Genomic DNA, 72,089 nt, shown 5'->3' on the forward strand with positions numbered 1-72,089 from the left:
ACTCCACTTGAAGTAGGTAGATAAAGTATTTTAATAATGCTCACTAGGCCTTTATTTATAACTAGCTTTTGCCCGCGGCTTCATCCGCCTGAAATTTAGTTTGTCACCGATGTTTGTTACTCTTTCACGCAAAAACTACTAAACGGATTTTGATGAAACTTTACATTATTATTGTTTATAACCCAGTATAACATATCAGCTATAATTTATGAGGACCTGTGACAAACTAAATTTCACGCGGGTGAAGCCGCGGGCAAAAGCTAGTGTCCTATATTTAGTATAGTCGACAGCACATCATTCAAATATTTGTTGCAAAATGGCTTTTATTACAACTACGTGAAAAGCCTTAGCTTCGCCTTCCGTTTTTACTTCACAGGCTTCTGACGGACTTTCTGTTTTTATTTGTGTTACAGATTCATAGTTCAAATCCCAAAGGTACCAGAATCAGTTTCCTTAACGAAAAGCAATGGCTGTTTGAAAAGAAACTTTATGTAAATACAGTAAAGCACAGAATTTTTCATCGCGGTGTTATATTTTTGATACAATGCTACCGATCAAAAGAAAATACATAGCCTTCACACCATTGAGGAATGTAAAATAGATTGTACAAAAGTTTTATTCGTACTCGTATTTCTGAATACAGCGAGATATTTTTAATGTAATTGATTCGAGCGATTTCTCAAGTTGGGACCTGTGTTTTATTCCAATACAATGGTATTTGTTTTTGAAGGATGTCTTTAAAAGGCGTTGAATTGTTATGCTTGAATTAATTCATTTACTTGTTGAACAAATATATATGAACCACTTTGTCTGTTGCCAAATCGGTCTGTTTAAACAATATTAGTGTAAAGTCCATTACAGCCTTTGCAAGCCTTGCGGTACGTTATGTCTCTTTCGCTAGCTCATCAATTTTTTCGTCATCAGAGGGCCTAGTGTGAGTTTACATCAAACATGTCATTAAATGTATGACGGATTGTACAGCGCCCCTAGCGGGAAACGTTCAAAAACTAAGATTTTCATAAATTTTTTAAACGCGTTCACTAGTGAGCGCGTTTGATGTAAACTCACACTCAGCCCACAGATCAATTTATCTCTACTGCAGTAGCATAATTCTATACTCTGATATAGCAGGATTTGTTTGCCCTACATTAAGGAAGCCTGATGTTCGCATTTGTCCCTAAAGTTGTAAAGAGGACTTTACGACATACGGGACTAGTGACTGGAAAAGTGTACTTGGTTCTTTTCTACTATGCCGAAACTGAACAAGTCTCATTAGCTCACAATAAAATTCACTCCGTATTTCACATAAATCAGTTATCGATATTAATCAACTACTTAGCAATAACCCAATTCAGCACAGTCTGTATACTTAGACAAAGTCTTTGCATACAACACATAGGCCGAATTGAATGCCAATAACACAAGCGGGTGCAAATGCAATTCCGTGTGCATTACCGGTGTTATGGCCTGCGTTGCAGCGGGGCTATTCCAAAACGCTATTACGTATATTCGGGTATTTCTCTCACCGTCGCTCATACTGGCATCTCGTTAAGCGTGAGCGGGATGGCAACAACGAAACTTTGGATAACGTTTTTCGGAGTAACCTCTCAGGTTACGCTAACACTCTAGAGACTACTTCACTTCGATAGGAGTCTGAACAACGCGATCCGAAATAAATAAAACATACTTAGAAAATTGCGCTGCAATAGCTTTTATAACAACCAATAAAAGTTTTCGGTGAGGATAGTGTGGGATATTGGTGTCACTGTTTAAGAGAATGAAATTTTAAGTGTAAACTTAAATTGATTGCACTTTGGATAATACTTACAGTTCAATAAGCTACATACCTAGACACATGCCTATGACACCAGTGTGAATAAGCTAAAGCTTGAAGACCTATCATCTATTTCCATGAAAATTGATTTATTTTTATCCACAACGAGGGAGCTCTTGGCCTGTAACTCACCTGATGGTAAGTGACAGGGCGAAGTTGACACGGAGGAACTGGCTATCTTACCTCTAACCTCTAATTAGCAGTAATTTAAACAATAATGAATTTAAAAATGGTACTGGGTCAGGTATTTGCTTCATTTGCGACCAAATTTTCCATATGAATAGTTCGGAAATCATTCAATTGAAAGTATTTGAAACATTTTATCGGAACAATAACATAATTAATTGTTTCGCAAAAACCAACACACGTCATGCAATTAGTTACAGGAATGTGGTATTCATTATTTGCACAATAAACAATAATGTGAATTCAATTTAAGGTCTAAATAAATAATGTACGGATGCCTCCACTAATGAGGATATAAATCGGTATTTGATTATGAAGCCATATTAAAGTTCAAAGGTATTTTAGGTCAATATTTAAAATACCATTTATTAATAGTACAAATCAATCGAAACAGTTGCCCTGTAATTTTCACTTAAATTTTTACTAGAGCGGTATTTTAAAAGCTACGATTGCTTGAACTGACCTTGGTCAGCCGAAAGACATTTCTAAAATATCACTCTTGTACTGAATTTGTTTTTTAAATGAACTCTAATAAGTTTTACCACTTCTGGAATGTTACAAACATGTTCTGTTTTCTGCTACTGTTTTAGAAAAGGTATAATGGTACAATAAGTTGTACAATTTGTCATTTATCTGCTTGCTTTTACGTTGTTAAGAGAATGCTGTGCATTGCTAAGTACCTACGTGACCAATAGGGAAGTGGACGGCTTACAGGATTTTACGTCTTTATTCCACAACTAGGACACGATTTGTGGAAAGTACCTACACATTTATTCTAGGACGTTTCTTTTAGTAAATGTTTAAGTCCAAACATTTTCAACAGAGGAAAAAAAACAATAATCAATTTAGTAGGTAGGAGTGACGACAGTCATGAGAATAACCCTGCGTTCATTCAGCTCTACACAAAAGCGTAAATATAAAACTTTAACGTTATCTTTCAAAAATAGAATCACAACTCTTTCGTTTGCTCGCCATTTTGGCGCAGTGCATTGCAGTGAAGCTAGTAGCGCGCTACGTGGGTAATTGTGGAGTGGCGCTTTCATACCGGGAGTGTTGCCCGCCTAACCGAATTTACCACTCCCGTATAGCGACATCCCTATTAACAGAATTTCCATTGGATTTTTGCTGGACACGACTGAGATTAATAAAGTGACAAACTGATGTTTCGTCGTTGATCACGACAAGGTTTAAAATACCGATTATAAAAAGATTTCTCTCTGAAAATATTTCAGCTGCGCTATGAAAGACCACCTGCAACAACTAAAAATATCAAATGTGTATTTTGACGTTTTAACATTGTAGTTTAATCCCTTTGTTAATTGTTAGTGACGTCATAAATTACTACTTACAAATAATTATCTCGAGCGGACTGTCAAGGGAGAGCCCGAAACTGTAATGAACTTGGGGAACCCCCGGAAAACAGGTAACTGGGATTGGGCACGGAAATATAACTAAATACGAGTAGTTACTCCTTAGGGAAGGTAAATGATTTTGATTTATCTATACAATTAAGCAAATAGATTGTGTATCTACTTGAATTGTAGAAGATACAGTAGTTGGATGAGCATCTTAGCTGTTTTTATCTTACTGTGATATTTTAAACTTGTGGTGCTTTTTACAGAATCGATTCTTCGTAGGTGAAAGTCGATGTATCTTCAAAAACCTTTTTCATTTTATTTTATTTTAAATCCATTTCTGGATTTTCTGGTGATGACACACAGTTCATAAAAAACCGGCCAAGTGCGTGTCAGACTCACGCACAAAGGGTTCCGTACCATTGATTTATGTTTTTTTTTTAATTTAATTTATTTGTATGAAAGATTACGCGGTAATAAGCGGTTTACGATTTACGAGGTATTAAAAAAAAACTACTTACTAGATCTCCTTCAAAACAATTTTCGTTGGAAGTTTTTATAGTAATGTACATCATATGTTTTTTTTAGATTTTTCATTTTCTTATTTTAGAAGTTAGAGGGGGGGGGGGACCAACTTTTTTCCACTTTGGAAGCGTCTGTCACGCAAACTATTCGGTTTAGAAAAAAAATATTTTAGAAACCTCGATATCATTTTTGAAGACCTATCCATAAATACCCCACACGTATCATGTGTTATAATCATAATCATAATGGCATGGCTGTGACATACGGACGGACAGACAGACATGACGAATCTATAAGGATTCCGTTTTTTGCCATTTGGCTACGGAACCCTAAAAACTAAGTAGACTCACATCTCCTCTAATAATTGTATCTCAATAATTGGCGCAATGCAATAATTTAGCGAACGCATCATCTAAGTGGCCAAATTGAAACAGCAAGTTAACTTTATCCAGTCCGTTATATTTACATTCTCTGCAACATTTGCCGGCCACACGGCGCGTGCTTGGCTTGTTAGAAGTCGTTCCGCACACATTGCCTCTGAAATGTTCAAAACGTCTGCGTCTCTCAACAGAATATGCGTCGGCTAAATTAGAGTGCACACTTTGTCGCCGAATTTTTATGGCATTTTTGCTGTGTCAACGGAATCCTGGATTAACTACTTTTGGTTGTGTCCAGAGTTTGGCGGTTATAATAATAATAGACTAATATAAACTTTAAACGACTTTTCTTTATGCTTAGCTTATTAGTTACTGCTGATAACTCTTGAATGCATTGTTATTATTTTGTCATTTATATGCTAACATGATGTTACTATACTAATAAACCAGAGAAAGTAATTTAGTACAATTCTATACTTATTTAGAAATAAGTATACATTATTTAACTTCTCATGGAAACTTTTTCCTTACCGATAAGTAAATATTTTTATTTTATTTTATTTTTATTAAATGTAGTTTTTTTTTTCAAAGTATACAAGTCTTTATTTTTCTTATCTTACTAATAAACGGTAGACAAAATGATGTTGAATCTTACATAATTATATCTACAACGAAACACAATCAAATCGCTTCCAATTACTCGGAAGAAATGAAAAACGACCGTCTAGTGTCGGTCTTCATTCATTTTCAGCGGAACGTAAAAAAAAAGTTGAAGTTAATGTAATCGCACGGGCCATTTGTGTATTTCATTCGCTTTAACAAAATGAGCGCATAAAACAAAAAGTGGGAACCCGATGCAAAATAATGGCTTCGAAATAAAACATCGCACATTTGTTACTTTAATAGACACTCCCTTGTGTGTTGGCGCTAAATGTACCTACTGAATTACGTGGAAAATATTAGCGTCCGCCCGAGAATTGCACCCATGGGACGTTAATTATAAAATGTGACGGACCAAACATAGAATAACAGTACACAAGGCACAGTCTAAGTCGTTTGTTACCTACTTTATGCAAGTGACAGTTTCGTTGAGCGTGATCATCTAACAGGCAAACACACAAAGCTGTTAAAGTGCAGACCCTTCTAAATTCATAATACTCGTATCATATCATGTAACGTTTGTTTTTATTTATGACATGACAAACTTTTCGCTAACTGTTTCGATCTTCATTAAAATTTTATCTAAAATATACTTGTATGGGTTTCCTGGTTCAAAAATTTTTTGAACGTGGCACAAAAGAAATGGGCAGCAAAGTGTCTTCTATAAGGACGTTTAGTTCAGAATGGACATTCTGGGTTCTGACTATTCTACATTTACATGGAGTTTCGGAGAATGACAGAACGTAGTTCAAATCTGCTGTAATTATGTGGGAAAATTTAAGGAGCAATTAAGTACACAGCGAAATTGCTTTAACCATTTAAGGGTTGTACACTTACAACCCTTTCACTAATGGTTACGATAGATTCTATTTAAGTGAATGTTTACAGAAGTGTTTATTCTTTCATTCAATTTGTTTCTTTGATACCTAAAGAACACTTACTTCTTCTATTTTTACCGTGGTACTTTGACGACTATTAGCACAGAGACGAGTGTTGGCCTCGGAGGTGATAATCGTATTTTGACGTACAGACAGACTGTTGCCACTCTATATTAGCTTTGACTTCGCAAGTTGAGTTCAATGTGCTGGCTGAACGGCTGAATCGTAATTAGGGTCCATTAAGTGTATTTGCTTGAGTTTCAGTGTACGCAAAGCTATTTTAACATATGTAGAAAATTTTGTTTGAAGTCATTACTGCAAGCATAAAATATTTTATCTAGAAATAAATTATTAATAAACATAGGTACATTATAAAATGGTTCAAAATACGAAATGTATGTACCAAAATTTCTTTTAAATTATGCAGGTACTGACTGCCTATTAATGTGTTTTGTTTTTTTTTTTTCAAAATTGATTGCCATACAATGCAAGGTTATATTTTTTATTTTAACCTCGTCAATTGACACTAGGTACTTAAAATACACCTGTCTATAATTTTGTACGCTGGAATATTACGTATATTTTTTTTTTTTTGTGACTTATAAAATGAGTAAAAATATTGCATTTTTCAAACCCGACAACCTTTGAGCACCATGCTCATTACCCATAATACACAAGGGGGTTATGTAATTTTGCGACAGCGTGTTCCCATAGGCAATCGGCGTCCCATGTATGACACAAATTGAGTCGAATTGACATCGAATCTGATTACTTGAGTTACGGCCTCTGCAAGGCTACGCAGCGTACATTGTAAGCAGGTCTGTTATATGTATTGTCATGTATTTTCTTAACGAAGGTCTATTCTATTAAATAAGGTGTTTTCATATGATACATAATATTTAATAAACCGACGAGTTCAAGCAGATAGGAGGCAGCTAGGGAGGCTTTCATCCTGCAGTAGACTGCTATTGCTGAAATCCTACTAATATTATACAGTGTGTCCGGGCATGTAGTGATCAAAATTTAAGGGCGTAATCTATGGACAATTTTATCGATGAAAATACTTCAAAGGACAATGGGCAAAATGGTACCCGGCTCCAATAGATATGAGTCTAGTATCGTTTGAAAGGTCTTACCAAGATGAACAACTTTTACTATGACCACCAGCCTCAGATCTGGTTGTGTACGAAGATATTCATACTTTTTTGCAGAATGGTACCCGGCTCCAATAGTTATGTTTGTAGTGTCATTTGAAAGGTCTTACCAAGACGAACAACGTTTACTATGGCCACCAGCCTCAGATCTGGTTGCGTTCGAAGATAAAGATACTTTTTGTGTAACCTAAGTATCATACAGTATGAAGGGGGACGCGCTCGGGGCAGGGCACCGACGAGATGGTCGGACGCGGTGAGGAAGACGGTGGGCGGGACTTTGCATCGTGCGGTCCACACAGCTTATGACCGCAGTCTGTGGAGGAACATTATCTGTGGTCGCGATCCTCATCAGTGAGGGACCGAGGAAGAAGAAGAAAAAGTATCATACGTGTCCATCGTATGGTACTTAGGTTATGCGAGGCAGGAAGGGTTTACTGCTCCAGTATCCTTCCTTAACTCTATTATTATTGATGGGGATAGTTGTGAAATAAATATTTTTATTTAAAAGAAGTACTACCCCCATTAATAAAAAGTTACACCTAGGAAGAACCTTGGATTAAAATGATTCCCAGCGGTTTCCATAGTAATCGGAATAGGTTGTGTGATTCTTTCAGGCAGTGCATTTACGCATGTCGCGTGCGCTATGGAAACCGCTGGGAAGGGGTATCTTTGTTTAGCAATTACGTCAAAACTAATAGACGTAGACTAATAAATTTACATTCGTTTTGTAGAATAGCTCAAATACTAATAATACAATGCAAATAAAACATACCTTAACGACCTGGTTTTTCTTGTGTTGGAAAATAACTGAAAAAGAAGTGAAAAAAGTCATGTATTTTTCTAATTAAAACCATTCTTAATCCCATAAAATGTATGAAACTTGTGTCTGTTTTCTACTTCTACTAATAGATAATTTTATTGGCTATCGCATGATATAAAATAGTTGGTTATTAATGTTAAGCTACCCACGCTTTCACTTGTTTTTGAAGGAAGAGATGAAAACTAAAAATTAAAAACTTAAATCCTTGTAATTTTGAGATAAATGGGTCAAGCCCCAAATTTTTATCGATAAAATTGTCCCTAGATTTGGCCCTTAAAGTTTGATCACTACATGCCCGGACACACTGTAAATGCGAAAGTTTGGATGTCTGGATGGATGTTTGTTACTCTTTCACCCAAAAACTACTGATCGGATTTTGATGAAACTTTACAGCATTTTTGTTTATAACATATAGGCTATAATTTATGACGATCTGTGGTAAACTAAATTTTACGCGGGTGAAGCCGCGGGCAAAAGCTAGTGCTGATATAATATGCACGATAATCATTGAATTTAAGTAAGGAACCAAATACTTATTTGATTTCCACTCTCTCATACCACTATTATCTGTTTTCTTTATTGTTAGAGATTAATCTTCTATCTTCTATACTTATAANACCAATGAGACCTGTATTGGCTTATAGTCCAATAAATAGAGATTAACTTTCAGTATGGGACGAAAAAAAAATAAGCTGTCAGTAAAAAGTTATGACTGTTTGAAAAAATGTAGTAGTTTACGCGCTAATCTCAGGAACTACTGGTCCGATTTGAAAAAATCTTTTTGTTATGGATAGCCCATTTATCAAGGATGGTTTTAAGATAAATAACATCACCCAACAACCAATAGGGGCGCAGCAGTAAAGACAAATGTTGTAAAATTGGGAAATATTATTCTAACAATTCTCACGCGTACAAAGTCGTAGTCACAGCTAGTATATTTAATAAAGTTCATCTATAACCTCGCGCCACATGCGACATGACATAACATGCGTAGATTAGTCCAAAATGTGCAATGGATAGAATTATATCAAGAACATTTTTCGGATGAAAAGGTAAAAAACAGACTTTTCATTCAGTCATAACTTTTTACTGACAGCATATTTTTGATTGCGGTTTGGTTTTAATGAATCAGTATTTAGTAGACTATTTTACTACATAGGTCTCGTTAGTGGTGGACATTTGGACCACACTNAAATTTGGCATGCAGGTACCTTAGTAAACTTAAAGCTTAGTTGCAACAGGATATTGCAAAATTCCCACGGGAACGGGAGTTAGCGGGAAAAAACATTTGTATGAAAAAATCTAAACCGCGTAAGATAGATGAAGGGGGGGGGGGGGTAAAACGAGATCCACGCGTACGAAGTCGCGGGCGGCCGCTAGTAAAGAAATATAGTTTTCTGTGATCAAAATTTATGAGAGGGATCACAATTAAAATTCCTTCATCGAATCGTTAGTATTTTATAGTCTATTGATTGCCTAAACAAAAACAAAATACAGCGTTATAAAAGCAATGAAGTTATCTTTCCAAGTGAGATATTTCATTGTGGGCTGACTGGGAATACCAAGAATTTTAAATTCTGAATATCTACTTAAATAGAACCCTTATTGCAATTCCAATTTCGAATCTCTCGTTCATTTCACACACGATTGTCATTTTATCAATTTTCTAGCAGTGCATAAATGTAATTATCTTTCCAAGTTATTAGACGTTTCATTGTGGGCTGACTTGGGAATTCAAAGAATTTTAAATTCCGAATATCTACTTATAACCCGTTGCAATTCCAATTTTGAATCTCTCGTTCGTTTCACACACGATTGTCATTTTATCAATACAGGATGTTAGGTAAATAGGTAATATTATGAGCCGACACTAGCCCATGTTACCATGGGCATATAAATGGTATGGTGAAGTCAGAAAATTGATATCTTCATATTAATTATTTTAATTTTCGTACAAATCGGATTTTATAAAATTTATTTTGTATATGAAAATTAAAAAAATAAAATGATGATATCAAATTTCTGATTTCACCATACCATTTATATGGTCATGTTAACATGGGCTAGTGTCGGTTTATATACCCATTTACCTAACACCCTGTATACTAGCAGTGTATAAATGTAATTATGTTTCCAAGTTATCAGACGTTTCATTGGGGGCTGACTGGGGAATTCCAAGAATTTTAAATTCCGAACATCTACATTTTTAACCCGTTGCAATTCCAATTTTGAATCTATCGCCTCGTTTCACACATTGTCATTTTATCAATATGCTAGCAGTGCATTACCAACTTCAGTTTTACTGGCACTGGGGGACTCCAGCTATCTACAGTAATGGAATTTCAGAAGCGAAAGCCGGCAAAATGTGTCGTTAACGAAGAATAACGACGTGTTTATCTTATACATCATAATAGTGTTAATGTTAACTAGTTGGGGATAATAGCTGCCATTTGTAGGTGGCAAGTGGATGACTTGAGCGTATCGTTTGGTTAGGTACTTTTCGGGAACGTATTTTGAAGTAATGCGCTACGAAAAACGGGTACATGACCTTTTCAATTTGCCATAGGAATGGAAAAATCCACTTAGCTTAGGAGAAAAACTATTCTATCTAAAATAAGAAACTTTTTAAGCTAACCATAGATAACTTGTCTCTGCCACTTAGCTAAACAAACACAGCCTAACGATAAACAAGTCTCAATTTAAATAATGTTTATGCAAACAAGCTAGAAAACTAAACACTGTTTTGAGCACTTAATAAGACTTCAATTTAACATCGCGTTTTATTTAATAACAACTTAATAATACGTAACTAATTTCAAGTGTGCTCAAACCGTCGCCTCTCATATTCTAGCCGACATAATAGGTTCTTAGAAACTAAATAATTGGAGTTAGTGCCAAGTGAACTCGTCGCGTAGAGTTTGTGTAAACGAAAGCTAAGGTGGAAATATAATAGTTGAGGCGAAACTTTGAGGAGTTACTCAAGCGAGAGAAGGTTAAGGCTTTGAAAGTTAAGAGCGTTTCTAGCGAGCGTCAGGGCACATTTAGCGATATTTTGGCGTTAATGCAGAGCTATGTTGCACATAAAGCTATACACGCTGGAGTCTTATCTCATTGTAATACAGGCTGATTTGCAACAAAAATTTAAGTCTGATCTGCTGTATGGCGTCCGTACCTACTGTGACTGTATAGAATAGAGTAAGGCTGAGTTGCACCACCTTATTTTAACCGTAACGTTAACAATAACCGGTGCTTTTTGTATGGAGTTTTACAGATTTTTGACGTTTGTCAAAGTTGCAGTAAGATGGTGCAAACCACCCTAAGAGTTTAGCTCGTGCTTTGTACTTATCGCTGGCGATTGTACTCTAAGCTATAAGTATAAAGTGAATTAAGAACGCATTTTAATTTGGGTTTTAAAGATTGAAAATGGTACCTAAAACTAACTTATCGGGGATCTTCGAAAGGGTAACAAATTGTAAGGTTTCTTCATAAAATGTCTGAATTTAGCTAAGGTTGTAAGAATTTGGATCATGGTCTGAAAATATTCAGACAAAATTAATCAAATTCAGTGGCTTAGGTTAGAAAGCTTAAAAGATCGAGTAACTTTGGTATCAATGATATTATCTATTCTATTAAAATTAAATATGTAGTATTAATAAGCACTTTTTAAGAGAACTGTTATAAACTGGCTTACATACAAAGCGACTATGTGAAGTGACAAAACATTTATGTCGTGCAAACAGATCGCGCAACACCTAACGGTATTTAGCGTTAATTTGTATAGACACGTTAAAATAGCCGTTCCTACACTGGTGTTTACATACCAGAATTATATAACAAGTTCCAGGAAAGGCATTATTTTATAATAACATGTAAACGTCGAGATAAAAAGACAAATACACAACACCCTCGTCATATCTCACGTCTGGAATTTTCAAAAGGTAACAAGAAAGATTTTTCCTTGAAATATTGTTTAATGAAACCAAGAGGGTTGAGAATTGAGATGTTCACAAATATGCGAGAAACAACGGGATGACAACAAATAAGAATATCGTTCTATTAATACATTCCATTTAATGGAATTCTATTGAAATAATTGTATTGTATCTAAGTTTTTTTAAATATCTTTTGGTGTTAATTATGAATGAATAACAGAAAAAAGCTTCTAATCGAAGTTACGTGTTAAATAAGTTTTTATTTTCCATCGTTTTTGTTCCTTTCCTGAATATGCACTGTTGCTAACTTTAAAGATTGTACTGTAACTAGCTTTGTATAGATAGTTTTATAAGTGATCTTGTTTGCCCTAAAAAGGAAAACAAACGCATTTAGTACCCAACTTTAACCACTAAAATAAACAAGCCAGTTACAAGAAAACTGCTAAAATTCTGTCTAGACTGCGTCCGATGCAGCGTAAAGGCGCAATGGACTCACTAAGTTATTTCCTCCCTCAAAATCACCTTCCAGACAATGCCGGAAATTGGCGTCTTTTTTTTTTCGCGCGGCCATCGACCAAACTTTGTTTTTTGATTACAAAATAGTGTAACAAACCAAACTTACTATGACATGTATACCTCTAAACTCAGTCTGAACTGAGTTACGAGCATTACAAGTTTGATGATTTTCATACTAGATTAGCTTTTTGCGCGCAAAGTTTTGTAAGAAATTGCAACAAAATAGTGAGATTGTATGTGTAAACAAACAATACCATCCATTAAAGGCTCCAGACATCAGTATGGAGCAGAATCAGCGCAATAAAAAAATAGCGCAATATTTTGTAGCAATTTCTTACAAAACTTGCGCACAAAAAGCAAATCTAGTATGAAAATCATCAAACTTCTAATGCTCGTAACTCAGTTCAGACTGAGTTTAGAGGTATACATGTCATAGTAAGTTTGGTTTATTACACTATTTTGTAATCAAAAAACAAAGTTTGGTCGATGGCCGCGCGAAAAAAAAAAAAGACGCCACTTTCCATACAAAATCTGGCATTGCCATTTGGTCGAATTAAATCATAAATTCCGTCGGGGCCGGCGCAGCAACGAGGGTCCAAGTGCCGGCATCATTAAATGTGCACGGCTGCCTGCACTGAAGTAGCGGTTGCACACCTCGGCTGATAATATTTGATAGAAATAGTTGCCAACTATATGCTGGCGAATGGACACCAATAATATTGATATCTACTATTCTAGAAAAAATATTTGGTGTTAGAGTTAAAAGCTTTGTCATCATTGACATTCTATCGGCCTAGTTTGGTTCTCATACTGGGTTTTACCAACTCTGTTTGCTGGTTTAAATCTAACTAGAGTCAAAATCTTACTTTGATGGGCTCGGACTCGAATTTAAAGCCAGCTAGTGTTAGTACATACGTCGTTAAGTGCATACTTACCTTTTGTCTATTTAGTTTGGACCAAAAATTAAGAAGTATAAGGCTCCGATTGAAATATTGATTTAATTTCGCATTGCTACCAAAAATACACAGCTTGACACTGCTCCCAGTGGCAAGTAAAATAAAAAGGATATCACACACCCTTAAGTATCCATAACACAGAGTTTAACGTCTTCCGAGACCGTAAAGTGCGGAATGGATGTGTGTGAAAGTGCCCTAGTAAGAGAGGTCAGCAAAGACCTTTCTTTTTGCAAGATTTTCCTTTCAGAGTAACTTGACATCAATGAGAAATAGTGTATCATGAAAATTAAGTGAACTAGCTAACATCAAAAGACGTTAATACATGTATAGGGAATATCTTCAATGGATTTTTGGGGTTTCTTGACATAGAAACATATAAGCTACATTGAACTATCGATGAGGGACATAAATACGTGTTATTTGTGAATTAAATTACTCTTATATCTTCGAGTTATTTTTACTAAGTCACACAGATAGATGAAGGTTAATTTGAACAGCTAAGGCCGAAAAAAAACAGCAGAAGATCTTCTGCAATAAGGAATGCGGTAATAAAACACCTCCAGCCCCCCTAGACAAAACGCACTTTTTGATCGAATCGACAATCGAATCCGTCAAAACTCCATACAAAAAAGGGGCTTTTCGACCACCTTTTCGACTGGTTTGCGATTATAATTTGCACTTTGTCTAGACCCACAGGGCAAGCAGCAGCAACAAATTCTAATGTCGTGTTTATCCAATGGGCTTAAACCGAAAAAACTCATTTACGATTACTTTAAAATTGGGACGAAAACGATCTCATTTTTTCAATCAAAGTTTCATTGCTGCGAAATTTGAATTTGAGATGGCGCTGTCTAACGTCAAGATTAATTCATAAAGTTGGTTCTGGACGAGCGCGAACAATTCCGAAACTTTGGACAAGAAAAGCGTGCGAAATTAACGCTATCGTCAATTTTTGGAGACAAGTTTGTACACGTGTGACGGAGACCTTCGTGACAGAAATAGAATTTGTGAAAAAAGTAGGTAAAACAAAGTGGAGAAAAGCTTTTTGGTGAAAGAATGGCTTCCGGAGAGAGAAATTAAGAATCACTTTCCTGAAAGACATGAACATAATGTACATATAATTTATACATAATACGATACACGCTTATTTTTTATTACATTATACATGCGTTCATTTATCTGTCATTGTAGGTAAGTATTGTTTCTCATTCATTTAATATAGAAGCCGCCGAGTTCGTCTGATTATTTAAGGTATAATGGGTTATTGCTAACCTCGGCTATGGTAACACCATTTATTTTATTTTACAGATAACAATACCCAATTAGGCTGGGTTGCACCATCTTACTTTAACTTTGACAAACGTCAAAAATCTGTCAACTCCATACAAAAAGCACCGATTATCGTCATAGTTACCGTTAAATTTAGGTGGTGAAACTCAGCTTTGAAACGCAATGTAGCGTTACACGTGCAACAGAATTATCTAAAAATATTCCGTGACATATTTAGAGTTATACAAAATATCTACAATATTACAAAATCCTGCTGCCAAATACCATTTACATTTTATTTACTCCATCACCGCTGTATCTATTTATAAACAAACATCGGCGTATTTTCCCTAATTTTCTCGAAATATTTTCCTTGTATATTCAATTCAGAAGAAAACAATCAGACCCAAATCCACGTAAATATAACATTATTTGTTCGAACAAGTGAGATCTGTCAACACAATATCGTTCATCGGTCTCCAGGATTTGTCATTTATGTAGTAGACATTTTGATATAGGTCGAAGGATATTTTTCAAACAGTCGCATTATGTATCTAGAAAATACAAGTAATACAAATTGTTCTTGTATTGTCTGCATGCCGCTGAATCAATTTCTATAGACAAAAGTTATGATTAATTAAAAATTATAACAGATTTCGTTTCGCTTGAAACCGACTGAAATATCAAAATACTTAAATTTCTAAAAATGAAGTCCTACCATTAATTGTTTTGAATAGCCCTTCATGTTGTTTAAGTTATAAACCCCTAACAAATAACGAAATAACCAACTCATGATTATGTGCTGAAAATATTAGATGCTATCAATCTAATACAAAATACATTAGATTTATTATCACTGATTGACCTAAAAGGTTTCATAGTCGTAAAACCGCAGCATTTAGTGCTTTAACGTACCAATAAAGTAACTAAGTATCTATTGTCATTTCTTCAAGGATGGAATTATTTAATTTGTTGCAAACTTGTCTATAGCATTACCAATTACTCTGCCTACAACAAGGACGTATTTGAATTAAGTACTGAAAATGATTATTTTAATCATTTGACATGAGTCACCAGCAATATTCACAATCTGTGTCATCATCGTCACCATTTCAGCCACAAGACATCCAATGCTAAACACAGGCCTCCCTCAATGATTTTGATATTGGCCGGTTAGCTGCAATCAGTGTAACAAATAAACATACCTTAAGATTTAAGTACCTCTCCAATATTCAGTTAACAATATAAAGCCTTAACTTTGAATAATAACGAAACAATGACGTAGTTTCGACATAATACAGTTGTTAAACTAAGTTGTATTTTCCATGATTAAATAGACTACCAAAATACTCCAGTCCCAGCACCGGTGTCACTAATGATCAAAGTTTATTCCCATCTCCATTTTGGTAACTGAGCCTTGATCTCTTTTTATTATTATTATGTACAGTCGACATCACTTAAAAATTATACATTTTTGTTGTAGAATAAAATTTAGAACAACCAAAGAAAAAAAAGGAATAAAGTGTGACACAGACTCGCGCACTAACGGTTCTCTAACTTTACTCAATACTCTAGTGAGTGGCGACCACGGGCTGGAAGACGTAGCGTGGGCAGTCCTCCTACTAGGTGGACCGACGATCTGGTAAAGGTCGCGGGAAGAGCCTGGATGCGGGCAGCGCAGGACCGTGCATTGTGGAAAACCTTGGAGGAGGCCTTTGTCCAGCAGTGGACATCATTTGGCTGAAACGAACGAACGAACTCAATACTCTGTCTCATTCTTCTGGCCTCCTATTTTATGTTTAACTGAAGACGTCCTGTGGCTGAAATTATAGTGATGATGGTAATAATTGGGTAATAATAATTGCAAGTTATTTTATCTATCTGACGTTTGTCCGTGCCGTGTTATTTTATCTTGCATGTCTTTAGTTAGAGCAATTTCTTTTTAATAAAACATTTAAGTACTAGACGACATATTGAGGTCGGAGTCGAATAAAACAAATTAATACAGTTTTTAAAATTAAATAACATACTAATTTTATTTAACCCTCAATTCAACCTCTCAAGTGCCTGTTCCTTCATGAAATTATGATAAAAGCGGCACCCATTAAGTCGTTTAGCATTCAATGAACATCCATAAGGTTTTAAAGCGCGTGCCCACTAGCCCTAACCTCGGGCAATTAGGTCACACTAATAGGTATCGATTGGCGCTCTTATTTATGGCGCTACTTTATGGGACTATTGAAAATGCTCTAGTAAAAGCTAGAGTAGCTTATGGCGCAGTTTTCTTGTAGTTCAATATTGGTATTTATTGGATTTTTTGCATTTGAGATGCATTTTTTTTGAGATTGTAATTTTCAGAATAGAAAAAAAAATTGCCCTAACCCTTGTTTGGTGATCGCTCTAAACGCTGCGCTACGCAAACACGCAAACATACAAAACCCATTAATGCACTTGAAAATTTCGTTTCAATTTTATAGACTCGAATTTTTTTCTAATCATTTAAGAGCTTTTAAAATAATTCAAAATGCATTTATAAAACGTTAAAATCATGTACTGAGTTACTGAAAAACGTTTAAGTTTTGTACCAGCAATTAATTTTGTTCTGTGAAAATAGCTTTCATAGTGCACTTATTTTATTTTCCTCTTTCATTTTCTCTTCTGCATTCAGCTGGAAAAATATAATAATTAAAATACAAGAGATGCTTTTCCAAAATGCTATTTATTCATGTTCATCACGTTATTTCAACAATAATTATTCATTTTGCAGCGGCTTTTGTTTTCAGATCTAGTTAGTCCAGTTACTACTGGACCTACTAATAATTCTAATAACAAATGAATAAAGGCATAATTTCTGGAATTGTATTGTGTTCATAAATACTCAGTTCATTATAAAACTAGTAGGTAAATTGTAATAGAACATTTTAAATATGGCTGAAGCGAGGCTTCTAATTAAAATATACCAGTTAGCACAGCTTGAGAGATTCGCAAATTACCAAGACAAATAGTGGAATTACTAAAATAAATGGCAACTTGTACCGAAGTTAAACTGCTTAAATCAAGACAATGAAAGCGTTTGTTATTGTTAAATAGGGTCATTAAATACAATAAAATAGATCTTAAGAACGGCTTAATTAATCGGACAATAAATACGATTAAGATACGATGTCTTCTGTGTATTGTTATTTTTATTTTATTGTAATTAATTACACAGACTTGTCTGTTTTAAAATAAATATTAACAAAACACATAGGCTGTACAAGAGTGCCTGAAAAGAGCCTAGAAACTAATAAAAAATCTATATAGAAATCGAATTAGTTATTGTGTTAAATGCTGCTGTCGAACAAATACTAGTTCAAGACAAAATGAGGCAACCCTGCAGACTGATTCGTCTTTTGCCTAAGATTTTACAAACTAATTTACGGGATGGTTGCAGGTCTTATTAAAATGTTACTTCAGCTGCAATTTTCAACTTGGAAAGCTCGAAAAAATAAAGTTTTAGCAGACAGGAATAAAAGACCTTACAAGAAAAACATGAGTAATTTTCTGTTCATTTAGATACATGGATGAATGGTAATTTTTACCCGACTGCGCCAAAAGAAGAAGAAAGTGTTTCAAAGTTCACAAGTCCATAAAAAACTAAATGAAAAATACATTCCAAAACGAACCAAAATATAATTCAGCTACTTACTTCATTAATCGTTATCAAATATCTACCTACGTTTATCAGTTACATGTGGCCCACGTCGTGGTTTAATTGATAGATTGTAACCATTAGTAAATAATGTTACAAGCATGTTCCATTAGACCTAATACATCATTTGCGAGAAGCCTCGCGTATTTGTTATTACGCCTGTAGGTAATTGTTTAAAATCACAGGTCCCGTTATTTACCAACCAAACAATATCATGCGTAATGTGCTGCTCTAAATTTAGTTTTGCTTACAGGCATAATATTAAATAGATAGATATACTATATGGTTAATATATTTTTAACATAATAATTATAGAATATTAAAAAAATATAAATCACCATCAGAATTATACAAAAGTTGCGGAAAATTGTTGGATGCCCTCGACAACATATCAATAGCAAGTTTTATAAGAATGCTTGGAAGATCCCATAAAAAAGATCATCGGCAGAAGAGAAGCAAATCTAGTAAGCTACTGTAGCATAGAGCCAACCGTACTAAAGATTTGATGACTTAACTTGATTGTTGACTGACTTGACTAGTTAAAAACGTGAGAAATCTTCCTCTTTGGGACTCCAAATATCCATGGACCTATGTAACTCTGTGGTTAATTCATTTATTTTGAAAGATAGTAGTTAGATATTAAGACAAACTAATTGTCCATCGTTGCCCGTATTCCAATAGCTCCAATTCCCAAAAACCGATATCTAATTTGCACCCCAAAATGCAGGCTTCTATAGAATTTCTTCCCGTTTAATTATCTCTTTGAGGCGCACTATCAAAGGCCTGCTGGTGTCGGATCGATGGTTGGAAGTGGTCCAAGTGGTCCAAGCTTGGACGCACCGCCGAACCTATTATCTGGGTGTGGGCGATATTACCCTTCTTTTATTAGCCTTCTGGCTCGTATACAATTGCAAGACGTTGGAGACTGAAATTGTTTACTGCCATACATTCTGGCGGAGACAATTTATTAATGGTGCACATTTTGAACTTAATTTAACTATAAGTACCTACTAAGGATGCAATAAAGAGGAAGATTTAGAATTTGCTAGAAGCAGTATTGCAACGATTACAACAATTTATTGAATACCTTATTAAGCATATTTTTAACAATTATACTAGAGGTTATCTTCGCACTTTAAAAAAAAAATTTTATTCCCTTATTTAGTTTTTTTTTATTTAGTTCCGCTTCCAATATTTTGACGTCAAAAGCTATTCTGCAACCCAATAAAATTAGTCGCTCTATAATTTGATACATTAAAGTCTCGAAAGTTATTTCTCTAGTTCTAGCTATAAATTAAAGCGAAGATACGAGTAGCAGCAAAACATTTAAGTTAAACAATGCATAATGATGATTTAATGAGCCATATTCACGAACATGCGAAGAGCCATTACAGGCAGGAGGTGGAGTTAAAAACTCATCCGAATGTTATAACAACTTTATCTCAAACGACTTGGTTTGCTTGTTGACATAGATCAGGAAGAACGGCAAGGCAATTCATTTTTATTTGGGCTAGAAAAGTGTTTTAGTTAAGACTTTAAGCAATTAGAAGAGTAAGAAAAACGCCCTTAAAAAAGTAAATACCGCTATAACATTTAATTTAAAGTTGTCAGTAAGGCAAAAAGAAATACATAGCTTTTGATCATAGTAGCGATCTTAATTCTGAGATTGTTAGAAACACAACAGTGCTGTTGACATTATTGTTATCGACAGACTTAGCTAAGATGGTGGTAGTCATGATGGTGGACCTGGAACAAGCCTTACGACCAGCCAAGCAAAAAAAAAGTGTTAAATTTTCGTTTATACGAACGTTTTTAAAATTCAAATGGGTAAGAAACTGTTTTTAATTTATCCTTGTGCAGACTAGCCTGGCTGTTACATCCAGGCTACATTTTTGAGTTCTTACAGCTTTTGCGGCAACACTTTGGCGATAGGCCAACTACACATATCGACCCACGCCCATGATACACTACTGCAATGAATCTCAAACGGTGCGACACAATTAGTGTGTGTTAGCCTATATTTGCTACTAGGAAAACAGATTTAGGCTAAAGTTATTTACGAGCGGTTAACTGTAACTGCACTTGTAATAAACAAGCTGCGAAAATGACATACATCGTCGTGAATAGTCTAGTGTAGAAGATTGCTGTTAGTTATGTTTCATTTGATCATTTATTTAAAGACTTCTCTACAACAATAGTCTTAAATTACGTATAGTAACTGCATTAAAATGCGTATTAGTTACAAGGATGAACATTTTGCTTGATAATGAACCATGCACAGAAAAAAACATACAATAATGGTAGCAACTGAACAATAATCATAATCATTTATTTGCAATTAAACATGGTATAAAGATGTTAGGTACGGACAGTGAAAACGATACATGTTTAGCAAAAAATATTAGCATGCAAAAGTTAAATTAGGAACACCACAATAATTTAGCGACGATTCTAAAGAAGAACAAAACTACAGCAAGTCAAAGAACTCTTTTAAATCATAAAGTTTCAGTGATAGCAACCATTTACTCAAATGTTTATAATACAATTTATAACGCTTTTCTACGTCTTCTGTGTGATGAAGCGATCTATCTGGTTTTTGCGAAATTAACCAGTTACAATTAACATTGAATTACAGGCAAATACCCGGATCAGTTATAATAACAACAAAGTCGGCGAAGTGTAACGAGCGACACCGCACTTAGTAAACGTTAATGTTATTGTTTATTGTGCTCGACTGTCTTTGTGCTCGTGAGTGTACTTAAACGTTTTATCTTATCTTAGTACGCAACCTCTTGGGACACCATACCTACTACCATAGATTTTGTCACTTTTAAAAACTAATGGGTGCATTTATGCAACTTGAGATGCTGCTGTGCTATGTAAAATGTAACCGCTGAATGCAATGAAAAAATATATTCATGTTTCAATGGTGCTTATGAGACTTTCTCGACTAGACTTAAGGATAGACAGCAGAAGACTTTCAAATGTAAATTCAAGTCTCAATTATTTATTAACATTACACCACACACACAAAGTAATTAAAATAAAAACAATTCGTAAGAGTGTGTGTCATGCACACATTGCATTCAGTGCGACTACTAGTTCGCATACCAGGCAAGTAATGTACGTACAGCACCACTACATATTATGCAGTGACGTGCAATTGAAATGTGCTCATCATCCACTGCGGTATCAGTACTCAGTGTTCGAATAACCTTTAGTACTACGCAAGCAATGTCATCATTGCTGTCGCGAGGAATGTGTTCTGTTTTTGGGCATATTGTTGCGATACTGGCCCCGCCCCCTTTTCACATCTTTCTTTAGTTTCTGTGACCTGTGCTCTATAGCTACCTACCACTGTCCTACCACAACATCAGCGAGTAGACTTCGAGTGTCGATCGAGAACCATCGTTTCTTCGCAGTTAAACGTCGCGGCATTTCCGAGTAATTAATAAAGATAACGCTATCTTCGGCGGGGTCATCGTAATTTTAATGAGCGCGTACGCTTATAGTAATAGCTTTAAGAGACGCATTGTGTTCTGTCACCGCCAAGATTATCGCGAGAACTTGATGAATTATCAATAGGGTAAATGACACCAATAAATTCACGTACTTAATAAAACTGTCAATACGATATTCTCCTACAGATTTTTAGGCCCTACATTATAGGGCAATACAAGCCGATGACGTCACTATTTTGCTAACTCAATTGACTAACTTTTCATCATCAATTATAAAGCAACTAAGAATCTTAATTTCAACTGTAAATGTTTTTATCTAAATTAAGAATAATTGAGTGTTTTAGACCAGAATAAAATTTGTTTTTAAAACCAGAATGAAGGGTGTTTTTACCCGACTGTCCCAGGTTATTAAAAAGTAGTGCTTTAGAATTATTTGTGAATGGTGACAGATACCCAGTTCTCTACAGTTATTCATGTTTTTTCGGGCCTAGTAGTTCACGTACAACATTTGTGTGCATAGAAATTTGTTTGTATTGGTCTGAGCGTTTTCTAGGTAACATGCCTTTTTACAAAACCTTTATGTACAAAAAAAGTTCCCAGTGGTTTATGAATTTAGTTTATTTTAGTTGGTGAAAAAAAAATAGAACAGTGATGTGATTCAAATCCATTTATTTGTTTGTTGATCCACAATGTTTATGATAAAAAATACATTCACCATTCTCGTTTGACAATGAAATCAGAATACATAGAACCTAACAGGATTCCTGATGAATATGTTAGGCAAAAAATGGTATTCCAAATGCTGAAAGCACCCGTGCAAACGAAATCAATAAACATCTATAATAAAACCTCATTTTTTCCACCACCTTTAAGGTCAAACGACTTTAAGTTTTACGCCGACGGATTAAAGTATATGTTTGAGGAATCAAAGTCCGGATGACAAGGTAAGCCCGGAGTAAGTGACCCGGAAGCTTTCAAATTACGGCCGTTGAATATTTTATTTCGCTCCGACCGATGACGTTCAGATATTTCCGCTACCTTTTAAATGTATGGGATTTTGCCTTTCATCCATAGACAACTTCGCCACAGACTGCGCTTTGTTTAAATTAACTAATGTTTTTAATTAGAATGTACAGGTGACAGATGGAAACGTATCAACTATCTTCATCAAATATTAGAATATGCTTGGATTTGACTCTACAATATTGTAATGAGCGCTCCCTGAGTAACTTAGGTGTGTTTATAATTATGTAAGTAAAATTTTCAACTGCTGTTATAAAAATAAGAACAGAATCGTTCCCGAGTAGCGACCCCACGCACAGGGAGACTTGATGGACCGACAACCGGGTAAAGGTTGCTGGAAACGCCTGGATGCGGATAGCTTTGGACAGAGATCATTACGGAAATCTCTCCAAAAGGATTTGAACAACGATCAGTTCTACCTTACCCAGCTAACCGTACTTTTGCGCAGCAGTATTTAGGTTGAAGAAGAAGAAGAATACAAAATAAGTAAAACTTCAAAAGTGACCCTCATAAATATTATACATATTTATTATACATATTATACACAAATGAGGAGTCTATCCTATTTAAACGTCTATGTTGTGCCTTCGAATGAGTTCATCATGACATGTCCTTCCACTCAACATCGTACCGGTGTATGGTTCAAGTTATAAAGTTACGATACCTTTTCTGCAATTCATTCTCTGACAATGCCTGCATTGCTGCCACTTGATTTGGATTAATTACCTGGAAGACAGAAAAAGTTTATTAGACACTTAAAAAAAAGCAAACACTAAGGCTGAGTTGCACCACCTAACTTAGACTGTAACTATGACGATAACCGGTGTATTTTGTATGGAGTTTGACAGATTTTTGACGTTTGTCATAGTTAAAGTAAGATGGTGCAACCCACCCTAATAGTGTAAAAGAACTATTTAAATAACTGGATGTTGTTAGACAAAAAAAAACACATCCTTACAGAAAATATAACTTTTCTTTTTAAACAACGGAATGTTACTTACGCCCGTATTTACAAACATTACTATGAGGTCTCACAGTGCGCGTGGACGCACAGAGTGACACATGAACCAATCACAGAGCTCTATTCAACGCTGTGCGTTCGATTTGCTGCTTCACTTAAGCAAGCATCGTTTGTGAATACGAGCGATAGTATGTATGCTAGTAGCTATTATTACGCAAATCAAAATCCTTTTATCGATCAATCACATTAAACCGTTTTTAGGACTAGACATACAATATCTCATTGAATACTTATTTCTTTGTAAAAGCTTTCATTTGAAAAATGAAGAAACAAAGAAAAGCCCGATTGATGAAGAAAAATTGTATCATTCTGAATCTGCGTCTTCCATGCTAAAACAGAAACTAATCCATTTGCTAAGAACTGAACGCTTTCAGTAGAAACCATTAGGAAGATTATTAAAAAACAACTTTTCCCATAGGTACAGTACATTAGACTATACAATTTTGTCACAAGAATACATTTTTCACACTGACATAAGATGCTACGAGTATTTAGCTAGATATAGTAGTAATCTACTCGTAGCTCATATTTTTTTGGAGTTGCATACTTACGTATACTTACTGGCAATTTATGATTATAGGAGAAAACAAAAGCTATATTATTTTCAGTGCTAATGTGATACGGATATACAGTGAGCTACGTTGCCTTTATTGCTAAGGATTTTTCTTGAATAACGTTCTTTATTCAAGGAAATTCATGGCGATTTGGGTAGACACTAAGTACGAGATTTCAAAGAAAAACAGTCGTCAGATGAGAATGTTCTTATTCTAAGAAACTAGATAATCTATCAAATTATATTCGTTTATCCGGCTGTATGTCCGATTTTTAATAACTAACAATGTATGTATGTATGTAATGTTCTAACAATGTATGGCTACGATTTTACTCGTAGCTCTTAAGTTACTCGTACATTTTTGTAATGTTTTTTACGCAATCACTGGCGAGTACAATTTAGGAACACACTCTCTTTTCTCTCTCACAACTATTTACATTTATAGAATTTGCATTAGTTACTGAATTCCCCTACATTGTGGTGTAGAGCAAACCAAAACAGCGTTTCGTTCACGGAAAAAATTGGATATCAATCCAGGATATCGGAGATTAGTTTTTAATCAAGCGGGTTCGTTGTGAGGCTTAATACGTAAAATGCAGCTTCTGTGAGATTTGATTTTATTAACGAGAAATCGACGGGGAATACTGAAGCCATAGTAAAGGGAATATAGAGTATTGTGTTTTTTGTTCAATTATTTCTAAACAAAGCAGCAGTTAGATGAGACATGTAGGTAGAGGATTTTTTTTGTTTTGTTCAAGTTGTCCTAGACAAGATTGTATGAAGGAAAATTCAATAAAAATAGTGAGCGTGTGAGACAAAAGACAGATCTTTGAACAAGATGGTTTTTTTATGTTTAGCTGTTGCTTTGTTGTATCCGTTAGAAAATGTCCTACTGTATCTACATCTCTTCTACAATACTGAAGCCGTGTTAATTATGTACGGATCCCCACATGGGACGAGCCAAAGCTTATTATTATTGGCCGACACTGATACTAATTAATTGTTGCATTAATACAAAATATATATTAATCCCGATTCAATTATGTAGAAAATTGGTTGGTAATATAAATAATAACGATTATATTACGTATTTTACCATGACACATAATTGTCCATCACTGATCGTCGAGTCAAATTATGTAGTACTACTACTACTTTTTGCACTATTTGAAAGAAAGAAAGAAAGAAAAAACATTTATTTGCTAGTATTTATTCAAGTACTTATTATTATTATTATTGGTTTTTGGGCCTTTATTTGCGCCAACTCGACCAGGTTTGATCTATTGTGGCAGCCCTTGTCTTTAAAGTTCACTGCTTAGTCCCGTTGAGTCTNAATATGAAATATCGATATCGACATTGACTTGGTGATTGTATTGTTAGAAAGATTTACTTCTCTCTTGTAAATAATTTTACGTATAAACCGAACAAAAGAAAATTAAAACAGAGTTCCGTACCATCTTTGAAAGTTGAATTTCGACATTGAACTAACCTTCTATGTACCTTCACATACGCTAAAGTAATAAAGAATATTGAAAGAGCATGAATGCTCAAAATGCCACCTCTTGTTCATCCTCTAAGGCCCGGTTTACACTAAGGCGGAGTGGAGCAGAGAAGTTTTTTGAATCCAATCAGATTCCCTTATTTGCACATCTTCACTCCCCTCCGCTTCGATGGAAANTAATAATACAAATAATTATGTTCGTGGTATTTGCCTGTTTCATTATTTTACATATTATGGTCAGTCAAAAGTGTGTACATTTTTATTTCAATACGCTGGCCACCCAGCGGAAATTATAGTGTGGTACAGCACAATATGAAATATCGATATCGACATCGACTCGGTGATTGTATTGTTAGAAAGATTTACTTCTCTCCTGTAAATAATTTTACGTATAAACCGAACAAAAGAAAATTAAAACAGAGTTCCGTACCATCTTTGAAAGTTGAATTTCGACATTGAACTAACCTTCTATGTACCTTCACATACGCTAANTAGAAAATTAAAACAGAGTTCCGTACCATCTTTGAAAGTTGAATTTCGACATTGAACTAACCTTCTATGTACCTTCACATACGCTAAAGTAATAAAGAATATTGAAAGAGCATGAATGCTCAAAATGCCACCTCTTGTTCATCCTCTAAGGCCCGGTTTACACTAAGGCGGAGTGGAGCAGAGAAGTTTTTTGAATCCAATCAGATTCCCTTATTTGCACATCTTCACTCCCCTCCGCTTCGATGGAAATGAATCAAAAGGAGAAGAATCAGGTGCACTTGATTTTCTATAGAATTTGACGCTGCCTTGCGGTGCGGTGTGGAGTTGTGCGGAGCGGTGCGGTATTTCATAGATAGCAATAGACTGACAGCTAACAGCTACGCACAGCTCACGCATCTCCTCTCGTCTCAGCACAGCTGCGCTCTTCTCCGCTCCGCTTTGGTGGAAATAGCCTGCCAGCTTCGTCGTACATCTCTCGTCTCCGTACCGCTCTGCTTTGGTGGAAACCGGGCCTAAGGCTGATAGTCGATCNGACCTCTGCGTCTGAAGCAGGTGGTCTTACCACTAGACCACAGAGGCGGTTAACCTACTAAATTGACACAATAAAAATAAAATCAGATGTACTTGTGGAAAAATTAAGTCTTCCAGCGACTTGGGCCACTTTTAGCTTGGTCCACGGGCCAAGTCGCCGCATTGAATTTTGAAATATTTTTTCTTTTGGCAACTGAGCTCACCGCTTAGGCCTCAGCCTCGAGTTTAGCGGGCAGCGGGGCGGGAGCGGCGGCGGCGCGGGAGCGGGGCGGGCAACGCAGACCCGTTCTCGAAACAAGCGGGCAGCTCGCGCGGCGCTTTAGCGGCGAAGTGTTGTGTTCGGGGTTGTGTTGTCAAGATATTTGTTTTTATTCGCAAACGAAATGTCTGAACAACGCGGCGACAATTTTATTTCGATTCAAATTTATTCCTAACGCTCGATTTGCTCCCGCTCCCGCGCCGCTGCCCGTTCGTTGCCCGCTCTCGCGCCGCTGTTTTCGAGAACCGGTCTATTTGATTTTACGCATAAGATCCTGCCGCTCCCGCGCCGCCGCCGCTCCTGCCCCGCAGCCCGCTAAACTCGAGGCTGAGGCCTTAATGCTACCAAAAGTGGACTAAGTCGCTGGAAGTCTCAAAAATGCTGTTAGGTTGCGTAACGTGAGGCGAACACATACTTACACTGATGTAATTTAATTAATAATATTCAAAATACACAAATCAGCAGAATACGCAACATCAGCGCGACAAGCGTAAATACAAATCTTTGGTTGTGTTGATCGCCTCAACTCTTTCTGCGCGACCTATTCTTTGTTAAAGAATATTATCTATTTTTAAATACAAATTACTAATTATCTCGTTAACCCCTCGTGGTAAGCTAAATATGCTTGACTACGTCCACCACAATAGTCGAACGGCGGCGGGGATCGAACCCGGGTTCCTAGGATCACGTGTCGGCTAGACCTCTGATACCTTCACCGCTCGGCCGTAGTCGCATAAACGCCTGTACCATAGCCTATACTATACTTTGTACGCTGACTAAATATAAATCCGTTCTGCTAAGAGTGGTGCCGTGGAAAAGTAGAATTAGTAAGGCCCAGAACAGACGGTGAAACGCAACTGCAACGAAACTGCAAGTTTCTGATGATTCTTATGAATGAAACTGAAACTGAAAGTTTCAAACTGGTCGCGTCATGTGTGGTCTCTCAACGGACGCTATGGCAGAAAGTTTCGTTGCAGTTGCGTTTCACCGTCTGTTCTGGGCCTAAATTTTCTCACTACTTAGATAGACAGATGAAATACAGTTGTATAGTCATCCTCAATAGGTTGAGACAGAGCGCGGCCAGATCCGTTTTTCTAAAAATCAGTAATACGGTATTACTAATACCGAAATGTATGCTTACATAATATACAGGGTGTTAGGTAAATGGGTATATGAGCCGACACTAGCCCATGTTAACATGGGCATATAAATGGTATGGTGAAGTCAGAAATTTCATATCATCATTTTATTGATATCTTCATTTTAATTATTTTAATTTTCATACAAAGCTGATTTTATAAAATTTATTTTGTATGATAATTAAAATAAAATAAAATGATGATATGAAATTTCTGACTTCACCATACCATTTATANCATTTTATTGATATCTTCATTTTAATTATTTTAATTTTCATACAAAGCTGATTTTATAAAATTTATTTTGTATGATAATTAAAATAAAATAAAATGATGATATGAAATTTCTGACTTCACCATACCATTTATATGCCCATGTTAACATGGGCTAGTGTCGGCTCATATACCCATTTACCTAACACCCTGTATAATACAGTGTGTCCGGGCATGTAGTGATCAACTATGGACAATTTTATCGACGAAAATACTTCAAATCGGGGGCTTGACTCACCTCTCGCCAAATTAGGTGCAAGACGAACAATGATACATAAATGGTAGTTAGTAAATTTATCATCTATTATTTTAAGTAATTAGTTTATATTATGTACCGACGATGATGTACTTACTTATCTCATAATGTAAAATAAATTGACCGGATATAGTACTAAAATATTTAGGTACCTAAGTTTTTTTTTATCGTCTTATTTGCCTCAAGTTTACAAACAAATCATTTGGACATGGTCATGAGTTCATGACATTGATCAGTCTAAGCACATCGAGCTAATGTCGGCCTTATTCAGCGGTAATAGGTGTGAGTCATCAGCCTCTCCGTATTTGTTGACCTTGCCTGCCAGCAGTCTCAGGGCGTGCTCTGTCCTCGTTACTCGTCCCTCCGCGCGCGTTGTTGTGAAACGGAACGTTTTCAGGATACACTGTTATTTTTTATCTGTGGTGAATTTAAAAAGATTCAAAAAGTGACGCGTTCCATTTTCGAATTCGAATTTTTCTTTTAGAATTTGGGCCGTCGGAACCATGTAACAAAACAATGCACGATCGTTGTCGCGAGTCCATCCCCCATCACTGCGCATGTGCGCGACACCCGACCAAGTAGTAGAGATGGATGTTCCACTGCATGCTCTTTGGAACACGACTTTCACAATTTGCCGGGTTGCGCTAGCGCGGGACTGAAGAAGAAGGTGTGGGGTCTGCGGTGTAAGGTTTACTTTTCATTATCAAGTATTTTCCTTTGGTTCTTGAATGAAAATCAGTCGATCAGCTGTGCAAAATAGTTTTGTAATGTAATTACTTGTGCTTTGAATGAATGGGGAACAAAATGACGGCTTATTAATAGGAAAATAAGGGTCCCTGTTTGTGAATTTTCGTAAGTTCGTTATTTAACAACTTACATTCTTCTACTTACGTTTGCTTGAAGAAAGCAATAAATACATTTGAAATATTATTATCCTGTTAAAAAGGTTTACTAGTTGACGAACCAGACAAGTCACGTAAACATAGTCCACACAATTTTATTGATTTACAATTTACATGAACCATACTGCTGCTAAGCAATCACGGTGTTTGATTTCAATCCAATTAGGCAGTGTGTTTCGTGTTTCAGCGATAAAATGTTTCACGATATCTTTTAAGGCCGACTTTTAAAAACATTAAACATCATTGTTTCGAGTTTTCTATTCACAAAACAACTTCCTTCGGCTTTGTATGTTTTTAATCGTGTGAGAGATTTGTCTGAGAATCTGCATCACTCTGATAATAACTTGACATTATTATGATCTAAAAAGTATGTTAAAAAATACTTAGTACGAGAAACCGATAAATATCCCTTCATTATTTCCCTTCATATTTAGTTTTGATGCAGTTGGGTAATGATAATTATTCTATCTGTTGATATCATTCTAATTCGATAACAAACAAAAATTGTATCCTCTTAGAAGTAGAAAGAGGTTTTCTTGTTTAACTACCTATAGGTAATACCTACACGAGAATTAACAACTATTTTATAGTACGAGAAACAATAAACTTTAATAGCACAATAACCATGCCTTTATGGAATGAAAGTATATTGCATAGCATGGTGCGTGTCAGTGGCGGCTTAGCATGGGTTGGCACCCGGGGCGATCACCCCCCCCCCCCCCAAGTCCTATGGCACCCCTTGTTACCCCCCCAGTACCTCTAGTAGGAAAAACTTTCGAGTTCGTTTCGTTGCGTATTCAAAGTGTCTTCGAAAAATTTTACCTACCGATTCGAAGATTTGAAAGACAATCGCACCCCCCCCCCCCGTATCATGACATAGACCGCGGATTTTCCATGCAGATGTGCTAGTGAGTACTAATCTGCGCGACTTTTGTCACCCCCTGATGCTTGGCACCCGGGGCGGGCCGCCCCCACCGCCCCCCCCTTACGCCGCTACTGGTGCGTGTTATGTTGTGTTGTGTCACCTACATTTACATGGGAATTCATGGGACTACTTATTCCCACTTCGCGTTCCCATCGCTGCAACTCCAGTGTAGCCAGGATCTACAGCCTGGTCGCCAGTGAAAACCAGTTAATGAAGGAAATGATAGTCCTAGTGAATATGGCATTAAATTAATAGAAATAATTTAGGACGAAAGAAAGAAAAAATGTTTATTTGAATTATGATTAATACATTAACTGGAGTAGTCATTGTGCGGTTTGCATTCTTTGCTAGTGCCTTCACGGTCAGATCGTATCAATACAACATGTATACCAATACACTGTAACAATCTTATAACAATGTATCATTCACAACAAAATCACCCATTAAAACCTTTTCAATACCAAATGACATCATGGGTAGGAAGACATTGGAGGAAAATGAATGCGTCCAACAATATAGTTCCAAAATATAGATGACCCACGCTGAACTGTCCCGCCAAACTCAATGACAGGGGGGCGCTACCATCGTTCAACTATATGGTTTCCAACATGGCAAAAATCTGAACCAGCGATCCGGTATTGACAGTGGCGCCCCACTGTCAATGTCATCGACAGGACAGTCCAGTATTTTGGAACTATAACCTGTGCATTAACCCTTAAAAGTAAGATCTATTCTTACTTCTTTATGCTTCAAGTATTTTTGGGTTAATTTTCAATAAAAAAAAACGGAGACTGTGCATCTATAGTTCCAAAATACTGGACTGTCCTGTCGATGACATTGACAGCGGGGCGCCACCGTCAATACCGAATCGCTGGTTCCGATTTTTGCCATGTTGGAAACCATATAGTTGAACGATGGTAGCGCCCCCCTGTCATTGAGTTTGGCGGGACAGTTCAGCGTGGGTCATCTATACTGGACTGTCCTGTCGATGACATTGACATTATATGACGTACATTTGACATTGCTGTATGAACTAGGCTAACTGTCAAATTTGATCTTGTTTACGTTTAATAAATCTAATAATTGTGCTCTACACGCGTAATTAAGAGATTCCTATTAAAATAGAAATGGAATAAATACTACTAGTTCCTAACGGCCTTTATGTTTCAGGTCAACATTCACGCCAAGACAAACTCGACCCAAGCTCATGCACATTAAAATTAAATCGACGACGAACCACTGAAAATATGCGTGGGCAAAATGACGAAACGGGCGTTATACAACCACGCGGTTCTCAAGCGGATGACAACTCTTCGATTTTTCCTCCTTATCAGCTGCTTCAGCTTCCTATCCGTGCTCTGGTTCACATCAGTCAATAGAGAGGAAAGCATCATCCAAGAAGCCCTCGACAACGTTGCCCGAGACATCAGATACTCGAATGTGTACAGAAAACCTAGTCGGCAACCCAAAGATCTTAAGTACGTTCTACTATGGACACGCCAGGATTACTCCCCATTCTATTTCCTTGGGAATGGCCAACGAGCTTTCCTAAAAAACAACTGCTCAGTGATCAATTGCTATGTCACCACCAACAGAGACTTCTTCGGCGGCGACACCAGCCGGTTTGATGCGATCGCTTTCAACGGCCGCAACTTACGACCCATGCGGCGTTCGCAACTCCCCAAAAAGAGGTCTATTCACCAGAAATACATATTTTTCAACCTTGAATCCGCTGACAACTACCCCATCTGCCACAGCATGTTCGAAGGATTCTTCAATTGGACGGCCACATACAAACTCGATTCTGACGTTCCGTTCCCTTACATAGTCGTAAAGAACAGAAATGGTGAAATCGTGGGACCGAAAAAGAAAATGGAGTGGGTTTCTAATATGAGAGACGTGGATAAAGATTTTGCAGTTCAACTGATGAGTAAGAAAAAGGCAGCTGCATGGTTTGTGTCAAGTTGTTCGGATAGGAGTGGGAGACGAGAGTTTGTAACGAAACTCCAGGGAGCTTTAGCAGGTTATGGACTCACAGTCGACGTGTATGGTGCTTGTGGAACTATGAAATGTCCCCTAGAAAAAAAATCTGAATGCGATTCAATGTTGGAGAGTGATTACTATTTTTATTTGTCTCTAGAAAATTCTTTCGCCGAAGACTATGTTACGGAGAAATTACTTACTGCATTGCAACACAATACCGTGCCTATAGTGTACGGCGCGGCTGACTACTCCAGGTAATGTATATAATCATAATTCAAAATTGGTTCAGAATATTATAACCCTGTCGAAATAGTTTTTATGTTGTCAAAATTTACTTAAGGTAACTCAATTAATAATAAAAGTGTTATGGGATCTCTTCTTTCGTTCCCGCCACTGCTACTCTTAGTAGAAGCAAAAGTCGTAGATATCTACGATTTTTTGGAACATCCTTTTTATCAGAAGTTTCTATTTTTTGTGGGCTTTTGTCAATATACCTACTTGTTACAGGTTCCTCCCCCCAGGGTCGTACTTGGACGCTCGGAAACAAGACGCTGATGATCTGGCTGCCAAGATATCTCATCTCATTGCCACCCCTGATCTATACCACCAGTTCTTCAAATGGAAGCACTATTACAGTTACCACGACGCGACAGATTCAGATAACGTATGTGCCATTTGCGAGGCTTTAAACAACAAGAGTAAAATGGAGACCACCACCTCGTATACGGATTTCCGCAGGTGGTGGAATCCATTGTACAAGGAGCGCTGCTGGTGGTTAGAAGACGATATCGGGTTTGATCACCTTTTGCCTTAGAATTTAGGTACCTGAAATGTGGACTTTTTAGGCTGAGCTTAAGCTGTGATGTTTACGAAGAGATGTAGAAAAATAAAAAACAAATGACGTCTATTGCCGCGGGGATAACCCCATTCTCATAGAGAAGTCGAGTATAAAGGGGATAAGGTTTTTTTTAATGTGACATGACAAATTAAATGCAGGATTTTTTGAAGTTCTTTTGTGCCTTTTCCTGTGATACGGATTTTTAGGCATGCGTGCGGATCTGGTCCGCGAAATAATGAAATGCAAGCAGCTCGTGCCGAAACCCGCATGGACGGGGAAAAGGCCTGGGACCGGTTCCGCCAAGAACCACCTTTTTGGTGTCAGAACGTTAGTGAATTTTAAGTTTAATTAACCCATATAAAGCCTGGTCCGTGAGCACGTAGGATTTTGTCCAATGACCCCTAGCTACCCATCCTAATCGCTCGCGCGTAATTATATTGCTGTCGCGACTGTGCGACTGGCACCCGCAGTGAGTGTGCGAACGCGATAGCAACATAATTACGCGCGAGCGATAAGGATGGGTAGCTTGGGGTCATTGGACAAAATTCTACGTGCTCACGGACCAGACTAAGTCTCTAACTTAACCCACCTAACTATGTAATAATAATAACATTGGCAGATTCAGGTGTGACTTGTTGCGATATCGTATGCGATATGAAATTCGATTGTTTCAAAAATACATGCTTCGCCTGCGTCTTGGCTTACGCTCATCCTAATTTAATATAACTTATTATAGATATTGATAATAATATTAATGATTAAAGCCAAAAGTGCATTCGTAGGAACCTCAAATAATAATGTGTATAGTTATTTATCTTGTTTATTTAATAACTAGTATCCCCTCTTGTTTATATAATGATTGTTATCTTAACTTGTTATAGTTAAGCATTTTTATTTGGATACAAGATGTTTATGAAATGGGGCGATAATAAAGTCAATATTGATTTTTTCTCTCTATTTTTCTATAAAATGTCCAAAAATAATGGACAACCCTGCAACTATAGTTAGGCTTCCTCATTGATCTCTCTAATATAATTTTTTTTTTATCGTGTAAGTCCATAATTTATGAACACACAGCCACACTGTTAACTATCCATGTCCGTTTTTGCTCTCGCTCTAATCAAACGGTGATTCTTTGCGATAGAACGAGATGTCATGACTGGCAATGGGCAGTTAACAGTGTTGCCGATGGTACAAGATTATAAATTTATTTATTTACTTAACTTGGATTCAGCGAATAAAATAAATAAAATAAATAAATTATTGTTAATTTTGATATTTTTAAACAAGGCTGTGTAGTTATTACTTTAAACTGTGTTGTATAGATACTATAGATTTGTTTACCAATTTCATAATATTGCTATAGGTACATAGCTCCTACACTACATACATACCTAATGTAAGAATTCATGTACTTATCCGTAAGTAAACGCTAGTTTTAGGCTGGGTTGCATCACAGTTTAATTTAACCGTAACAATAACATTAACCGGTGCTTTTTGTATGGACTTTGACAGATTTTTGACGTTTGTCAAAGTTAAAGTAAGATAGTGCAACTCAGCTTAAGGAATCCATAAATTATTGTAATTTCCATAAAATCTTCAGTTTTGAGTTTGCAAAATTTTATAGAGATTGTTATGTTTTGGGATACTAATTACATTGTTATATGTATATGTAGAGAGTATATAAGTTTGCTATATTGCGAGTTAAGATTAATTAACCATAGGATTAGATAGGTAATTATTATCATACTTCCAAATGTTGTTTATTGTAGACAATTTTAATGTTTTTCAGTTGGTTACAAATAAAGTTGTTATTGATATTTCAGAGTTTTATTCTACCAACTAATCAAGAAGTCTAGTTTGGGACTTAGTTGAAATCTCTAGAGCCGAACGTCCACCGCCGGCTAAACTACACTCGGCATCAAATAAATCGCACCTCCCGCGACAAGCACTTATCAAACGTATGCATCCCCACTTCCCACCAACATTGGTACCATTTGAAAGCCTAGTTTTAAACTTCATTTCATTAAAGGAAAGGTTTTTACCCCAAAAATGTGTCTTTACAAGGATCCAGAGCCACTTCTTAAAAAAATAGGTAAGTTACGCTATAGCCATTTTCTATGACTATAAAACTGTTAAGTTGGGATTAATCGCTATCCATCTGTTAAAGAGGACACGTGAGATCTTTATTTGGTTTTATAACCATAAAAATTGGTCTAATTGATCCCAGTCTATTTTCAAGTCACATTTATGGTATATGTTAATCATTTATTTAGAAATGAAATGTATTTTTCTTTAAGGATATTTATTGGGCTTTCAAATAACACCAATATTGTTAGGGTACCATAATTGTTTCAGAAGAAAATCTTTAAAGTTCGCGTCGCGGAAGGTGCGGTTTATTTGATGTCGAGTGTAAGTTAGTTTAGCTTAGCTCGCATAGTTGAGCCAGTTTTTCATACATGTGCGTCCACCGCAAAATATGCCAGCTAAGCTACGTGAAATGCCCCAGCTATGTGGAACTAACTTAGCTCGGTAACTCGACGTTCTAGCACAAACTGACACCACTAACGTAGTTTTAGCTTATTTATTGGTGGACGGACAACGTAGTTCTAGTTTAGCTTAGCTTAGTTCACTGAGTTTAGTTTTCATTTAGTTTAGCCGCCGCGGCCGGAATTCTAGCCCTTTATAAAGATGTTCACTCATTACGAGTCACCCTGTATATGAGTTTTATAAGAAGCTAAACACACGGTCTAAAGTTACCACGATAAGATATTTAATGGAAATATGCAAAGGTAAGGATACTTACTGAGTGAGACGGTTCAATTTCTCTTTGAGTCGATTTTCTGCTGACTATCCCAGAGGTAATACCTACTGATTCGGCTTTATTTTGTCTATAACTAGCTAGTTAACGCGTTCGCAAAAGTAAGATAACATTAGAAGTACAACAAAAGCCACTTCGATAGAGGGCGAAAAGTTGTAAGAAAGTTAATTAGAAAAGTTGCCCGTACATCTGCGAAGCACGTGGAGGGAATGCTCTTTCTTATACACTGTTTTGGGGTCCCGTATATTGAAGGTACGGTCACGAAATAGAAACAAGACAGTCACCTGTATGTACCGTCCGTTGCAGTATGGAGTTTCATTCAAAGAAAACTGACCGCCTCGAGTTGATACGGTTACGATCACTTTCAGGGTTGATAACTGTGCTATCTAACTGTGGTATATTCGGCATCCATTACTACTTTTTTTTTATACATAACAATTAAGGCAGGTATTGACCACAATCGCACCTGATGTTAAGTGGGATGCAGTCTAGGATGGTACATATCAGCCCTGTAAGTGCCTATTCACTCTCGCCTTGAAAAGGCCCGGATTATAGTGTTATAGTCTGCCCTTAGACTAAGTTATAACTATTGTCAGCAATTACATTATTTTTAAAAGACCAGCATGGCTCTACTTTCGCCTGGCGCGGCAGCCACATAAAAAGCCTAACAAAAGCGGGATAGGGCGGACATGACAATATTTGGCCGGACAATACGGTAAAAAGCCGGACACCCGGTAACCCTATACCCGACACTTCTCCGCTCTGCTCCGCCTTGGTGGACACCGGGCCTGAGAATGACATAGTATTTTTACAGATTAATGAAATTTCTCTCAAGCAGAGCAGCAGGAAAAGGCAAAAGCAGTCTGCATTATATTCAACCTTGTGTATTCTTCCGCAGCCTGTATATCCTGTATACACGTATGTTTATGAAGTACAAATAGGCGCACTTAGATAAAAATCTCCCAGAAGCGCGCGCGCCTATCGCTCAGTGATGTCATTACGGGCCGGGGGCGTACAAGCAAGACAAAGCTTACGAAGAAACCAATACGACACTTTTGAATATATTTTTTTATGCATAACTAGCGGCCGCCCGCGACTTCGTACGCGTGGATCCCGTTTTACCCCCTTCATCTATCTTACGCGGTTTAGATTTCTTCATACAAATGTTTTTTCCCGCTAACTCCCGTTCTCGTGGGAATTTTGCAATATCCTGTTGTAACTAAGCTTTAAGTTTACTAAGGTATCTGCATGCCAAATTTCAAGCGTCTAACTTAAGCGGTTTAGATTTTTCATACAAAAGGATTTTCCCGCTAATTCCCGTTCCCGTGGGAATTTCTAAGTATACTATAACCTGCCCAGGAGTATGAAGAATAATTGTACCAAGTTTCGTTAAAATCCGTCCAGCAGTTTTTGTTTCTATAAGGAACATACAGACAGACAGACAGACAGACATACAGACAAAAATTTTACTAATTGCATTTTTGGCATCAGTATCGATCACTAATCACCCCCAGATAGTTATTTTGAAAATAAAAATATATTTCATGTACAGAATTGACCTCTCTACAGATTTATTATAAGTATAGATAAGGCAGTTATTTGACCACGATATATTAATATATTTTTGATAATGTTTAAAAAAACTCATATAACTCATTTATTTATGCAAGTTGGCTTTTAAAAAGCACTTATGTCCCAGTATTAACCCTACCACTGCTTGGACAATAAATGGGCCAGTGCTGAGAAGAAGCAGCGCAAGAAACTCATGCCCGTTTTCACCATCAATCCCATGGACCTATAAAAAAAGTCGGACGGATTCTCATCAACAAAATACTGTGACATTAGGATACACCAGCTTGGCACCGGCACGCACACATTCACACCCTGATACACCACTTCGAGTGCAAACTTCACACAGTTGAAACATTTAAGCAGCGAAAAAACAACACGAATACGACATGTCCTGTTTGATGAAAATGTGTAAAAACCGTTCTGTTCAAACAAACAAAAATTAAGGAATCACATTTCACAGGCAAAATAATAATCCAATCATTTATTTCCCGACATTAAAATATTGAAATTATAGCCTGACCAGCAACATAAAAACCCTCGCCATGTTGCGGAAAACTAATGGTACTAATTTCTTTTAATGGCAACAGTAACTGAAAACTTCATTGATATGTCACCTTGCNGGACATCATCCATTTTGGTCCAAAATCAAAAGTGCCGGCCAAAAAATAAAAATGCTGTATTCTGATAGAACACGTCCGCCTTAGCATTTGTTACTATGGCACCAAAGCTGTAGCACCACTGTGCATCGTAGTATTTGAGTTCTAAAAGTCTGTCTTTTTAACACTTACGATTGAACTATTTACTAAAACAAATGAAGTATCTTGCCGAAACATGGCGTTTTTAATATATTTTGGTTAACACGATGTACTTATTGTCGTTCACATACACTGCATAAACAAAAAAATGCACCATGGGTACCTACAAACAATAAAAAGGAATGTTAAAACTAGACGCGGCTTATCACTTCTAGGAATTAAACCAATAGCCTTACTCTACCGCCAAACAATGGGCACACCGCCGCACCGCACCACAACACCCCTTTTTTACGGGTAAAAATGCGTTGAATCGCATACCTACCCTGCGGGGACAGGGTCAAAAGAACGAGGCATACCCACTAAAAAGACCCCGGTACTCCGTCGCTCGCCTTAAGTGGCAGGAAACTGTGGGGTTCCGGACAAAGCCTTCACCACAGCCCCTCCCGGCCCTACAAACCCTCAGGACGGGGGGCGAAAGGAGCAGCTAGGAGCACACAGCTGTTCTCGTCCGACGGTGGTGGTGACCTGTGCAATGCAGGTGGGGTGCGCCACCGGCCCGCTGGCCATCACCGAGGAGAGAAAACTGGAGGCGATCATATTGTCGCCTCCTTTGACCCCTCCGCCGTCGCCGGAGCGAGGGCGCGTCTGGATCATCCTCACGCTCTGGCTCGGCGGCCTCTTTCTGAGACATCACCACAACACCCCTTTTTTACGTGCGTACCCCCACGCCACGCTTTGGCCGTAGCCTCAATTACATGGTCGCCCTCAACAGGGCAACTCCCTCCGAAACGGGCGAGCTCCGCACGCACTTCGGGCCACAGTGTTAGGAGGCAGACGCCCCCGCGTCCACATCAGTGAGGCTCGAAGTCGTGTCGGCTCACTGCACCAGCATCGGCTTTTGCGGCTGAAGGCAATCTTTTGTCCCAATCATGTGCTCCACGGCCTTGTCAGCTGCTTCACATAATAAGCAGCGGAGAACTTGGACCAAGCACACTTTGGCCTTATGGCCCTCTTCACTGCAGCGGAAACAGAGTCCATTGCGGTCAATGCCAGCGACGCACTTGAAGGCCGTGTGGCCAGCCAGTACCCTAACAGGCAACACACCTTAATGGTCTCGGCTTCAACACTGTTACATGACAGGACGAGGAGTTTAGTGGCCGACTGACTTGGGTTGAACCGGAGACCGACCACACACCCTTCCCTCAACCCTTCACCGCTGGTCTCGCGCTCCACCCGCGTGTGTCGGTCACTGTCGGTTTATTTCTTTAGTACCGAGAGCGAAGTTGCCGTGAGTGTTCTCTCAGAATACAGCACATTTTTTTTTGGCCTGCACTTTTTGATTTTGCACCAAAAATATATGAAAAGTGGATGACTTTGATCTCAAATACTACGACGCACAGTGTTGCTACAGCTTTGGTGACATAGTAACAAATGCTAAGGCGGACGTATTCTGTCAGAAAACAGCACTTTTTTTTGTTGGCCGACACTTTTGATTTTGAACAAAAAATGTATGAATCGTCGATGATTTTTAGATCTCAAATACTCGACGCACAGTGGTGCTACAACTTTGGTGCCATAGTAACAAATGCTAAGGCAGACGTATTCTGTCAGCATACAGCACTTTTTTTTTGTTGGCCGGCTCTTTTGATTTTGAACAAAAAATGTATGAATAGTCGATGATTTTTAGATCTCAAATACTCGACGCACAGTGGTGCTACAGCTTTGGTTTCATAGTAACAAATGCTAAGGCAGACGTATTCTGTCAGCATACAGCACTTTTTTTTGTTGGCCGGCACTTTTGATTTTGGACCAAAAATATATGAAACGTGGATGATGTCCTTTAGCCTATTAATTTAACACATGTACGACTGTACTCAGTGTTGCACTATCAAATGCAATTGAAGCGCCTCTATGCCAGGGTTTTTATGTTCCTGGTCAGGCTATAATTGAAATCAAACGTCATTCACTCGAAAAAATAATACGTCAAAGACCAGTGTTCTCAGTTATTTACGTGGGAAAATTACTCGAAATATGGGAAATTNCTTGCTGTAATTGTCGACAATTTTTGTTTTTTTGGAAATAATCCCATTTTTAACTTTATCTACCTTTGTTAAAAATTATTATTCTAATGAAACCAAAATTCAAGTTTCTGTGACTGACTACCGTACAATCAGTCACAGAAACTTTTGTCACCATGACAGTAATTAGTAGTTGACATACTGTGACAAAAGTCACCCGTGCGCGCGCGCGCCTTTACTACCTGCCCTGCCTGCACTTGTACTTGGTAACAGGGATAATAAGGATATGAAGTTTCGGTTATGGATACGGTTACGGATATTAGAATAATATTATACCGGTTTCGGTTACGGTCACGGATATGAAATCATTTCAGATTATCCGAAAGTCTCGGATAATTTCGGTTACGATTTCAAATACCTAATACAAATAGCAAGATGCTGCGTGAGCGTGACCCACATAGCTACTTTATGTACCAACTAAGACGACACCTATGTATGGTATGATAAAGGTAAAATAGGCTGGCATATTAAATGGTGCCAGCGAATGCCAGACAAGTTGGTTACAAATATTAAGATTTAAGGTACAATTCCAAGACGGGCCGCAGACCGCAAACTGCAAAACTATGAAATCGGCAGCGCGGCATTGCAGCTGCGGCGTGTATACTGCAATTTTCATAGAGTTTTGCAGTTTGGCCTTTATCCGAAACTATCCGTAACTTTTGAATCAGTTTCGGTTACGGTTACGGATATCCATAACATCCCTGCTTGGTAAGATGGCCCTCTCCGTCCCGCTCATACCTTTTAAAATGGCTTCTCCACCTTACTTAAGCCAGAAACTTAAATTTTGGGCACATTAGAATAATATTTTTAACCAAGGTAGATAAAGTTAAAAACGGGATTATTTCCAATAAACAAAAATTGTCGACAATTACAGCAAGATTTTACAAAGTGTTATAACATTTTGGAATCCTTACTAAATGCGCCAAATTATGACGTCACTTGCCACACTCGCGTAGTACAATTTTTTTTCAGTACAGTCAGTTTAAACTAGGCAAAATTTTTATTTTGATATATTTTTTGGGAATAATGTATTTTTTTCATCCAAGTTGGAGCAGCTGGTTTTGTAATTTTGATAACAATTTAGAGAAGCATTATTCAGGGTTACATAACAAAAAAAAGGTATCCTTCCGTTTGGCCAAATTACTTTTCGCCAAATTTCACTTCGCAAACAACTTATCGCCAAAGTTTCATTTCCCAAATGAACTTTTAGCAACTGTACTTTTCGCAACTAATTCATTTGGACAAATTATCATTTGGCCAAATTTTACTTGGCAAATTGTTTATATAGCAAATGTTTTATTTTGCCAAATATTATATCCCAAATAATTTGTTTGGTCAAATCGACACTTCACATACTTACCCACAAATCAAACCATAAGGCAGAGGCAGATGATCATGGTTTTCACAAGAATGTTATGTAAAACAAAGAGATTGCAGAAAATAGTATGGTTGCAGAAAGTAGGTATTGCAGAAAATAGTAGGTTAGGTTAGGTTAGAACAGTGACCCCTAACGCGCGAAGGCGAGCGAAGCGTGCCGCGGCAGCGGCCGCCGAGTGCTAGAATCACCTCTATTGTTAATGAATCATTCGGGAATTTCGATAAAAAGAATGAAATATGAAAAATTTATGTAGAACAAATTTTATATTAACTACCCACTAAACAAAATAATAACCACTTGTTAATTTGTACTCCATTCTAAGCACCATTCAAATTATTTTGTAAATAGTGTATCGTGAAATATTTTTGCCAAATGAAACATTTGCCAAAACATACTATGCCAAACAATAATTTGCTAAACAATAATATGCCAAAAACGGCATTTGCGAATTAAAAGTTTGCTATAAGTTGTTTTGCCAAATGAGAATTTGCCAAATGAAAATTTGCGAAACGTTGTTTGCGATGTGATAATTTGGGAAACGTTTTTTGGCCAAACATTAGTAATCCCAAAAAAAAAATTTGGAAAAAGTGAAGATTTGTGGCAACACGAGTAAAAGGACCGTCACCTGGAGTAGAATTTTTTGATTTTTTTTAAATGCCTTTTATTTTTAAAATATGCCACATAGATTTTTTTTTATATTTTTCTGATAACCAGCACAACTTGCCTCAACACCCAGTTCCGGCTTGACGTTACATTACGGGACATCCTGTATACGTAAAACCAACCCCCTAGACAAGTAGTAAAAAGTGACAGTTGTAATTTCGAAAGGTGGTCGAAAGGCCTTTTTAGGGTTCCGTAATCCTGACAAGGAACCCTTATGTCTGTCTGTCTGTCCGAGGTTTTGCTTGGAAACTACTGGCACTAACTAGAGAACTGTAATTTAGTGGAGGTATATTATATTAATCATGCCGACAAAATGGGAGGATTTTTTTTTTCATCTTCTACCCCAGCGTGTAAGGGTATGATATTAGTGCTTTTTAAGAACTCTCAAAGAAAACTATAGCGGTTAAGATAGATCAGTTAGTTTAAGAGTAGGTACCTAATAGTCGTTTTACTCATGTATTATAAAATTTCATACCTTATAAAAATTCCTTAGAAGAAAATATGAAAAGTGACTTTAGATGAAGTAATTGCTTGCTTCTCAAATATATTGTGGTAATGAAGGACAACTACAAGGAACCCTACACTGCGCGTGGCATGATACGCACTTGGCCGGTTTTTTGTATGGTGCTACTTGTCTAGACCTACAGGTCAATGACTTACGTCACATAGATTATCTTGCACACACCAAAATAGGCTAGATGACAAAATTTCAATTATTTGTCCGTCAGACAGATAATTAGAAAATATTAGACTAATTTTTTTTTCTTTCATAATGAAGAACGTTCACTAATTTTGTTTTTTAGCTTTCTGTATTCTCTGTTAAAAATAAAAAATACACGTGAAAGAATTATTTTGATACGTCAAATAGTTCCCAAGATATTGAATTTTAAAGATGCGGGCGGCGGCCGGCCCGCCATTTTATGCGCGTGACGTCATAATACAGTGACTGGCTCAAATTTGTATGGGTGGAATCTTGCAAGCTGAATTAAGACCCACTTCCGGACAACCGATTAAGCTGAAATTTCGCATACACATGTAATTTGGATGACCATGCAATATTATGATGACATGGAGCTGACTTGATGATGGAGCTGGAAGGTGGCCATAGGAACTCCATAATAAAACGACTTAACTCCATCGAGTTTGGGCTCTTTCGTTTTGTATTGACGAGTACTTCAATTCTATACAGTGTGAGTCACGTTAAGGTGTACATATGAAAATAGATAAAACTAGACCTATTTTTATCGACAAAAAAGAGGTCAAAATTTTTTTGAGTTTTTTTTAAATTTTTTATAGAATTGTTTTTCTTATTACTTATACTTATTGTAAAGAAAACGTAATAACTTTTAAACTAAGCGGTATATCCTGATAAAATAAACACAGTAATAATGCTAAATAACAGGCGATACTGAAAAAATACATAAAATACCCAGAAAATGCCAACAAATAATAAAAAATGACTTTTTTAAAAAAATCTGCTTAAAAATTCGTATTTTTTTGGTTATTTGATAAATTTCTCAAAAAAATGCCCCTATAACAGGTGGTTTTTAAAACTTTGTATTATTCTCTATCGTATTATCTTTGTAAAACCAAAAATCGCATGTCTCTATCCCTATCACAACATTTGCTATGATCTTCTTCCCTATAACCACTGAAGTTGCCTCTCGGCATCTATTGTTTCAAATTGATCATTTGATATTGAAACCCCAAAATATTTATTCACTACTACAGTAGGTACTTTAAGATTTAACATAGTGAAGTTATCTAAATAGCCAAAACCCATGGTGATAAAACCAGTGAAATATTAAATAAAGTTAATTGAATAAGTCACAATGGTTTTTACAATTCAGTTGGTGGTATGAAATACAAAAATGATGATATCTTCTGAAGCTGAATTTAGTTATGAGCTATGTAGGAGGATAATTAAGATGTAACAGGTTAGTGACACATGTTGCACACAGAAACAAAGTAGTGTCAGCAGCAGCACATTTAACTGACCTGGCGCAAAGGACAAAGGAGATGACAGCGACACTTCATTCTCGCATCCTGGTTTAGTTCCCATGCGATTTTCTGTAATATTACGAGGTTCTTACTTATTCTTTTGTAAGTATTTATATTTCTCAATTGCATGTGTCCAACCTCCCATGTCTGTTTGATTATTCCTGTTTGTCAACTCTCAAGACATTTCATAAATATTTAATATCACCAACAAAGTAACATAAATTGTGACAATTTTATAATTTCAACTGAGTTTTTAGAGACTGCCCTTGCACTTAACAGTTGAAATAAAATGTGTTTAAAATAATATACAATAGGAACACACCTATTTATTTATCATAATATTATAAGCACAATCTTTATACTTAGGGAATAATTAAAAACAGCTACCTATAGTCAAGTACTTATTTTCCTTATGGGATTATGATAGTAAGTACCACCATTACTATGTGTTTAATACTCAATTTATAATCATTTATTGAAATTATATGTCTTTTAAAACAATCCTAAGCTACTAACAACCACTCCTAAAAGAAGGTACTGATATTGATAGCATGATACAATTAGTCGCCAGAGTCATTTTAGTCAACTAAGGATTTGTTACACCACCTGACTCAAAACATCTGTCAAACTCAATACAAAAACCAGTGATTTTTGTATTGAGTTTGACAGATGTTTTTATGTTTATTATAGTTAAAGTAAGATGGTGCAACCCAGGCTAAGTAAAAGTTGTATTAATATGTCCATTTATCAATAGATTTTTTTTTAATTTTGTTACTCAATGCAATGTTTGCTGCAATTATATGCAAAAAATCTTCACTACAAACTCCACTTGTATGGAGAGCATTAAAAATTTTATAATAGCAATAAAAAACTTACCTGCAATTTCAGCTCCTCCAAGATCATTTAATATCTTTCTGTATGATGGACGCCTTGTCAGCATTTCCCTGTATTTCCTTTTGGGCCCTTCATCATCACTGCAACTCTCGTCACTGCAAGACTGTCCTTGAGAGCTTACTAATGTGTTAGGTTCTGGTTTTATCTAAAATAAAAAAAAGCATTTTTCAAACAAAGTAAGAACAATTCAAATGAAAGCATAAACACTATTCATAGTTTTGTTTACTTTTTATTACCTGTAAAGTTTGTAATGTCCCTTGGGTGGTATGTATTACAGAACTTGGTTTGCTTACAAGAATGACATTTCCTTTTGGTAACTGCACAGACTGAATATTGGATGCTGTTTGTATAACAGACTGTTGATTTGGTTGAATTACAGACTGAACCTGAAATCAATGAAAGTAATATTTATTAAATCCATAGAAAGAAAATTTCTAATAAGATTAGTTGAAAAGATTACAAATATACAATAGTACATAAAGGTTATGTATGTTTATGAATGCAGTCTATACAATAAAACAAACACCTGAGCTGACGGCGCCTGCGAGGGGAGCGTAAGTTGAACAATGCTGGTCACGGCGACTACATGCGGCGTGGAGCTGGCCGCGGCGGGGCCCGCATTCCCCAGAGGATCTCCAGAACCCGCTCCTCCAGATGAGCCATTCTCTTCCACCATTCCGTCCATTCCAATAGGGTCACCTAAAATATTCAAGGTCAACAATCTGTGTATGCCTTGCTTGTCAGAATAGTTCAGTTTCAAAACAGATTCACATCATAGGTATTATGATTCCGATAAGAAAGCTGTTCACAGGAAAGTCCTAAAAGCGAATCGTCGCGTAATGAATGTGACATTTTCTTTTTGCGTCTAACTTATACGCAACATATTTATTAGTAAAGAGGGGTAAGTATGTTCTGCTGTCTAGTGGAATGTCCATATTTTGTAAACCAAAATGTGAGCGACCATGACAGGTCGCAAGGTTTGTCTTCAGTACAAGCACTCACCAGTTACGTATTCCTCGTCACCGTCTATGCTGCGTCCGGAGTGGGCGAACGGGATGGTACGTAGTAGCCACGTCAACTGTGAGCAGAGTCGTCACTGGCGGAGACCTATGATCTTGTATGCGTCATAACAATATGGCCGAAAAATGTCAGACGCATGCGCGGGACCACCTTCCGCTCTCGAAAACGATGATTAAGCAAGCCCACACAGATACACACACTTACAAGTTTTACTAGTTGGATTGGACAACACTGAAATTGTCCCAGTTATTATGACATTGACAGAATGCCGCTGCTATAGTTCCAAAATACTGGACTGTCCTGTCGATGACAGTGACAGTGGGGCGCCCACCGTCAATACCGGATGGCTGGTTCAGATTTTTGCCATGTTGGAAACCATATAGTTGAACGATGGTAGCGCCCCCCTGTCATTGAGTTTGGCGGGACAGTTCAGCGTGGGTCATCTATATATATATAGATATCTATATATCATGCACAGGACAGTTCAGTATTTTGGAACTATAGATGACCCACGCTGAACTGTCCCACCACCCACAGATATGGATTAGAGTAGATACAGCAAGTTGATCGTCAAAGCGTGCCATTCCGATATAGTTCTATCGATGACATTGACAGCGGGGCGCCACCGTCAATACCGAATCGCTGGTTCCGATTTTTGCCATGTTGGAAACCATATAGTTGAACGATGGTAGCGCCCCCCTGTCATTGAGTTTGGTGGGACAGTTCAGCGTGGGTCATCTATACCATCGTTCAACTATAGATCTTCTTCCTCTTCTTCTTCTTCTTCTTTTAATGGCAATGAACTTGTGTTTTTCGCCACAGGGCACACTGTTCCGCCAATGTTACGTGCGCAGCTTTAACACGGTGTAGGTATTTTGATAAAGGACAATGACCAAAAATGTATGGAGTGTGGTCCAAATGTCCACCACTAACAAGACCTATGTAGTAAAATAGTCAACTAAATACTGATTCATTATAACCAAACCGCAATCAAAAATATGCTGTCAGTAAAAAGTTATGACTGAATGAAAAGTCATGTTTTTTACCTTTTCATACGAAAAATGTTCTTGATATCATTCTATCCATCGCACATTTTGGATTAATCTATGCATGTTATGTTATGTCATATCGCTTAGTGTGCCGTGTTAGATTCTCGCTAAAAGAACGAATCAAATCAAATCAAATCAAAAAATATTTATTCAGTTTAGACCACAAGTGGCACTTATGAACGTCAATAGAAAACAATAAAAAAAGAAAAAGGTAGCCCTTATGGGGCACTTTACATGTCTCCTTATCTTTTGGACAAAAAATAAGCTCAGAAGAAAGACAACAATATTGGAATTATGGTCGGGTGGTCGCTGCTCCGCCCCTATTGGTTGTAGGGTGATGTTATATAACCTAAAACTATCCTTGATAAATGGGCTATCCATAACAAAAATAATTTTTCAAATCGGACCAGTAGTTCCTGAGATTAGCGCGTAAACTACTACAATTTTCATACGGTCATAACTTTTTACTGACAGCTTATTTTTTTTTCGTCCCATACTTAAAGTTAATCTCTATTTAATGGACTATAAGCCAATATAGGTCTCATTAGTGGTGGACATTTGGACCACTTTTGGTCATTGTCCTTTAAATTTTTTAAAGTTATGCTAAGCAAAATACCTAAAACAAAGAGACATCACAAAAAAGACAGCACAATACATAAACATAACACATAAAATTAAACACAAATGTGGAGGTTTAGTTTTCTGCTAGCTCTTGCTTGTTACAAATTAATTTTGTTAATGTTAATAAATTTAACTAGAGATTTCAAAGTATGGGGATTAGTAAAGTTAAGGACACATTTAAGGTTAGTCGGAAAAGGGACAACTATAGATGACCCACGCTGAACTGTCCCGCTAAACTCAATGACAGGGGGGCGCTACCATCGTTCAACTATATGGTTTCCAACATGGCAAAAATCGGAACTCCCCTATCCGTCCCCCGGACACGGCCTGAGCCGAGGTCCGAGCCTACCGTGGCGCCCTCAGGCCGCGTCCGTAGTCCCCTCGATCGGGCCCACTAGAGTGAGCCCGCCGTAGGCTGGACTTGGGTCCAACACCGCGGTGGGCAACCCTCTAGTTGGGTTCGCCACTGATCGGGCGCATTATGCGCTCGATACGGCCCGATCGCGAACGTCGGTCTACGATTGGTTTCATTGAATTTGAGCAATTTTATATTTTTTGTTTATTTAGAAAGAGCGAGTCTGCCCACAGAGAGCGAAATAGTGATACTTAGTTTGTGCTTCAAGTAGGTATTCGGAGTGTGGCCTCCATTTTTATCTGTAGCTTCATGGTATTGACGGTGGCGCCCCACTCCATACTCTCTAATCTGTGCCCCACTCACTGTCAATGTTATTTCTCTATGGTATTTTGGAACTATAAACCACAGATTAGAGAGTATCTATAAACATAAAATCAAAACCAACCAAAACTCTATTTTACAAACAAACAAAAACATGACTTCGAAAGGATCTTTTGAAAATAATTATGAAGATTACAAATCTGAAATCGCTAGTAATATCCTCAATGAATCCAGAGACGGGGTAGGTTAAAATTAATTTTTCTTCGGGTATCAGTATCATCAAGCTACTTTTTTAGATCTAATTATTTTGTAGTTGTTTGTATATTTATTTTATAGATAAATAGTACAGTATAGTAACTAATAATAAAAAAAAATACCTGCTTGTCATTTTAAAATGTACGTAACCTATAATCCATATCTGTGTACGTAACACTATCCCGCAATCAAATCTTAAAAATTAGAAACACTTTTAGCTATAGTAATTCCATGTATGCGTGTTTGTCTGGTTGGTTGTCCTAATAAAAAAATAAAGCAGCATGGTTTAATTTTTATCATAGATTTCTTTAATAATCCCAATGATATTATATAAAAACAAATAATATCATTGAATAATCCTGTATATTTGCAGGTATCTGAAAAATTCCAGCTAAAATTACAAAACTTCAAAGCAGCTAAAATGCACATATTGCTCACTCAAATGGAAAAAGATATATTTTATGATGGAACAGTGTATACAGGGTCTGCTGGTTTGGCTTTATATTATTTTACTAGTGCGTGGGTAAAAAGTGAAGTAAATTTGGATGTGTTAAAGGTTGCAACTGTTTTTTTGTTTTGAAATGTAAAAATTGTAAATTATGTAAAACATTAATACCAACTTACTTTTTTATAGACATCCCTAGATTATATCAACATAGACACTCTTAAAGGACGCCGAATTAGCTTTTTATGTGGAGATGCTGGACCTCTGGCATTAGCAACTGTTATATCATATAAAATGGGTACCAAGCGCCCAGAATGCTTGCCAGATTACAAAACTATTGCAAATAGGTAAATGTATTATTACATTGCTAAATGTGAATAGAAATTAAGGGAGAACCTGAGATGAGTGATCATGGCATGGACAGGCAAATTGAATCCCATCAAAAACAATACTTGTCAAAAAAACCAAGTCTCGCAACTCAGTTGTTCTACAGTAAAAAGTTGTGAGATCCATGTAATACCAAGTCCAGGCCAGGAAATCTTTAACGTTTTACATAAATATATTGACTTGGCCATCGCATAAAAACAATTATTTAGTGCGATGGCCAAGTCAATAATTTATGTAACGTATGTGTACGTTAACGTAATAGTATTGTTTTTGATGGGATCTCATTTCTTTTTGTATTTTGTAAACAGTTCTACTTTTTTCCTTTTCGGTACCTTCTACTTATTGTATGTAGGTATATCTAACCAGCAACGAATTTTCTTAAAGTCCTCTCTCTGACTTATGAAATTTTAAAACTGGACCGAAATTGAAAAATGTTACTCGACTTGGCGGGGACACTACCGTGTGCCTTTATATTTAATTTTATATGATATTACAAACTTATTTAGGTAAGTAGTTAAATATTTATAAAACTGGACCGAAATTGAAAAATTTTACTCGACTTGGCGGTTGCACTACCGTGCCCCCAAATATTTTAGTTTTTCCTTGATTCATACACCAAACACTACTTATATTCCAAAGGACAGTGCCAATCCATGTATGGAAGTTGGACCAAGTGCTGCCCAGAATGAAACTATAGTGCATTTTGTTCCTCAAGCCAATACTAATTTGTAAACCGAAGCGCACTGAAATCTATCCCTGGAGTTAAGAGAAAAAAAGAGTTTTGTTTTGAATTATTTACATACAAAATATCATCTATGTATACCTACTACATATAAGATTTCGCGATTTTGGCATTAAATAACACTCGCTATGTTGAACTTAACCATACTGCATCCGTACACCTTACTTTAGTACGACTTCGACATTATTTATAAGCGATTAAGCGCTTTTTCAGTAGTTTAGTTAGTTGGCCGAAATTAATTATTTCCAAAATGGAGCAAGAAGTTTTAGCTTACAATAACTTCAATAATCGATCGTAATACAAAAAAAAAATGATTTTTCGCAAGGATAGAGAACTAAAACTTCTTGCTTCATTTTGGAAGTAATGGTTTTTGTCAACTAACCAAACTATTGCAACAGCGTTAGATCGCTTGTAAAGAATGTCTAAGTCGCATTAAAGTAAGGTGTACGGATGCAGTATGGTTAAGTTCAACATAGCGAGTGTTATTTAATGCCAAAATCACGAAATCTTATGCGTAGTACGTATATATCGATGATATTTTGTATGTAAATAATTCAAAACAAAACTCTTTTTTTCTCTTAACTCCAGGGATAGATTTCAGTGCGCTTCGGTTTACACATTAGTATTGGCCTGAGGAACAAAATGCACTATGGGTTGATTCTGGGCAGCACTTGGTCCAGACCCTGGCACTATCCTTTGAAGCTTCTAGGTCTGCTAGAAGTGCCTTAGAATTTTGATGATCGGTGAATCAGTCAGTCAGTGAGTGACAAAATTAAGAAACTTTGACGACCCGTTATAATTCTTAAACTACTGGTTCAAATTGAATGAAATTTGAAATATACCGTGTCTTTACAATGCCTGCATAGCTAATGAAAATTCAGCCTTCTAGTTTTATCCACAACGAAGTTACAGGCGGTCGAAAATGGCCTGAATTGCTTCGAGAAAAGGATGGTACGGCCGTGCCGCTTTTTTGCTCGACTTGGTGGGGGCACTGCCATGCCCCCAGATTAAATCGCTAAAAGAACAAACTGTTCCTCAAATGAGTAGCAATGACTTAATTCAGAATAATATTTATGTTATTTTAAATATTAATAAAATCTGTATTACAAAATAACATTCATATACATTGTACAATAGTGTCTATTAATTTTATTTTTATTATAAGTCTTTTTTGTGGATGCAGGTACCTATCTACCTTATTCTATAGGTACTCATGAAATTATATATTTGTGTTTTCAGATTAATGTCGCTCATATCACTCATAAATGATTCTCCTGATGAACTTCTGTATGGAAAAGCGGGCTATCTCTATGCCTTGCTCTTTGTCAATAAATATATTAATGGAAAAGACACAATTCCTTCAAGTCACATTGAACAGGTATTTACAATAACTGATTGATGAGACTACATTTTGTTGGAACCTATCCAGTGTTGGGCTGATGATTACTCGAATATTAATCAAAGTAATTTTTAAGTTTTAATTGACAAAACATAAATTAAATTACTTATTGATTGATTACTTACAACATAATGCTATTATTTTGTTAGAGTGCTTAATGTTTCCTTGTATGTTTCATAATAGGTACCTACAAAGAAATTTCCTATAACAAACAAAAAATATTTCATATTCATACAATTTTTTAATGAATTTTTAACTTCTATTTTTATGAAATAATCTCGGTGGTAAATACTTTAGCTTTCCGCCCGCGGCTACGCCCGCGTGGAATTTTGTCTGTCACAGAAAAACTTTATCGCGCACGTCGATTTTAAAAAACCGGGATAAAACTATCCTGTCCTTTCCCGAGACTCAAACTATCTCTATTGCTAAATTTCATCAACATCGGTTCAGTGGTTTAGGCGTGAAAGCAAGACAGACAGGCAGTTACTTTCGCATTTATAATACACTTCTTGACACATCTATTGGCCCATCAGAGTTTAGGTTTCGATGGCCCCTACCGAAATATGATTGCTAGATTGAACAAAAACTGTTGATGCAGTTTTAAACCTGATACATTTTACCATCTTTTTCGATCGTATTGTTTTAAATTTGAATTCAGAATACCATACGACATGGAGCTACACCTAACAAGTCGGATATGCGCCTTGTTAAAGGCAATTGATTTTTGAATAAAAAACATGTTTATCAAATAAAGGTTTAATTTAATAACGCGTGTTGCCTCCATAGGCATCTACCACAGCTCTCATACGATTAGGCATAGAGTTTATCAACCGCTCTATGAAATTTTGAGGGATCATCTCCCATTCCTCTTCTATGGTAGTTTTCAACTCCTGCATCGTCTGGGCAACTGGCTGACGAGCCCTAACACGTCTTTTTAGCTCGTCCCACATGTGCTCAATGGGGTTCATGTCTGGGCTTCTGGCTGGCCAGACTATAACTGTGATGTTCACATCCCGAAGATATTCCCTGACGATGCCGGCCGCATGGGCTCTTGCATTATCATGCATAAAAAGGAAATTTGGGCCCACATAGTCCGCGTATGGTATCACGTGAGGTTCTAAGCACTCACGAATGTACCTTTCAGCATTTAATGTTGGCAGCCGTGGTCCCGTAACAACCTCAAGTTGAGTTTTGCCGCTCGCGGATATACCGCCCCAGAGTCCATAAGCCACCGCCATAAGCAACCCTCTCTTCAAAGCAGCATTGTGCGAAAAGCTCTCCCTTACGTCGGTAGACCTTCTTCCTTCCATCATTGCCATGTAACACAATTTTAGATTCATCAGAAAAGAGTAGGTACCTACACGGCTCCAATCTTGCTGTGTCCAATTTAAATGACTGCGTGCGAAATGAAGGCGCGCTGTTCGGTGGGCTCGCGTTAGTTTGGGGCCATTAGCTGGCTTGTGTGGTACCATATCGCGTTCTTTTAACCTTCTCCGAACAGTTCGAGCGCTCACAGATACTCCGTGGAAGTCGCGAAGTTGGTTTTGTATCTCAATGGAGGTAAGGTGACGATTTCTCAAGCTGGTCGTCACGATGAATCGATCCTGCCTGTCAGTTGTGACCCGAGATCGTGGCGTTCCTTGGCGACGAACAAAGCCGCCAGTCTCTAGGTACCTCCGATAAACATTTTGGACCACAGATCGACTTAAATTAAGTTGAGCACTCACGTTTCTTTGGCTGTGTCCGGCCTGAATAAGTGGCACAGCTTAGGCGGCGACTTCAGGTGAAGTATCCATAGATTATTGATAGAACCTCACCTTAATGTTAAGAATAAGTAATGTTTGTTGCAAAACCAAAGATAATTAATCACTTTTTCAAGAATTAAATCCAAGTAAACCAATAGGTAAAACCATGGACCTATAAAAAAAGTCGGACGGATTCTCATCAACAAAATACTGTGACCAGCTTGCCTGTACGTACAGGCCGGCACGCACACATTCACACCCTGATACACCACTTCGAGTGCAAACTTCACACAGTTGAAACATTTAAGCAGCGAAAAAACAACACGAATACGACATGTCCTGTGTGATGAAATTGTGTAAAAACCGTTCTGTTCGAACAAACAAAAATTAAGGAATCACATTTCACAGGCAAAATAATAATCCAATCACTTATTTCCCGACATTAAAATATTGAAATTAATTGAAATCAAACGTCATTCACTCGAAAAAATAATACGTCAAAGACCAGTGTTCTCAGTTATTTACGTGGGAAAATTACCCGAAATATGGGAAATTAATAATAATTTTAGGACTTTTTAGTTATTTATTACGCATACTATGGAAATAAAATAATTTATCATAATAATTGTGTTTTAATGGGATATATTTTCATAGGCAAATTTGATCCTTCCCAAAAATTTGGAACTGCGAAATTCAAATTTTCTTACATTGATTGCAAGTCAGTGTCAGGTTGTATGTTAAAAAAAATCTATCAGAGATAATAATGATATATTGATGATGCATAAGATTATGATTACATATCATTAGAAGCGTCTTATAGTATATTGAAAGCGTTTTACTTGCACATTTACCGTAACATGTACATAAGCCCTTTTAGGTAATATTTTATTTTCAGTAAATTCCGTCAAACTGCAAAATTGCACAGAGGTTAGGGTTGCATATAAACATAATTTATTACAAAACAATCCAAATTTTACAAATTTTACATTTAGGTAGTTATGGTAGTAGTTTCGATGGGAATGAAGATGTAAGGCCCTTAAAAAATACCCACGACACTACTGGCTTGGTAGTGTATAAGGGAAAAAATATTCCCCACGACACTACTGGTAGTGTGGTTTGGTAGTGCGGTGGGTCAGAAGGGGAAAATTTCGCGCCTACCTTAACGCATTCACCTTTCATCCTTTTAAAATGGCACGGAATAATTCTGTCTACATTTCCAAGTGACATCTGCCGATCTATGTTTTTCTTAAAATAAATGGGTAAAATGTTTTGGCTAACATGGCATCCCTAAATTCACTCACACAATAGACAAACGCCAAAATTTTGCGTCACAGTTTTGTTGTAGCGCGAGTTCCGTCCGCCTTTTTTTATAGGTCCATGGGTAAAACCAAGTTTTCTTAGTATTCGATTGTTTGATTTCGACAAACAGGCTCCAAATGTCTTTTGTTTCTTTAAATTCTGTGTTCGAAATAAAAAAAAAGACTATTTGGGGGCGTCCATAAATTACGTGAGACAATTTTGGTTATTTTTCAACCCCCCCGCCCCCCTTGGTGAGATTTGGTGAGATTTTGCCTGACCCCCTCCCCCACCCCCAAATCTCACGTGATATTAAAAAAATCCGAAATTTTATAGTTTTGGAGTAATATAACTGAGAATCATTTTTTTTTGTGTGCTTTAACGTAGTAGGTAACGAGTGCATCAAAAAGATCAATAAAGTTAAAGATTTNTATTTCCAAGTAACATCTGCCGATCTATGTTTTTCTTAAAATAAATGGGTAAAATGTTTTGGCTAACATGGCATCCCTAAATTCACTCACACAATAGACAAACGCCAAAATTTTGCGTCACAGTTTTGTTGTAGCGCGAGTTCCGTCCGCCTTTTTTTATAGGTCCATGATCAATCCCTAATTTTTAAGTGACGCCTATGTAAACAACATTCATGTTATTTGTTACCATAGGGGTCACTTAAAAATTAGAGATTGATGGTGAAAACGGGCATCAGTCACTATCACGTAGCACGTTTCGAAGCTACGAATTCACGTAGCAAGATTTTTGACAGATAAGTACTTTCATCGTAGCTCATCCGATTTGGTACTACGAAATTACGTAGCAAGATTCGTAGTACGGGCACATGGAAAATGTTACAACTGTTATTACTTGTTTGTACGTATCTTCTGCTACGTATTTGTTTTTATTTGTATTTATTTAGACAGATTACATTCTTTACGTGGCTTAACACTTTCCTGTAGGCCTATAGTATAGTTCCAAAATACTGGACTGTCCTATCGATGACATTGACAGTGGGGCGCCACCTTCAATACCGGATCGCTGGTTCCGATTTTTGCCATGTTGGAAACCATATAGTTGAACGATTGTAGCACCCCCCTGTCATTGAGTTTGGTGGGACAGTTCAGCGTGGGTCATCTATATTTTTCAGCTAAGATGATCCGTATGACACTTCAAGGTTATCCATATTACGCATACTACATATGCAGAATATTTTTGAAAAAATATTTGTATTTCATTAGCAATATAATAAAAAAAAATTAACTACTTGTCTTGAAATATATAGTAAAATCTGAGTCTATTGATTATATTTTAATTAAATACGATGTAAAAAAATTTTTTATTTAATGTACGTAATGTGTGAAACGGAATAGATTTAGTGCTGGGGTATTTGTTGTACCTATAACAAAATCGATTATTTCCGCGGTTCATTAATCGATTGTAGTGAATACTTAGTTATTAAAAACATCTCAAAAATCAAGTATATTTTTCGATTGTTGACTTTAATAAACGCATTGAAAATAAATTAACAGTTTTTATTTTAAAGAAATAGAACCAGTAGTTTTTAGGAATCGTTTTTTTGAACACAAAGTCCATGGAATTTGAATATTATCAATAAAAAATTGTTACAATAATATTTGTAATTAAAAAAACATGTTTTTTTGTTAAATAACACCTATACAAAATATTTCTCTAAAAGTAGGTTTCACTAACTCTTAGAAAAAAATCGATAGATAAATCGCTATGGTTTAGTTATGTGACATCTCTATAACTTTCAAACTCGAAACGTCATACGAATCATCTTAGGTGAAAAAGACTATAGATGCGCGCCGTGATAACTTTTATCTACGTCAAAATGTATGGGCAAAATCGATAAAATGGTCGAAACGAATGGTCGATCGAAGATACAAGACTATAGATGACCCACGCTGAACTGTCCCGCCAAACTCAATGACAGGGGGGCGCTACCATCGTTCAACTATATGGTTTCCAACATGGCAAAAATCTGAACCAGCGATCCGGTATTGACGGTGGCGCCCCACTGTCAATGTCATCGACAGGACAGTCCAGTATTTTGGAACTATACTTATCATCTAGCAATCTAAAAAAATAATAATTAAAAAATACATGTTTGTTGTGTAATCGACACATTTTAAACTGAAAGCATTAACCAAAATGGTCTGAAAAAGCCAACAAAATAATATTTATGTAAAATATTCCTAGTTTCGTAGCTCCAGGCATCGACCGTCAATACAAAGAGGCAGTAAGTAGATTTGAGGGGCCCGCGAGCGCTCGGGGCCCGCATTCAATTACACTATTATACACATACTTGGGTATACAAGGAACACCAGGGAATTTCTGGAGTGGCATAAATACCCCTAGATAAGTTGTTTTATTAGAACATGTAATATTATAGCTTGTAACTTTTAGTTTAATGTCCGTTTTCACCATCAATCCCTAATTTTTAAGTGACCCCTATGGAAACACATAAAAAGATTTTTTTTCAAAGGGGTTACTTAAAAATTTAATCAGACATAAGTCTGTTACTATAAGGATGCCGTGAAAACTCTTTATGTATTTTTTTAAGCAACACCATTGGTTGCTTTCAAGTCAAAAATGTATTTAATCGTGTAGTAGACTAATAAATAAATAGTGCTTACAAATCGGCAAATATTTCAAGAAAAAATAAATAAATAAAAGACTAATAAAAAGGTTTTGCTCTTATGGAGCCTTTGCATGTCGCATACTCTTTTTCGAGACCATCATTTGGCAAGTGCTGAGAAGAAACGCCGCAACAAACTTAGTCAATACTGTCTGCCAGTTTAAATAAGTTTAATGATGACTTGATGTAATTTGTTGTTTTTAGAGACAAATAAATAGCGTAAAGAAACGATTGTGTGACGCTACAATACGTTTTACGTACGTCTTTAATAAAACAGTAAACCGTTATGCATAGAGTATCATTTAATTTAGAAGTGCTAGCCCAAATCACAACTCGCACGTGACATAATATTTGAGCTTCCTAAAGTTTATTTCAGTGCATTTCGCGTTCGCAAAGTGCTCTCAATAATGGACGAAATAATACCGAACTGTTAAATATAGAGCTTAGATTATCGAGCAATAGTCTGTGGCGCGATGTCGTCGCTGCAGATTAAACAAATATTACTCCACCAGCCAAGTGGGCTTGCATTCTACTAGAGCGGGCAAAGTAAAAAATAATAAGTGTAAGAGCGGTTTCGCACTATGTCCGATGAATGCGAATCTGTAACAATACAGTCCAAACCGTAGAACTATTTGTAGTTTACGCACTAGATCCAATTTCTTTAGTAGTTTTCTAGATCTGTAATTTGACGGAAACCGGTCTATGTGTACAGTCGAAAGTACATAAGACTGCCTACTTTAAAAAGTGAACATTATAATTGAAGCGTTATATCGGTAACTATTAGCTTTTGCCCGTGGTTTCGTTTGTAACGATTTGTCTCAGAAATACATCATCGCGCTCATCTTCTTTGCAAAAATCGGAATAAAAAGTATTTTATATTTTCAAACCATATTAGACATAAACTTCTCCATAATATGTAAGAGTCTTTTTTTTCTACGAGTATTAGTGAAAACCGCATGAAAATTCAGTACTTTTTGAGTTTATCGCGAATAGACAGCGCGGCGAAGGACTTTGTTTTGCGCGACTTAAAAAATAAGGAGGTTCTCAGTTAAATCTGTAGGTTTGTGTATATTTTCTACATGTAAAAAGTTCAAAAAAGTAAGTACACTATTTTTTTTAGTTGGGTCTTTTTGTTAAATTATATTTAGTGAAGTGCCGTATCTAGACGTTTCGTAGTCATCATTGCCAGCAGCTTTCGGCGCGTAATACCCAGCAATATCAATACGAAGTCGAACCTGAGAAATGAGCGTCACCCCCCTCCCCCCAGCGATATTATTGTAAACTGTATGCACTAGACAGTTATCAGAATCTCCACTTTATTGCACCGGGCGACCGAGTTATTTGGAGTGCACTTTGTTTTGTCGCGATGATTGCAAGTTTAACGTTGGTTTTTATAGATATTGTGAAGTTGTGACACAATCTCGTGATGCGTTAAATATTGTACCTGGTTTTTATAGCAATTGGTGGTTCGTGAATGACGTCCACTGCTGGACAAAGGCCTCTCCCAAGGATTTCCACGATGACAACAAAGACCGGTCCTGCGCCGCCCGCATCCAGGCCATGCCCTTCATCAGGCCGTCGGTTCACCTAGTGGGGGCCTGCCCACACTACGTCTTCCGGCCCGTGGTCGCCACTCGAGAACTTTTCTGCCTCTCAGTTTTGCTGTATACCTAGGAGTAACCTATCCTATCTTAATAAATTATAAATGTGATAGTTTGTGAGAATGGATTTATTAATGGATGGATTGTCTTTTACACTCGATCCACTGAATTTATTTGAAATCCAGGGAAAATAAAGGATAGTTTTCATCCCGATTTTGAAAAGGAGACACACGTGCATTACAGGCTGTGACAGACCTAACTTCACGCGCGACGTGTCGCAGGCACAGTTAGTTATTTTGAAAAAGACAAAAAGAAAGCCTTTTTACACGAAGGTACAGACAACTACTAACTGTGGCATCTTTTTTTTTCTTTCTTTTTTCAGCCAAATGACGTCCACTGCTGGACAAAGGCCTCCCCCAAGGTTTTCCACAATGAACGGCTGGTCACCACCACCACGGGCTGGAAGACGTAGCGTGGGCAGGCCTCCTACTAGGTGGACCGACGATCTGGTAAAGGTCGCGGGAAGAGCCTGGATGCGGGCAGCGCAGGACCGTTCATTGTGGCATCTTATTTACTTGTAATAGGGGTGATTTTGTAACAAAATGTAGACTGATGTGCAGTCGACTGTACATTACGGTGTGCGTGTGCGCCAGACGCGAGAGCTTCCGCCGGAAATGAGATTTTTGTCTGATCCTCGCAGGCATCCATTTAGCAGGTACTTTAAATGCTATCAGGCGCTTTATTAATACTAGCGGCCGCCCGCGACTTCGTACGCGTGGATCCTGTTTTACCTCCTTAGGCGCGATCAAACGCGAAGCTCAAGACCGAACGAGATGGAGGACTGTTGTGGACGCCCTCTGCCCCATCTAGGGGACATAGGACCTTAAGTCAAGTAAGTCATTCATTAATCTATTATCACAAAATTTCAAATTTGGTGAAATCCGATTGTCGGCTGACTTTATTGACACTGTTGGCAACATCGAATAAAAATGTTTATTTTTTACTCTAGCAACTAAGAATTTCTTGCTGGCTTGCTTGTGTGTCTGCAACAAACGTGTAATGTGCTATTACTTGAAAGTCGTCAATAAAAATTGTGAAATTCATCAGCGCCTATAATTTTAGAATAAAGAAGCCCTGCTCTTTATAGACACTTATCGTTGTAATTTGGTCAATTAACTCAATATCGTTATAAATTATACCCTATGTCATATTCTAATGTGTAAAAAACAATACTGTAAATTTTTATCGATATCCGTTCAGTATTTTTTGCTTGAAAGCTCATAGTCATCCATACATCACAAGTGTTCACTATCACGAGTAATCTTAGCAGGAGAATAGTTATAAAACGGTAGGAATATTAGTTATGGACGACTGGATTCGCTTACAAGAGAAACTATGCCTTATTTCTTCATTTTGAATAACTACAAAAACTTTTTCCTAACGAAGTGGGAAGTATGTTGCTGTGTGCGTGCTTCAGACAAGTGGCCAGTAATGGATATCTATTAACCGCAGACGCACCGACCTCGCCAGGGTTGCCACACGTATATAAACCATGTAATTTTCAGTTGGTGAGGGGGTTATTATTTCTGCGTTACGGTTTTACAGATAAACGATGATGAATGACAAGTTGAGGGTAGCTGAAAAAGAACTCATGTTACGACATAGTACCTAGTCTTGTTGTAACCCGTAATTTTCTAGTTTCACTTTAGAAGACCATCCAATGACCCCAAGCTACCCATCCTTATCGCTCGCGCGTAATTATATTGCTGTCGCGACTGTGCGACGGCGCCCGCAGTGAGTGTGCGAGCGCAACAGCAACATAATTACGCGCGCCAAACTTAGCTTGGGGTCATTGGACAAAATTCTACGTGCTTGAAGACCGGGCTTTAGTTGTTTCAACTCACACAATATACGAAATAGATTGCGGCCTAGGTTTGTGGCAACCCTACATCATGGTCCCCCATCCATTACAGTGATTTCCGACACTCCAAGCTGACGCAGCGCCCTCTTACGGTAAGATCAAAGAATCTGTTTTCCTTCGCGGAGAAGTTAAGAGGGCCTGGTGCTTGCCTATTTGAGGGCTGAGTTTTCAGGTGGTTTTGGTCGTTTAATAAGGTAGTTAAACGACTAAGAACCTCAGCGATGTTATTTTAGTGTGCTTATTTATTTATTTACTTATTTATTTATTATTATTTTTTATTATAGTTTTGATTCTTGCATGATACACCATTGTAGAATTTGCGCAAAAGTAGACAGTATTGTTTTGTGTGGTATACAAACCCCCAGTTAATATATTTCAATACATGAAAATGGATGATTTCACTTTTCTCAGACATAAGTATACTCTTTTTGTGTCTAGCTGCTTCTACTTGACACCATATAACAAAAACTGTATAGGGCTGATTTGCACCACCGAACTTTAACGGTAACTATAGCGATAACCGGTGTTTTATATATGGAGTTTGATAGAATTTTGACGTTTGTTATAGTTTTAAGATTGTGCAACCCAGCCTAAGTTTAAAAAATCCTTAGACGTTAAGACAAACAGGGAAGATTTGAAAAAAAAAAGAAAAAGCAATACCTTGCGCTACATTTAAAATATTAATCTTTGAAAGCATCTATTAGACCAGGTTGAAAGTAAAATAATTAATAGTAACAGTAGCAACAATGGACCGGGTCGCTCTCCTGAAAATGACTTGATGATGATGATAGTAATAATTATTACGGAGTTAAGTCCAAAAAAAATTCACCCAACTCAAATTGAACCTTAAAAGCATACCTATAATATACAAACTAAAGACAGACGCTCACAGAGCTGAAAATCATTAGCAAGCAGCCGTCAATCAAGTTCATACAATCCGAGATAATCGGCTAATCGAACCGCGGCCCAAAACAATGGAACGCTCTTACGGTAATTCCCTTTTTACAGAGACAGATACCCCCCCCCCCCCTGATCCGACCTTATTTACTGCAATTACTTCAAGTCGGAGCAAACGGGTGGCAACAGTAAAAGTGAGCATCAGTAGCTTTACCAAACCGCCTCTGTGGCCTGGTGGAAATACCACCTGCTTTTAGATCCTGTACCTCTAGCATGAACAACTTTCGTCTTCAAATCGTTTGCGTATTCGACGAAATTCGATACTCAACCTTCGAATTACACGATAACGTGACAATTTTAACTGTCAAAATAAGTTTCGCAAACCATTTCTCATATTAAGTTCACTTTTCGACACGTTGACAAGGGCGCTGTTTTAGTTTTCGTACTAAATCTTTTGATGGCGATTCGAATACGCAAACGATTCGAACTCGAAAGTTTTTCGTGCTAGAGATAAGAGGTGCCGGGTTCGATTCTCAGTGGGGACACATTTTTCTGTTCGGTAAAGTTGGTGGTACGGCTTGTTCTAAGTCCGCCTGGCTAGCTACCTCCACCATAACAAAAATGTTAACAGAACTGTCGTGGTCCGGTAGTTGAATGTATGATAGTCAGTTCCTCTATGGTTGAGGGTTCCGGGTGAAGCTTCCACCTTCAGCCTGAACATCTTTTAAAGAAAAACTACTGAAAGAGGTATACCTAGACATAGAAAAGAGAAAACATATCGTACTCGTAGTTTTTTGGTCCAGCGGTATAATATGAAGTTACTGTCATAAAATGTATTGTGGTGATCCATTTAGTTTAGCACGACATAATCCTCACGCCGTCCATTGATATTAGTCGTGAGTTATCATCGTTGAAGACCTTAGCCTAAGCAGTGTAGGCTTTTGTAAATACGCGCTGTGGCACCACCTAAGGCTGGGCCGCACCATCTTACATAAACTTTAACAAACGTCAAAAGTCTGTCAAATTCCATACAAAGACACCGGTTATGGTTGTAGTTACGGTTAAGTTATGTAGTTGGTACAACTCAGCTATAGTATGTAAATTGTGATGAGTGTCAGATGTACACCGTCTACCAAGACATCAAATTGTATTTTTGCAGATAACTGATATCAGTTATCTGCTTGCTATCAGTTAAATGCTTCTTATTTATATAAATAAGAAATTTATTTAATTATCCTAACGAACTTTCCCGTTGACTGTTATTTAACATTTTAACACGTAAATAATTTTAATAAAAGTATCCTATGTTTTACTCTAGTTGAAACTACATATCTCTAAATCTATTTTAGCGTGAAATACATATCAACAAACTTATAGTTAAAAAACTAACATCTATCTACTTCATAAACTTTTACATTAACCTACTTATTATTAATAATAATTTGTAGAACAGTATGACTATAGCTTAACCGCTTGAGTCCCAGACGGCATTAATTGTCATAACAATTGATTATCTATTGTGTCTAGATTCGCTGGCCTTGAAGGATTAAGAGTAGATAACGTATAAACGTACTAAGCTTCAGCTATTTCTCATCAATAATCCAAAAAAGAATACGTCACAAAAACATTGTAGAACAGTAAATTTTTCGCACGCAATCAATGGCTGTTCTTTCGCCGCCCGCCTATCGGTCGACCGGAAATAGTAGCGCGAGTATTTACAACTTCCGGTCGCGGGCGATTAATAACTTTTATCGCTTCCTGCGCGCGCGCTCAATTAGTGGTGCAATAAAAAGCCTTACGCCTGATTGGGCTCGTAGGGATGTGCTGACATCGATGTATGTTTTCGATAGGGGAAACTGAGGAGGGTTGTGATATTGACATTTTTGGAAACCAATTAACTGTTGTCAGCCGTTTGGTGTAGTCAGGTAGTGGTTCGGAACGGACTACAATGCCGAGAGGTCCCGGGTTCGATTCCCGGCCGGGCAGAAATTGAAGTGATTCATTTTAATTTCTGTGACGGGTCTGGGTGTTACTGTGTACTATGTATTTACATTAAAAACAATTGTTTAAGTAGTAGGTATCCGTCAAGCTAGCACCCATAACACAAGCATATTACTTACTTCGGGGATAGATGTCCGTGTATGGCGTGCCCTAGTCGCATCACTAGCACAGCGCTGATACAAGACTGTGGAGAGTATATTCAGCACATCGCACGATTCTTAATATCCTTGGACATCCTTGGACATTTTACACTGCGCTTCTAGTCCGAAACTAAGCGAAGCTTGTACTATACAAACATACTTAAATACTTTTTTTTTGTAAATACATACTTATTATACATAGAAAACACCCAGTCCAATACAAACAAATAATGTGCAAGCACACAAATGTTTGTACTGTGCGGGAATCGAACCCGCTACCTCCGGAATAGTAGTCTGTTTCAAACCACTACACCAAACGGCCGACATTCTGATTCTGATTCGAGATTCTGCAGTAAATGTAGGTAAGAATCTTGATTTTTACGCCCGTATTCACAAACGATGCTTGCTTAAGTGAAGCAGCAAATCGAAAGCACATCGTCCATGCGCACTGTGAGACCTCATAGTAATGTTGGTGAATACGAGCATTATTCTGTAGTATTGGTAACACGTTCTGAAAACCATTTATTAATGTGCTTTTTAAATTCGTACAAATAAGGCAATGTAAAGTTTTACATAATGTACAATAGATAATATTTATTATTTTTTGATGTGTCAAAATATTTGTCCGTAGACTGTGATGACGTCAATAATATGGAAACTTATTTACTATCTGACGAATTATTTACTGATTCAAAACAAATGAAAAGTGATTTTATACTTCCTTCCCCAAGGATTTCCCAACGGCCGGTCTAGTGCTGTTATTTTTTAGTAGAATTAATCTTTTTCTTTAATTTAAGGAAAGTTTTGGATTTCGAAAAACCGGTGAACTGGAGACTTTGCATCTAGGAAACAATTACTTAGGTCCGCAGGAGCCTCCAGGGAAATCGGGCCGGGCTCACGTGTGGCCTGCACAGGTAATCTAGCTAAAAGTCCCGCCGAAATGTCCTGGAAAGTATAAAAAATGGCTGCCACACGTTACTGAAAAGGTGCTTGAACTTACATCCTTATTTATTTATGTTACTGTAAATACCCACACTATGTCAATCCTAAGATTTAATGGTCAAAGTCCATCTAATTGTTCTACGTTCATCGTTAATTTCGAACTTTTACCATCATACACTCGAAAAACCTTAGATTTAACTTCATATCAAGAACATGCTAAAAATTGAGACACTCTTCTAGTCAACCAATCCAAGTCAAGCAGAAAATTAGAGTAGGTAACATATTTAATAACAAATAATATGCTGTGTAGGTTTTCTATGCCTACTATTCCAAAACCTTATAATCCAATGCATACGTGTCCTTACGCTTTCGTATATCCAAAGCCTACATAATTTATAAATGTTTAAAAGGAAAACGCGAAAAATTCATTTCAATTGTTAACACAGTAACGTTATTAGGGTGAAATCTCGCACTCGCTCGTAATACAGGCTTACAAGGCGGCATTATTAAATTGGCTACGGCGGGACGAGTGCAGACATTTGCAGCTCCATTCGGATCGGGGAAAATATAGCGAATTACCGACATTCATGCGCACCCCTACTAAGGACTACTGCTTGTTGTATTTCAAATCAAATCAAATCAAAAATGTTTACTCAATTTTGACCAGTATTTTGGTATATGAACGTCAAAGATAATAATTAAAAAGGTAGCCTTTAAAGGGCACTTTACTCTCCTTGTCTTTTGGGCCTTGCCAGCGCTTCGAGACTACCATATGGCAAGCGCTGAGAAGAAACGCCGGAACAATCTAAGTCACCACTAGTTGCCAGTCATTATTTAAAAAATGAAAAATATCAAGGATAGCCAAATTCAAGTACCTACATCAAAATACGTGCAGAGATGAACTGCCCACTGACTGTACATTCTGTCATATCTTTACTATAATGTCTGTACTGTACTGTACGCTGTACATTTTACGCAGTCGCTAGCGAGCACACCTAATGTGTAAGCACACTATTCACAGTACCCTTTCTACATATGGTAGGGTCCTCATAAAAGAAAGCATACGATCTGAATTTTAATATTGAAGATAGAACTGCTAAACTCGTGTGTTGATCGTAAAAATCTTTTGTAATAGCAAAAAATATTGCTTATTTTATTGGTAACTTATATTTTTGAGCACTTAGCACGTCTTATAAAACTTAGCGTGGGCAGGCCTCCTACTAGGTGGACCGACGATCTGGCAAAGGTCGCGGGAAGAGCCTGGATGCGGGTAGCGCAGGACCGTTCATTGTGGAAAACCTTGGGGGAGGCCTTTGTCCAGCAGTGGACGTCATTTGGCTGAAACGACGATAACGACGACTTAGCACGTATTTTTTAAAGTAATTTAAAAAGCTTCATATTCATGTTTGCTTAGTGGTAGAACCTACATTTTTAGTATGACGTAAGTACGACTAACTAAGTAATAAAGTCACTAGCAATGTAAAAATGTTCACAACGATTTCGCGTTGCATTACCCAAATTGCGTATTATGTTTTAAACATTTGTTTATCGCTCTATTCGGACTGTTTCAAGCCGTAAAAATTCAATCTAAAAATTGCGCATTGCCCACAGCCCGTAAAACCTACGGAGTAGGGATGCTACGCGAGTGGTTATACCGGAATCGAATATAAAAACTCCGATTCCGGTTTCGATTCCTACAATTCGTTTGTTCGTTTCAGCCGAAAGACGTCCACTGCTGGACAAAGGCCTCCCCAAGGATTTCCACGGTCCTGCGCCTACAATCCTACAATTAATAAGTTTTTAATACGGTTTGTAGGAATCGAAACTGAAATCGGAATCTGTAGAGGCAGAAGATAGATGTGTGATGGTAGGTGTAAGAAAATAAAACACTATTACAAAAACAAGTGAAAGAGTACCTAAACGATAAAAGTTGAAAAGAAAACGAGAAGGGGCGTTACCCGCGTGACAAGACTAAGTTTAAAAAGTTCACTAAGGTTGGGTTGCACCATCTTACTTTAACTTTAACAAACGTCAAAAGTCTGTCAAACTCCATTATGTTAAACATCGGTTATGTTTATAGTAATGGTTAAAATAAGGTGATGCAACTCACCCTAAGTATCACTGCACCTGCAATGACTTCCGAAAAATTTATCGGTCCGAAATCTGAGGAGCAAAATCAATCGGAAGTTCCGATCTTCCGATCTTTCGGAATCGGAATCGAACCTCCATACATCTCTACTACGAAAATTTCGCGCAATCAAAGCGTGGAAGTCGCGGATGAAAATTTTATCAACACAAAACGCGTTTTGTTATTCCGACGACGCGTTTTGTTTAACTGATGTAATAAAATAACTGGGTTTTTATTTGCGTTTTACGCGTTTGTTTATTTTTGATAGTGTTTTCGTAATGCGTGTTTGCGTGCCGATTGCATAGTGTTGGAATTGAAATTCTGTCTATTAGATTATTTTTAGGGATCTGGCATAGAGCCAGCGTGAGTGACTGCAACGCGACGTTATCGCGACGTTACAATTCAGTTTCTTCGCACACATTACGCTTTATGTAGTTAACTACATGTACCCAAAAATACTATACAATTTACATCACTACATTTTAGTTTACAACCTACCTATTAATTTACTTGCATTATTAAGGTGTGCTAAAATACATCAGAAAATCTATTCAATTCTTTCTTACTCTATGCAGCCGAGCACCTAAATTCGCTCGCGTATTTCCCTGTCACCTTTTAAATATACTGCCGGCGGTGAACGGAAAAACGTAGAAGCAGCACTGGTATTAGGTATTTATGAAAGGTAATTTCGTTATTTCTCATATCACGTGTATTGGTTGAAGAATTTTATTTAATATAGCGTGCTTATTCTACGGTAACAAGTGAGAAAGAATGTAATCAAAACCTATCGAAATAATATTATATTGCAAGGCCTAGACATTAGCTTGACTACAAGTTAGAGCAGTAAGTAGAACAATCTCCTTTAAAGTGGCCCAAAGTGCATTTTCCATATTTCAAATAATCTTCTTTAAATGGCGCTCCTGCAATTGATAAAAATCAGTTACGCCTTTTCGTGATTCGACCCACGAATTGTAACTTACGAGTTGGTACATTATTTTTTTTATATTTTGATCTTTGAATTTTGGGCTAATTATGTCTATTTTCCTAATGAGACTCACTTGCTGTTGCTACTATTATGCTTTTTCCTTTACAACTCACTGTTAAAAATATAACCCCCTTTCTAGCACAGACTGTTTAAAAAGTTAAATCTGTCCACTCCACTCATATTTATAAGAGAACAGACTCTTAAGAAGTAAGAAAACATAGAAGCAGAAGTTATATGTATAGCTTACCAGGTAAGCTATAGGTAAGTATAACCTCTGCTTCTATGTTTTCTTCGTTTGCTTGTTACCGATCGTAGTATTCTATTTGAACTGATTTATACCGGAGTGTGTACTCTGGGAATAAGCCTCTTGACAAATAGATAGTTGCCGGGATAAGAGGGACGTCTAGTTTCGTGAATATAACGCAGGTAAGTGCGTATGTTGAAGTACTGCCTGACTGGAATAAGATAGTGGAGGAAATGTTGAACCATTCAGTAAAACTTCTAAATCTTCGGGCTTGTCCACACGGAGATATCCTGTTTTTTGCAGGATACGTGTTTTAATATCAACGTTCACACATCCCGTTTCCAGGTCCCGCAAAAAACCGATCAGTTCGAATTTGTAATTCTAATTTCAAAGTGAAAGTCAAAATTTCTTTAATTATTAATAAATAGTACTTAAAAATCGTCAAATATTTTTTGCTCTTAAGGAACCTCTACATATAAGGGAGAGTCCGGTAATTTGGACCAGTTTTTTTCAATCCCATTTTACACATAGTTTTCTTTTGTTTTTGCTAATGTTCATGGTATATAATTAAAGAGAAATTATTCAACTTACTATTTCATAGGTATTAATCAACATAATTGTTGTATATTTAGCACAAATCAACAAAATACGAGCTCAGAGCTTCGGTCCAATTTAGCCAACCGGTTCTATAATTTGTACCACAGGGTTACTAAATTGGGTTTCAATAAATTTCAAGCCTATAAAAAAACTATGGCAAAATATTATACGATACATTCTTAACAAATTAGGTAACGAAAAGGAACAGTAGTTAATAACATAGACAATCGATATTGTTTTACACGTTATCACGATTTTGAGTAAAAGTTTTGTAATTCCAATTATCGTAACGCACACTTGTACCTTGTCTACTTTGCCAGTCTTTTGCTTTCATTTATTGTTAGTAAACCTAACTACGCTATTATAACTTCAAAATATGATTTACTAAAAAAAATTTCAAAATCCTTTGGTAAAGTTCCATACAACTTGATGTGGTACAATTTAGCCGACTAGGTGATAGTGCTTTTAAAAAATCGGTAAAAAATATAGCTTATAAATACCGAAAAATGTTTCAAATAATTGTAATCCACACTAATTTACGCTTCTAAATAATATATTAGAAACACCCTGTGATTAAATTTAACAAAATTACAAACTAAACATGCATTTTCAAAAGTTACTTGAAAACAATGAAAAAATACTTTTCAAAATAAAACACACGTGTTCGTTGTCACGGCAAAAACCACATGGCCGATATTAATTGAATTTAGTCGTGTATCGCTTAGTGTTGCAATCACAGACATTCAATAAATACTTTACAATATACCGAACTCTCCCCTATATCTCATAATCTTTTTACCCTACCAGCGTTTCGAGGCCAACATTTTACAAGTGCTAAGAAGAAGCACCGCACCAAAAGTCAGGCACCACTAAAAATAAATAGCAGTAGTAGGTACATTATTGATTCAGGAGTAGTTCTCTGAATTTACCACGCATTCTTGTATGGTGTATCTTATAAGAATATCAAACACATATTATTATTTGTGTGTTCACCTGTCTATTTTGCCACAATCATTAGGTTGATGTGTCGTATGTTTACTAATGAGTAAGAGGAATCGAGTGAGTTCACTACTGCGTCTTTGCAATTATCGCCATTTGCACTTGACTCTCAAATTGCGTGTTTATCTCCTTTGGTTACGGTTGTATATGGGTTAACACAATAGATATGGTTTCAGTAGGACTACTCTTCTCTATCCCGTCCTTTTCAGGACGGAGCAGCGCTTTTCAAGGCGCCGGGAGTCCCATAATCTACCCTGTCCCCCGGCAGTGGTGATGGTGGAAAGGTCATAACACACTTATTAATCCGGAAAGGGATCAACGCCGTATCACCTTAAGTTTTACGATAAGTGTGCGTTGCAGTACGGAGTTTCATACAAAGAATATTGACCACCTCGAGTTGATACGGTTACGATCCGTTTTCGAGTTGATAATTCATCAATTATAATTATGGCACTAGCTTTCCTCCCGCGGCTTCAGCCCGCGTGGAATTTTGTCTGTCACAGAAAAACTTTATCGCGCGTGTCCCTGTTTAAAAAACTAGGATAAAAACTATCCTATGTCCTTTTCCGGGGCTCAAACTATCTCTATGCCAAATTTCATCAAAATTGGTTCTGTGGTTTAGGCGTGAACGAAAGGCATACAGACAGACAAAGTTACTTTCGCATTTATAATATTAGTATAGATAGCATAGAATAGTATAGATTATAAAATTTAAATAAAAAGCAAGCACAGTCAATGCTGGTCTAGCGCTTCTGTACCTTATTGCATTGTGTTACGTGCGAGACGCCAAGAAATACGGAAAATCCACCGTTTTCAATCAAGCGCGTGTTGGGTTGCTCAGGGTTTCGAATGACTGTGGAACCCCAATAAACACTGACAAAGGGTTACGATGGCCATTTGTACCCGTACTCGTCGTACGTATTTTGTTCCAGAAATTGAAGGGTTGTGTTTTCTTTTGGAAGGAAGTGGAGAACAACTTTTGGATGCTTTGATTTTATTAACTGTGTTCTGTGGATGATGAATGAACCTTATATCATTAGCTGTAACTATACACATGGTCACCTTGAAATACATAACTAATTATCTTTAAATACTTTTGAAAAAAAAAAATCATCCAAATGTATTTACCGAACGAATCACATTTTTTTTATTTAAAAATCTGTGGCTAATTAAAAAAAGATCAATAAAAAATAATTGAATGGAGTTAATTTGAAACTGCTATTTTTTATAAAAAATATTAAAAGACTCCTCGTGTAATGTTTTTTTTAATGCCTTTTATAATAAAATTGAAAAAAAAGTTAATAAATAATATAAGTTGTTACTATTACTTATTTTACAATTGGTATTCTGTGTTAGCTCGTTCAAAGGGTTAATAGAATAAGTAGATTGTTTACGGAGTGGTCGGCCATGCCTAATGCCTATGACCGCTCACGTATGTTTACAGTTCGATAGCAACTAGCAGGCTCGTTTGCGAGGATGTTTGGCTAAACAATAAATACATTGCCTCCTTTTATTCGGGTCGGTTGGACCTAGTTAACCCTTAGGCAACGAGGCGGGACGTTCGCGGGGCATACGCGGGGCGTACGTGTTTTGAACAAACGTCGCTAAAGATCTCGTGTTGTATGCTAGCGTGATATTTGAGATAATTTTTCATTAGGGTATGTACAGAGATATAATTATACAAACAAACGTTCAGTTATTTATAATTCATGACCAGTTTTAAGACTCCATAACTCATTTAAACCACTAACGCAACGCAATTTTCAGCGCAAGAAATATAATATTTTTAACATTTAACGAAGTAACCTTTTGTTAATGGGCTAACAAAGTTTTACTTATGAAAATACACAGTACATATTAAGTACAAATGCAAA

At 37.0% G+C, this 72,089-nt stretch overlaps 3 protein-coding genes and 1 long non-coding RNA gene across 6 annotated transcripts; 2 read left to right on the forward strand and 2 right to left on the reverse strand.

Moving 5' to 3' along the window:
• Positions 1–26,085: 26,085 nt before the first annotated feature.
• LOC114364908 (uncharacterized) lies at positions 26,086–26,653 on the reverse strand. The gene is made up of 2 exons (XR_003656889.1): positions 26,277–26,653; positions 26,086–26,188 (listed from the first exon to the last, which is right to left on the reverse strand). It is a non-coding gene; the product is annotated as an uncharacterized LOC114364908 (long non-coding RNA).
• A 2,316-nt stretch (positions 26,654–28,969) lies between these two features.
• Positions 28,970–33,715, forward strand: LOC114364911 (alpha-(1,3)-fucosyltransferase C-like). Of its 2 annotated transcripts, none has more exons than XM_028321270.1 (3): positions 28,970–29,350; positions 31,660–32,726; positions 32,980–33,715. In XM_028321270.1, exons 2-3 carry the CDS (start codon positions 31,750–31,752, stop codon positions 33,284–33,286), a joined length of 1,284 nt encoding a protein of 427 aa, XP_028177071.1. In that variant the 5' UTR covers positions 28,970–29,350; positions 31,660–31,749; the 3' UTR covers positions 33,287–33,715. The 2 variants fall into 2 exon arrangements, with proteins under 2 accessions (XP_028177071.1, XP_028177070.1); XM_028321269.1 differs by having other exon boundaries at positions 28,970–29,345.
• A 10,747-nt stretch (positions 33,716–44,462) lies between these two features.
• Positions 44,463–46,712, reverse strand: LOC114364896 (cyclic AMP-responsive element-binding protein 1-like). 2 transcript variants are annotated; one of them, XM_028321252.1, is made up of 5 exons: positions 46,475–46,712; positions 45,999–46,290; positions 45,709–45,858; positions 45,455–45,617; positions 44,463–44,647 (listed from the first exon to the last, which is right to left on the reverse strand). In XM_028321252.1, exons 2-5 carry the CDS (start codon positions 46,155–46,157, stop codon positions 44,478–44,480), a joined length of 642 nt encoding a protein of 213 aa, XP_028177053.1. In that variant the 5' UTR covers positions 46,158–46,290; positions 46,475–46,712; the 3' UTR covers positions 44,463–44,477. The 2 variants fall into 2 exon arrangements, with proteins under 2 accessions (XP_028177053.1, XP_028177052.1); XM_028321251.1 differs by having other exon boundaries at positions 45,999–46,171; positions 46,475–46,710.
• Positions 46,713–48,930: 2,218 nt separating this feature from the next.
• On the forward strand, positions 48,931–52,144 carry LOC114364900 (glutathione S-transferase LANCL1-like). Its single transcript, XM_028321260.1, has 4 exons — positions 48,931–49,079; positions 49,467–49,649; positions 49,728–49,885; positions 51,907–52,144. Exons 1-4 carry the CDS (start codon positions 48,993–48,995, stop codon positions 52,064–52,066), a joined length of 588 nt encoding a protein of 195 aa, XP_028177061.1. The 5' UTR covers positions 48,931–48,992; the 3' UTR covers positions 52,067–52,144.
• Positions 52,145–72,089: the final 19,945 nt, after the last annotated feature.

The sequence above is a fragment of the Ostrinia furnacalis genome, unplaced genomic scaffold (genome assembly GCF_004193835.3).
Source record: "Ostrinia furnacalis isolate ACB-3 unplaced genomic scaffold, ASM419383v2 OfSCF7487, whole genome shotgun sequence".
NCBI classification, from domain to species: Eukaryota; Metazoa; Arthropoda; class Insecta; order Lepidoptera; family Crambidae; genus Ostrinia; species Ostrinia furnacalis.

Excerpts from the sequence above, each read along its gene's own strand:
- LOC114364900 (XM_028321260.1), top strand. The coding sequence starts at position 48,993 with ATGACTTCGAAAGGATCTTTTGAAAATAATTATGAAGATTACAAATCT. Across the intron at positions 49,650-49,727 it reads TAAATTTGGATGTGTTAAAG|ACATCCCTAGATTATATCAA; the intron begins GTTGCAACTGTT and ends ACTTTTTTATAG. Across the intron at positions 49,886-51,906 it reads TACAAAACTATTGCAAATAG|ATTAATGTCGCTCATATCAC; the intron begins GTAAATGTATTA and ends TTGTGTTTTCAG.
- LOC114364911 (XM_028321270.1), top strand. The coding sequence starts at position 31,750 with ATGACGAAACGGGCGTTATACAACCACGCGGTTCTCAAGCGGATGACA. Across the intron at positions 32,727-32,979 it reads GGCGCGGCTGACTACTCCAG|GTTCCTCCCCCCAGGGTCGT; the intron begins GTAATGTATATA and ends TACTTGTTACAG.
- LOC114364896 (XM_028321252.1), bottom strand. The coding sequence starts at position 46,157 with ATGGACGGAATGGTGGAAGAGAATGGCTCATCTGGAGGAGCGGGTTCT. Across the intron at positions 45,618-45,708 it reads GGACATTACAAACTTTACAG|ATAAAACCAGAACCTAACAC; the intron begins GTAATAAAAAGT and ends TTTTTATTTTAG. Across the intron at positions 44,648-45,454 it reads TGGAGGAGCTGAAATTGCAG|AAAATCGCATGGGAACTAAA; the intron begins GTAAGTTTTTTA and ends GTAATATTACAG.